This window comes from Gossypium raimondii, chromosome 6 (assembly GCF_025698545.1).
Source record: "Gossypium raimondii isolate GPD5lz chromosome 6, ASM2569854v1, whole genome shotgun sequence".
NCBI lineage: Eukaryota > Viridiplantae > Streptophyta > Magnoliopsida > Malvales > Malvaceae > Gossypium > Gossypium raimondii.
Window position 1 is genome coordinate 38517741 of NC_068570.1, and position 72089 is coordinate 38589829.

The 72089-nt window shown below is 33.5% G+C and overlaps 2 protein-coding genes, 1 long non-coding RNA gene and 1 other non-coding gene across 4 annotated transcripts; 1 reads left to right on the forward strand and 3 right to left on the reverse strand.

The window, feature by feature from the left end:
- Positions 1–1524: 1524 nt before the first annotated feature.
- Positions 1525–2463, reverse strand: LOC128041733 (uncharacterized mitochondrial protein AtMg00810-like). Its single transcript, XM_052632035.1, has one exon. It carries the CDS (start codon positions 2461–2463, stop codon positions 1525–1527), a length of 939 nt encoding a protein of 312 aa, XP_052487995.1.
- A 13754-nt stretch (positions 2464–16217) lies between these two features.
- Positions 16218–18476, reverse strand: LOC105774287 (vacuolar protein 8). The gene has a single exon (XM_012596732.2). It carries the CDS (start codon positions 18049–18051, stop codon positions 16336–16338), a length of 1716 nt encoding a protein of 571 aa, XP_012452186.1. The 5' UTR covers positions 18052–18476; the 3' UTR covers positions 16218–16335.
- Positions 18477–33336: 14860 nt separating this feature from the next.
- LOC105774884 (uncharacterized) lies at positions 33337–34291 on the reverse strand. Its single transcript, XR_001127586.2, has 2 exons — positions 34086–34291; positions 33337–33627 (listed from the first exon to the last, which is right to left on the reverse strand). It is a non-coding gene; the product is annotated as an uncharacterized LOC105774884 (long non-coding RNA).
- Positions 34292–54832: 20541 nt separating this feature from the next.
- Positions 54833–54938, forward strand: LOC128042150 (small nucleolar RNA R71). The gene has a single exon (XR_008197356.1). It is a non-coding gene; the product is annotated as a small nucleolar RNA R71 (small nucleolar RNA).
- Positions 54939–72089: the final 17151 nt, after the last annotated feature.

Genomic DNA, 72089 nt, shown 5'->3' on the forward strand with positions numbered 1-72089 from the left:
TTGAACCTGGCCCAGCCCATGCACACCTCTAGCGGTGATTGGATAAAATTTTAAATGGCTTAAATTTCTAATTAATATTAATAAATGACTTAAATGGTATTTAAATTTTTTTTCTCAAGTTGATATCTTAACTTTTTTTTTATCACAGGTGGTACATTGATATTGAAATAATATTAAAACTTAACTTAGGAAAGATCGTTGTCGATTAATTCTCTTGATTTGTGCATTTGTTCAAGAGAGCTCCTTACTCTACCTTACCAATCTTGTGAAAAGTTGCCCAAAATTAGTTTCGAGTAGAACGATCACCTGAGGATTACATTGCATTGATGTGAAGTTGGTAAATTATTAAACTACTTAGAGGCATTGGGTGAGGTGAAATAGTGATACTTAAACTTTAAGCATTTCGCTTAGATCTCAAGATGCATTCATGTCATTAATTGAAAGTCATCCTTAACCACTACATTAATAAATTGAGGTTGTATAAGAAATCTATGTTTTAGTGCTCTATTTTATATATTTTTATTTATTTATTTGTCTTTAATTTTATATTAGTAATTTAGTTAGTTAATGAGTTGGATAATTAGTTCAAATCATATGTAATAATTTATTGTAGCTTTGATCCTCAAAATCTTTTTAACAGATTTATTTCCTTATAATTATTACTTAACAACGATTGTGTGCACTTGCAATTATGAGCGAATAGTGAACATTATTTTGAGACCCAATTGAATATTGTTTTAGAACTAAATTTATATACATTATTCACATCCTGATCAAGTTTTTGATGCAGTTACCAGAGAAAATGTTTATGATGATCAAACTAGTTACTCGTTGTATTGTTTTACAATAATGAAGAAATTAAAAAGATCGAACACAAATATTTTATGTGGAAAAACTCCTCCAAAGAGGATAAAAAATCACGGGCAAAGATAATTTCATTAAAACGACAAAAACAAAGAGTAAACAGATGGATATAAAACTAAACCCCAAAATCTAAAATAATAACCCTCAAAACGTAAACACAAAACTCTCTAAAAGCTTGGAAAAACTAATACCTAAATGTGTTACGGGTTATTGTAGAAGTTAGAGTAATTCTCTGTATTTCTATATCCTTCAATAGAATATATTACACCTTTATATATACAAACTATGTCTCTAATCTAGGAAGCTGTAAGTTTAGAAAAGATACTAATATTAGGAGATATGATCCCTTAAAATAAGGGATTGTAATAAAAAGAATATTTACAAAATCCCTTAACTGAAGGGATGGCATATATTTTTACAATTCTTACACTCCCCCTCAAGTTGGAGGATATACATTGTATCATCCCAGCTTGAATAGGAATTTATTGAAAACAAGCTTTGGCAAAGCCTTAGTAAGAATGTCTGCAATCTGTCCTTCTGAAGGAATGTATAAAAGAGTGGTTGTCTTTTTGTTGACTTGGTCAACCATAAAATGCCTATCAATCTTAACATGCTTTGTCCGGTCATGTTGAACTGGGTTCTTGGCATCTGAATGGTAGATTAATTATCACACAAAACTTCAAAGTGATCCTCCTGATTAGCGCCAAGTTCTTTTAATAATTTAAGTAGCCAAATTCCTTCGCATATTCCCAAAGCTAGTGCTCTAAATTCAGCTTCAGCACTACTTCTTGCAACGATAGATTGTTTTTTACTTCTCCAAGTTGTAAGGTTACCCCAAACAAAAGTGCAGTAGCCACTAGTGGATCTTCTTTCAGTGAGATCTCCGGCCCAACTAGAGTCTATAAAAATCTTAACAGTTCTGTCTTGTGTCTTATTAAACATTAAGCCGTGTCTTGGAGTTTTCTTCAAGTACTTGAGAATTTTATTTACTACTGCCATATGCTCTTCAGTAGGATTAGTCATGTGTTGACTTATCACATTTACGGGAAAGGCTATATCTGGCCTCGTCAAGGATAAGTAAATTAGTTTCCCAACTAATCTTTGAAATTTCTCTCTGTCTACTAAAGACCCATCTTCTTTGTTAAATCTCAAGTTTGCCTCCATTGGTGTATCAGCTAGCTTACAACCAAGAAAACCAGTTTCTTTAAGTAAATAAAGTACATACTTTCTTTGATTGATCACAAGTCCTTCTTTTGATCTTGCCACCTCCATTCCTAGGAAATACCTTAGCTTTCCTAAGTCATTGGTTTTGAATTCCCTGTTTAACAACTTCTTCAAATTGGTAATCTTTTCCTTATCATCTCCAGTAAGAATTATGTCATCCACATACACAATTAGGATAGCTTCCTTATTTGTAGAAGTTACCTTGATGAAAAATGTATGATCGGCAAGGGACTGCTTGTAGCCATTTTTAAGAATGACTTTAGTGAACCTCTCAAACCAAGCTCTCGGTGATTGTTTTAACCCGTATAGAGACTTGTTGAGCTTGAAAACCTTGTTGCTACCTTCAATAGACTCTAAGCTAGGTGGCAATTTCATATAAACTTCTTCCTCTAGCTTGCCATTAAGAAATGTGTTTTTTACATCAAGTTGATGTAATTGCCGATCGCAATTTATAGCCAAATTTAGGAGTACTCGAACAGTGTTAAGCTTTGCCACAGGTACAAAAGTTTCTATGAAATCTATCCCATATGTTTGCGTAAAGCCTCTAGCCACTAGTCTAGCTTTGTATCATTGGATACTGCCATTGGAGTTATACTTTAAAGATCCATTTACAGCCAACAGCATTTTTTCCTTGAGGAAGGTCTATAACGGTCCAAGTAGCATTTTTCTCTAGTGCATAAATTTCCTTTTCAATAGCCCTTCTCCATTTTGGATCCTTTAGAGCTTAAACTATGCTTGTGGGAACCTGTTCTTTATCCAAGGTTGTTGTAAATGCTTGAAAAGAAGCATCAATGAATTATAACCAACAAATTTTTCAATAGGATGCTTGGTGCACTGTCTGAACCCCTTTTCTAATAGCAATAGGGAAGTCATCTAGAGTAGTAGAGTTACTGATTTCTTCTTCTATTTCGACAGCTGGACCCAAATCCAATTCTCGGTAAGAATCAGATTGCAAAACAATCTCAGGGATATGTTTTTTTCTTGTGTAGACACAAAGCTGTTTGGGTGGTGTTGTTTTTGGAAGACTTTCAGTGGGAGTAGGTGTATTTTTAGGAAGGGTGTTTAAAGTAGGTGTGAGTGAATTAGTTATAGGTATTACAGGAGAATCAATGGGAGTAGTCATAGGTGACAAATCTGCAAGTAAAGGCGAAAATAGTGGCAATTTTGAAGGTTGAGAATGAAGATTAGAATGAGATACCTGATGTGGATGAAAATCACTCCATGGCTCCTCCTAAATTTCAGCCGGAGTGAAATAGGGATCCTGCTCATAAAATTTTATATCTATAGTGGTAAAAAATCATTTAGAATGAGGATGATAGCATTTATAACCCTTCTTAAGTGAAGAATACCCAACCAGTACACATTTTAAAGACTTAAGGTCTAACTTGGACTTATTAGGAGCAATATTTTGGATAAAAATAGTGCAACCAAAAATTTTAAGTGGCCGAATGGAGGAGATAGGCTTAAAATCGGGAAAGTTGTAATAGCTCGATTTTAGGCCTAACCGGAACAGTGGTTCGAGACCACAAATTCGACGAGGAAAAATTTATTTTTTATTATATTTTTATGGTCTATAATTTCATAGAATGATTTCGTAAAAATTTCGTTCAAAAATTTCGACGTTTGGGCACTCAATTTAGGCAAAAGGACTAAGGGCCCGTTCTTTTTCCCGTTTGAGAATGACTTTTTCACTAAAAAGTCCTTTTCTCTTAAAAGGAACCGAGAACAACCTCCTTTTCTCTTACAAATTCTCCATCAGAAAAGTACTTCTCTCTAGATGGAGAAGCTAAAAATTTCTCCTTTTCTTCAGCGTTAACTGCTTTTCGATTATTATTGACCAAATTCTCCCCCAAACGTTTTTTTCCCCTCTGCTGGTTCCCTAAATTTTCTTTCCCCTCTGATGGTGAAATTGGAGCTTTATACCCAATTTCCTTTCCCCATTTTCGGCTTTCAAAGCTATTTTCTGTTCTTTGTTCCTCTTCCACAGGTGAGAGTTTCTTTTATTTTTCTTCTTCTGTTTAATTAGTTCCTCTTCTGTTTAATATTTTCTTTCGCTGGAATTTGATTGCCATGCTTCATTATTATAAAATACTCTGTTCTTTCGTGCCGTAGCTTTCACAAGGCATACACGTGTTTGGCTTTAGGATTTATTTTATCTGTGTTATCATACTTACAGTAGCTAGGATCAAAGAGATGCAACCAAGCACACACTCTATTTATGTTTGGTATTTTTTGAAGCTATTGATTTAAGCTGGTATTTCTTATTTATAGTTCTGTTTACACTATAGTGCAACCAATCACACACTCTATCTATGATCTTATTAAGAGTTTGAATATGTTGATTTTGCTGGTATTTCTTGAGACAAATGATTTCAACTATGGCTTCTTTTCTTGTTTCAATCTTCCTTTCTCTCATTGTCTTATTTTGCTCTCCTTCTGCTTGTTGAACTTCCCCAATCAATTCCATTTGTTGCTTCTTCTTTTTTCTTAAGAAATGTGGGAATGTTTGTTGTGTACCCTGATAAGAGAAAAAGCTTATCTTTTGCGGTTAGTATAAAGGGTCTATTGCTGTTGCTGTTTTGTTTCTTTCTTTCATGTTAGTAACAGAGTTAAATGTTGAAAATGGTATAGGAATAAGGGGATATTATTTGTTGCAATTGATCAAAATAAACCTCTTTCAGAGCAGGGTCCTTTTGATATTGTATTGCACAAGGTTAGTAGATATTTCTCGGTATATGTTTAACTATCTTTCATTTACCTGTTCTTAAATTTTATTATGAAGTGATGCATACTCAACATGACCCATTTTTTTACCTTGATATTTGTTATATCATGCTTGAGGAAGTGGCTGGCATAAGGATTCACTTATTTGCAAAAATTCAGAAACGATGACAACAAAAACTTATGACCTCAGCAAGATGAAAATTCTTACATTCAAATTTCCTAGTAGTTGTTCTTTGGAACTTGGATATTTCTTTTCTTTTCTTTTCTTTTCTTTTCTTTTCTTTTTAAAATTTAAGATTAATACAAGTGTTAAAGCTGCTTAAGTCATACTCCTTGGAATCTATTGCTAGAATATACGTTCATTACTCATGGGATACCAAGTTCTAATTTTTTTTCCTCATAATCTGTTTTAATCCAGTTCTTTAGCAATGTTGGCGTACGTACTAGTAAAAGTTCTAGCGCTTGGCTAACTCATTCATGTTAAATAAGTTCTATGATGCAATATATTTTAATTGTCTGCAAAAAATTTATACACGTAGGTCACATGTGTAGTACTATGTGCGGGCTACTAAGTGTACCGGAATGATAGGTCGCATGTGTAGTACTATGTGCAGGCTACTATGCGTACCGAATAGCTTCGATCACGTGTGTAGTACTATGTGCAGGCTACTATGTGTACCAGAATGATAGGTCGCATGTGTAGTACTATGTGCAGGCTACTATGCATACTGGATAGCTTCGATCACGTGTGTAGTACTATGTGCAGGCTACTACGTGCATCGAATGAAAATGGTCACATGTGTAGTACTATGTGTAGGCTACTATGTGAACCGGTATCATTTATTATAAAGTGATTGCTATGTGTTGATTCCACCGTGTATTTGTTATTATTCCAAAGTGTTCATCGGGAAATTGACTAAGTGTAATTGAGTGATGAATATATATGTGGAATTGAATTGAAGATTAACTTGAAATTGGAAATGAGAAATTGGATTGCTTTGAATATAGTGATAAATTAAATGAATTGTATATGAATTGAAATGAACTATTGGAATGAGATGTGAAAATTCAATGGAATTGAGATAGTGAAAGGGTGAAATTATGAAAGAATACATTTTACAACAAAATAGTTTAGACAACAACAATTGTGTGACTTTGAAAAATCACCAAAATGGTGAAAATTGAATTAGAGAGTTAATAAGATATGAAATGAAAGCTTAATGAGTCTATTTTTACATAAAAGAAACAGAGAAGTAAAAGAGTTATATATTTTGAGATATTTGAATTTTAGTGAGGCAGAGTCAGATTGATTTCAGAATCCCTGTTCTAACTTTGGAAAATAATTAAAATTATAAAAAATAATTATAAGTTATAATTTATATGCTTAGAATCCTTAATGAGTCTATTTTCAAAGGAAAAAAATGGAAATATCATCCAAATTCTGTACAATGAGATAATTCATTTTTAGTGAAGAGAAGTCGGAGATGTTGAGCAGTGAAAAAGGGGTGAATTTAAAGAATAAACTGTACTAATTGGCCAAGTCAAAAATTCTGAAAGTTTGATGGTAAGAAGATATGTGAGTCTAGTTTTGGGGAAAATTAACGGATCTTAATTTTGAGCTCTGTAGCTTTGGATAAAAATGATTTAGTGACTCTGACTCAAATAGATAGCTTTGAATTTAAATATAAGTGAATAGTGAAATTATGTATAATGTTATTTGAGCATGTTATATACATAAATGACGTGGGATGGAGAGGAGGAGGAGGACAATAAATTATATGAATGAATTGTTTATAATTGGTTATATGTCTGATTATAATCGATAAACGTTGAAATAGGAGTGATGTTTATATTGGTGCATTACTGGTCATAGTAAGCTCATGAGAGAAAATAAAGTTTCATAGCATATGTGTGTGGTATATTTGGCATGAAGTGATGTCATGAGTGACTCATGAATTAACTCATGTTGGTAAGTTGATGCATAATTATAGTATTCAAATATATGCGTATTTGTAATATTTGCTATGTGATTCAGAAAAAGGGTAATAAATAGCATAATGAAAATTCGGCCATGGTGCTAGTTTATGTTAAAGGAGTATTTTATGGCATATCTTAAGTAATGAAATGTTATAAATTTTGAGGTTAATTTGCTAGTCAAATAAATGACAAATGAATTGATGCGTATTTATAATTTTGACATATGCTTGGTATATGAAATGTAATAATATATGCTTGAATAAACTTTAAGTATTCGAATGACATGGATTTGATGGTGATAATAATCGAATATTGAATTCATGAAGCACAGGTGATGTATTATTGTTGTGTGATAGCTTGGTTCGAGAAATTGATTAGGTAAATGGTAAGTGGAAGCATTTATGGGTTTAGAACAAAATTTGGAATGAACATGAAATTTAGCTCAATTAAATGATTTCATCAATTAAACATTGTGTATACTAGAATGTGTTAGTGAATTACATATTTGTAAATTAACATTCGAAGTTCGGTAAGTGATATATGAAATTAACATGAAAAGATTTATGATTGTTATTAATATTGATTCTGACATAAAGTGGATTCTTCAAAATTGGATTGATTTAAAGAAATATATTGAGCATATGAATGGGTATGTATTGGGCCTCGTATACCCTAATTAGCGACTCGAAGATAATAATTTGAAAGTTTTTAATTTGGATGAAATTTTATAACTCGGTTTAATATTTCTATAAGTGTATTTATTCTGGTAATGCCTCGTACCCTATTCCAGCGTTGAATACGGGTAAGAGGTGTTACAATGTGACATCACCAGATTCGGTCCTAATGTTTAGGCCGGGTTTGGGGTGTTACAAAAGTGCTGCAAAAATATAAATTGAGATGTTTGAAATTTTAAAACCTTATTAGGCATTCGGTTGATTCAATATGTGGCAATTAATAAGGCTTCCCCCTACAAATATTTGGGAACATTAGTTGTAAACAGAAGAGGTCGAGTGACTTCAAGGAGGTGCCTATTTTTCCTTTCGGCAATGTCGTTTTGCTATGGGGTTCCAACACAAGAACTAAGCTGAACTATGCCCTTTTCCCTGAAAAAATCACCCAAAGACCTAGCAAAAAATTCACTACCATTATCAGATTTAAAGAGCTAGATTTTAGACCCAAATTGAGTGAGAACCATGTTATAAAATTGCGCAAAAACACCAGCAGTTTTAGATTTATCTTTCAGCAAATAAGTCCAAGTTATCCTACTGTGGTCATCAATGAAAGTGATAAACTACTTACAATTATCAGCATTCTTCACCCGAGAAGGACCTCAAATATCACTATGGATCAAAGCAAAAGGGTGAGAAGGCTTGTATGGAGAAGGAAATAAGATGATTTAGTATGTTTGGCAAGAGAGCAAACTTTGCAAGAAAAAATATTTGGCCTTTTATTAATGAATAGAGCAGGAAACAATTTTGCAAGGTATCGAAAACTAGGATGGCCTAAACGAAAGTGTCATAACATAACAGTATCAACTTTTTTTAAAGCGGTGAAAGATTTGAAGATCTCGGTTTTAGGAGAGGGAGGGGGGATGTAGAGGCCATTCTGCAAGTTGGCCTTACCAATCATCTTCTTCGAGTTCAGTGCCTGCAAAGTACAATCAAGATCATTAAAAATTGCAGAACAGTGCAAGTCTGTGGAAATTTTACTTATGAAAATAAGATTGCAAGCCAGATTTGGTACAAAGAGAACATTTTAAGTGAAATTTGTTCATTGAGAACAACAGTGCCATGTCTTTCTATTTTGCACAAGGAACCATCAGCAGTTTTGACAGCTTTACCAAAGGTTTGGAAAAAAGTGCGAAACAAGGCCTTGTTACCAGTCATATGATTTGTAGCACCAGAATCGATGATCCAATTAGGAGTCAACTGGGAGGAGAAAAATGTTGTAGAAGAAGGGTTACCTTCTGTTTCTTTCATGACCAGATTACCCTCATAAGACCCCTGAAACTTTCCAAACAGTTTTTGAAGTTCAGCAATCTGCTCTTTGGTAAAGCTAGTGCCAGATGTGGTAGCGACAAGACTTGATTTATTATCTCGAGAGCTCTTGGACTTCTAGTCCTAAGGCTTACCATGAAGCTTCCAACACTTCTCCTTGAAGTGACTGGGCTTTTTGCAATGAACACACACCAGGGTCTCCCCCGTTTGGAAGAGGAAGATGAGTGATGTGTCAGTAAGGCAAATCTTTCAGGAGTGGAATATGGTTCATCAAGCATCATCACACACCTTCGACTTTCTTCCTTCTTGACCATAGAGAAATCCTCTCGAAGGGAGGGACGAGGAGAAATAGCCAGGACCCTGGCGCGAACCTCGTCCAGGTCCTTGTTTAAGCATTGTAGAAATTGAAAAAGCCTTCACTGAGTGACAATTTACTGATAAAGGGCAACATCCCTTGGATTTGCCCAATCATGCTGTGCATACAAATCTAATTGCTGCCAAAAAGTGGTAAAGGTATTATAGTAGAGAGTAACGGGCATAGTTCATTGCTTAAGGGTTAATGCCTGATTTTCAACATGATACAATTCGGCAATGTTATCAATGCTAGAGTAGGTTTCGCGAACTGCACTCCAGATGTCAGCGGCTGTGGTGTAAAGAAGAAAGTTTCTGCTTACACTTGGGTTCATGGAATTAAGGAGCCAAGTCATAACCTGACCATTGCCACGCATCTACCTAGCAAAACCAGTGTCAGGCACAGTAGGCTTCTTGATTTCACCAGTAACATAGCCCAATTTTTCTCTACCCAAGAGAAAAATCTTAACTGATTGGGACCATTCTAGAAAATTGTTGCCATTCAATCGATGACAAGTGATAGTCAAACCAGACGAATCTGATTGAGCATCAGAACCAGAAAAATTTTCTGGATTTGAAGTAATCTCCGGAGTAGAAGAAGGAGATGTAGAATAAGAAGTCTCGGACATGGTTTAGGTTGGAAAGAAACCGTAACCTAATCTGATACCATGTAGAAGTTAGAGTAATTCTTTGTATTTCTATATCCTTCAATAGAACATATTACACCTTTATATATGCAAACTATGTATCTAATCTAGGAAACTCTAAGTTTAAGAAAGATACTAATATTAGGAGATATGATCCCTTAAAATAAGGGATTGTAATAAAAAGAATATTTACAGAATCCCTTAACTGAAGGGATGGCATATATTTCTATAATTCTTACAGTTATTTTTCTAGAGTGGAAAATGATATATTTATAGGCTAAATTAGTAGGTAAAATAATATTAAAATAACATACACTAATTAGAGTTTAAATGGAAAACTAAAACAAAGTTTAACTGGAAGAAGCTGAAAAAATGCGAGGCATAACTCTACGAATCTCCACCTTGACTCGTATTTCCACAACACCTTCTTTGCCAATGCCCACTACATGCTTATCTCAAGCTATGTATGATATTAATTGAGTCGAAATTGTGCTTAGAAGCTGGAAGTCTTCCAGTCTTCAACTTGTGCACTACCAAATTAAAACTAAACTGGGTTTGATTTCCACGAATGTAGTGCCGTACCTTTTCAAAACATGCATCCAAAAGAGAACCTCTCTTATACGAAATGGTCTTACATTTCCCTCCTATGACCAAGTTGTCTTCACTTCAAACGAGTCGTTACATTTGACATTGTCCTAATTGTCCTGTCGTGCATCTTGGTCTGAACAGTACCAATACCGATTACCTTATTAGGTGAACCATTCCACATGCACACAACTCCACATTCAACTGAATTGTATGTGGAGAACCAGTCATTGTTGGGACATATGTGGAAAGAACACCTCGAATCTAGGATCCATTCGAACGTAAGCTCAGAGCTTTTACTTGTTGACACCAACAAAAAATTACCACCCTTGTCATTAGCCAAATTAGCACCAATTGAATCTTTCTTGTTGCTTTCAACAACCCTTTTATTTCGAAGTTTGTAATAGTCTACCTTAACATGACCTAACTTCTTACAATAGCCACATCTCTTGTCTCGCTTCCTTGATGCTACCAAAATTGAAGCTTGCCTATCTAACTTGCTATCCGAACCAAACTCATTGTCGATTTTACCTTTTCTCAATAGATGACCTTTCACATATTCGAATTATAATTATCTCTACCATAAATTAAAGTCTCCTTGAAAGACTTGTATGAAGGGGGTAATAAGCACAATAATAGCATAGCCTAATCTTCATCGTCAATCTAAACATCAATATTTTTTAAATCATTCCAAAGATTAATAAATTGACTGATATGACCTCTAAAGTGCTCACTTTCGTCCATGCGGAACGCGTATAAACATTGTTTCAAAACTAATCAGTTAGCTAGAAACTTTTTCACGTAGAGGGTTTCTAACCTTTTCCATAAGGTGAATGTCATTTTCTAACTCAAAACCTCTTGTAGCACATTATTTGTTAGACATAATTGAATCATGGATAGAGCTTTTTTATCTAACTTATCTCATTCTAATTTATCTATGTCTGTAGGCTTATTCTCTGTAAGGACCTTCTTAAGATCGCTCTGAATTAGAACCGTCATCCGAACTTGCCACAAATTAAAATTTGTGATGCCATCAAACTTATCAATATTAAACCTTGTTGTTGTCATCTCTAAACGGGTTGATTGTGAAAATCGAACTAGCTCTAATACCAGTTTGTTGAGGATAAACCCAATTAAGCAACAAACAAGTAAAATAGTGAAGAAATTGAAAAGATAGAACACAAATATTTTACGTAAAAAAAAAACCCCTGAAGAAGATAAAAAAACCACAGGTAAAGATAATTTCACTGAAACGGCTAAAACGAAAAGTACAAAGATGGAGATAAAACTAAACCCCGAAACTCGAAATAAGAATTCTCAAAACGTAAACACAAAATTCTCTAAAAGCTTGGAAAAGCTAATACCTAAATGTGTTATGAGTTATTTTCTAGGGTGGAAAAAGGGTCTATTTATAGGCTTAATTCGTATGTCAAATAATATTAAAATAACTTACACTAATTAGAGTTTAAGTGAGAAACTAAAATAGAGTTTAACTAGAAGAAGAAAAGTCGAAAAAATATGAGGCATAACTCCGCACTAACATCAAATCTAGTAGCAAGTTTGTTTAATTGATGTTTTTGTTATTATTTTATTTATTTGCAGTTATATATTTTAGATTTTTAATTTTGTTTCCTATTTTTTTCCCTAAAATTTTTGTTTTTAAATTTGTAGTGGTTGAATAAAAAACCGGTGATTTGACTGATTTGACAATCAATCTAATTCTTATAACATTAGTTAAATTGTCTATGTTTAAAATTTTAATAAAACAAAAACATCTAAAATATTAAATATTAACTTAATATTAATATTTTAAAATCTAATATAAGTTAACTATTTAAAAATATAGGTGGACTTGAATAAAATTTTATATCTAAATTTGAAACTAAGTTATGCTTGGACAAATATAAAGAGTACAAATATCGTACATAAGCTCTACTCAATCCGGCTCATTAATTCATTAATCATAAGCTTTAAGTTAGAAGGTATAAAATACTTAAATTAAAAAATATACAAAATTTAGGTTTATATTTCAAATTGAATTAATCTTATACAAATATAAAAATATAAAATATATATACATATCATATATAAGCTGGATCGGACCCGGCTTATGAATTTATTAATCATAAGTTTAATGGAGTATTTAAGGCTTCGTTTAAAAAAAAAAGTATTTATGGCAGAAGAAAGCGGATAAATTACAAATAAAAGGCGACACTTTTCGTTCTATACAATTCAATTCAATTCTTGCTTTCTTTTCTGTTTCATTTTTGCTAAAGATTGGATCAAATTACACCCACAAATATTTTGTCCCATAATCTGATATTTTTGAGCGCTTAATCGTAGTTTTGGTCCTTCAACATTTTCAAAAAAACAATTTATCCCTTACTAACTTTTTACGCTAATTTGAACCCTTAAACTACTAAAATTGGCCAAATAGACCATTTGATTATTGTTAACCATTAGTAGTTAACGATAAAGTTAATATGGCCATTAACAGATGCCACACCAACACCGTTTGCTGACATGGCAATGCCACAACTTCATTAATCATTGACGTAACTACCACGTCAATGAAAATAAAAAAATTATTCTTTAAATAATGCGTAATAAGTTATCTAGATTCATTTAAACCTGGATACTCATATGCTTAGATTCATTCAACAAGTATAGAAAGACCAAAAAAAAAAAGCCTTATAAAAATCATTAAAATTTATAAAACTTGTTAAAATTAATTAAAAACCATAAAATTTTAAAAACTTTATAAAACAATTTATTAAAAACCATAAAATTTATTAAAAATAAATTAAATATTTTATAAAAATATTTTTCTCATTTTTATTAATTTATTTGACTAATATGACTTATTTTTAAGTATATCAAACACTGAAATCTTTTTATTTTCTCATGTAAACTATTTAAACTTCTTCTAAAATATTAGGCCTTGCTAATCATCATTTTTTTTTGAATTAGTGATCAATGGCTATACTTTAATAAAAATAAGAAAAATAAATTTTATAAAATATTTAATTTTTATAAATTTTATGGTTTTAAATTAATTTCTAACAATTTATATAATTTTTTTCTAATTTTAATGGTTTTAATAAATTTATTTTTATAAATATTATAAATTTTATGTTTTAATATTTTAATGATTTTTACAAGTTTTTTTTATGTTTTCTATAATTCTAGAATGAATCTAGATAAATAGATATTTAGATTCAAATGAACCTAGAAAACAATATATCTAGATTTATTGTGTATTATTTAATAAAATTTTAGAATAATTTTTTTATACTTTTTGATGATGTTTTTGTGGCAATGCGTGGCCTACCACGTTAGCCTTCGATGATTATGTGGAACTGGCACGTTAGCTATTAGTGATGATGTGACATTGCCATGTCAGCCTTTGGTGATGGTGTGGAATTACCACGCCATTGATTAGTGATAACATGGCATTGACATGTCAACAAACGATGTTGATGTGGCATTTATTAAGGGTTATGTCAACATTGTCGTTAAGTACTCAATTTAGTCAGTTTTGTTAGTTTAAGGACTCAATTGGGTGCAAAAAGTTTGCAAGGAATTAGTTGATTTTTTAAAAAAAGTTCAAGAGTAAAAAATACTATTAAGTCTATAAAATATTGAAAATGGACATAATGCTAAAATTAGCCCCTATATTTTTTTGTCGTTTTGACTCTAATTTCTTTTTTCTTTTTGATCATTTTGTTTTCAACCTTTAAAATTTAGTTAAATTGCCTTTTTGGGACAAAAAAGTCGACTAAGCTATTAAAATTTTAATAGAATTAATGTGATAACCAACATGACAATCCACATGTACTTCATAGCTAATGTGAATAATTTTTATCAAAATATTTATGATTTTTTTGAAATTTTAGTAAATTGTATGTATTTTTTAAATTTTTATGAAATGCATGTGGACTGCTATGTGGGCCACCACATCACTATCATTAAAATTGTAATGGTCCAATAAGCTTTTTCATCAAAGAAAAGCAATTTGACTAAAATTTGAAGGTTGAAGATTAAAGTGATAAAAATAGAATTAGGGTCAAAATGACAAAAGATGTAAACGATAGAGGTTAAATTTTCTTTATGTAGAAAGTATAACACTTATAACAAGATTTATATACAATGTGTCAAAAAATGGTATGTTTGGAAAGCCACTCGGTAATTGAATTTGAGTGTAATTTATTCTAATTACATATGTGAACATATAATTCTTTAAACACAATTATAACAAAATATGTTAGCATTTGATACACTATTGATAAAAAATTCAATTCCATAAGCAAAGTTCATGTGAACTCCATTTGCTTGCTCAGATTTTGCCTATTATAGAGAGGTGGTTGTTATACACCTATAATAACATGTTGTTATAGAAAGATAATCATTGTAAGTTTATCATAGAATTCATATTGTGAATTTCCATCAAATAAAGAAAGTAAGAATTATGTTTAAAAAGAGAGAAAGAAAGTGAGAACCAAATCAACAAGATTAAAAGATGTATAACAGATCATGTATTATTACTTTTATGCATATTTTATTTTACATTTTTCACATTATTAATTATAAAATTCATAAGTCTACCAAGATCAATTAATCAATATGAATGATCAAATTAAATTAAATAATTTATCAAGAGTTACTAAATTCAACTAATTAATTTATAAATTTACGATATTCTAAATTTATAGTAGAATATTTAATTAGGGAACTTAATAGTTTTTGAATTGACATTAGAGATTATTTTCATACAATAAAACATGAAATTTAATCATTTTATTGAAGTAATGTTTTAATTAAGATCATTTTCATTTAATAGATGACAATGAATAGACTTGCTTATATAAAATACTATGATTTTACTTAGAAATCTAGACCATATGTTATTATAAAACTAATTTAATAAAGGACGACTTCATAACTATGAATGTTATTGTTATAAGGGGTTAAAATAAAATATAAAAACTTAATTCTTCTAGAAACTTGACTATTATAGCAGAGAGGGTTGACTAGTATTTATAACATCCTAAATTGTATGTAAAAACTAGCCCCAAAGTAATTAATGGGCTTCTATTAAGGTGGCCCAACTACAATCGATAGGTGAAACTCTCAACAGTCTTAATAAAATATTTGCATGCAATGTGAAGGCGTGCCAAAAGCTGGTGAGGTCGTAAATGAGATGAGCGTGAGTGGGTGAACCTTTCTGCTTCGTTAAAACCAGCGAGCATTTCGTGTTGTGTACCGCACCACCACAAATGAATATCTCCACCTCTTCTTTTTTGCATTCACCGCCCTTCCTCTAATAAATACTCACCCGCTCTTTAACTGCGTTGCAGTAAAAAATGCGTGAAAAACAAGTTGAACCATCACATCGCCTTACATTTAATCTGCTACATTTAGGGTTTCAGTTTATTAATCATTGTCTTACCTTCTCAATCAATACTATGTAAAACCAAGTTGGCTAACCAATTGATCAATTTCCAGACTCCAAACGTAGGCTGTCAAAACCAAGTTGGCTAACCAGTTGACATTAAATGTGTGTACCCTACAAATGGTAAGGTCTCAACACATTGGGCCATGAAATTTCTGAATTGGTAATGCCTAAAGAGCCTGTCTCAACACTGTAGTTGATAAGATTGTGATGTTTGACAAACTAATACTATGTGAAAAACAAAAAAGCTGCCAAGCAAATAGTGACCCAACTTTCATCTATCGCTATCCCCTTTGTCCCACATGGACAGGAGACAAGCTTGTTTTCCACTGTTCACATGTCATCTGGGTTTTCCCATATACAATGCTTCCAAATCATCTTATAAATTACACTTACTTTTATCATATGGAATCCCCATATTTACTAAAATAACTGCAATATACAGAGTGTGAGAAAACAAGTATCTTATAGTTAATGTACAGTGAAAACAAAAACAAAGAAACAAAAATTACATTTAAGAATGCCAGAAACGGCTCAGAAAACTACGAAATCTATTGGTAGATAACTTTCTGACAAGTCTTTTGGCGTCAGAGACTTGTGCTTCTGCAAGTTTCTCTATGTATTTTAGGTAGCCAGAACTGGCTATTTTTCTTCTTCCACTGTTGCAACTTGTCAATGACACTAATATAGAGAGCAAGAGCTGTTTATTACCTGAAATTCCTTCCTCTTGATCAAGCAATCTAAGAAGGAAGTGTATGTTTCTATCATCTGAAACAAATCTATTTCGATTTTTAGGGACTGAGACCAAACTGGAGAGTGCTTCAATTGCCATTTCACGCACTTCATATGACTTAGCATCCAACAATTTGACAAGCTCTGCCATGAAACCAGCATCTCCCATCGTCTTTCTGGCCTCATCTGATGTCCCACAAAGCTTAAACGTCAACTTAAGTGCCAGTTCTTGAAGGGAAACTTCGCCATTGCGTAGGAAGAAGAGTAAATGATCCGTGAATCCGTAATTCATCAAGGTGTTTATGCAGTTTTGTGAAGGGAAACATAGATTCTCTATTGCTCTCAATGCTACTTCTCTTGTTTTCGAAGAGGTTGCCGATTTCGGATCCGAAACTCGTAGTAATGCACGAACTGATTCCTCCCCAGAAGCTACGTTTTGAAGCAACTCCATTGAATTAATCAGCACGATTTCTTCTTTTGATCTTGTTAGCTTGATGAATGTTTCAATGGCACCTTCTTCGACCATAAACCTTTTAATCTCTTCAACACCAACAAGGTTTCTCAACACCCCACAAGCAAGACCAATTAGTTCCCCTCCAAAATCACCGCTTGAACATATTTTCAACAGTGCCGTCACCCCACCATCAGCTGAAACTGACCATGCATTGTCTGAATTTACAGTCAATGTCTGAAGACACCTAACAGCTCCTTCTTTGACCAAATTACTGCCGGTTTCCAAAACCCGATTTAAAGGGCCAATAATCCCAGCTTCAACTAAAACCCCTTTATACAAATCAAACCCAGAGATTAAAGATACAATCTTTGAAGCTTCTTCTTGAATTTCCATCTCTGGTGAATCAAGAAAATCGACCAACACTTTCACAATGTCACTAACTTCAAGTGCTACAAGTTTCATGTACCTTTCATCTTCAGCCATAACTTGATATAAATTCACCAAGGATTGCCTTTTCATTTCTATATCACCAATCTTCAACCTTGTCAACAAATCTCTTACATAGAACCTCATGTCATCTTTACAAGCACCAAAACCAGGCCTGGAAACAACAATGGCGAAACCATGGCTCAGAACCCCAGCAGTGTAAATCCCTGAAAGATTCTTTACATGGAGATCAAATTTTGCAACCATCACATCGAGGTCACTTTGCATCAGGAGCTTTCCACTGTAAGAAAGATCCACACATCTTCTCCCGAGATCATAACACTCGTTTACAGTTGCCAAAATGGAAGGAACCACGTCAGAGAAGGCCGCTGTGTTTTCACTTGAATCACAGTTTCCAACAGCCATCAACCCAGAACTCATCTCTTCTAGCTTCTTTCGAATGAGTTGCCATTTAACATTAAAAACCTTGATAGAATGTGAAAGAGAAATCAAAGAAGATATAACCTGAACAGCCTGCTTGATACTAGATTTCATTGCAGTGAAAGATTCTGTTGAATTCTGGTGCTGCTTTTGCATTGGTTTCTCTTCTTCTCCCATTTTTTTTTTTTGGACCTTTTTCTTCAAATTCAATGCTTGCTTTGAAGGAAGGAATCTAACACTATCAAAGAAGAGAGAGAAAGAGGGCCACTGACTGCATATATCTAATCTAAAGTTATCTTTTCATGTTGCAGCTGCAACTGAAATGGGGGTCTTTAATTTTACATTTAGAATAGAGGGCTGACCGTTTAGGTGGTGTAACAGTGACAAGTCAATAGGATGAAGATAAGGGAATAAATTTCTGCCATAATAACAAGGGTTAAAACTTAAAAGGGTAGCTGAAGCTCACAGCGTGAAAAGAACTGAGGAGGGAGATGGTTAAAAGGGAAAAAGAAAAGTAGTGTATCTGATTCTGATCAGTGATAAAGGAGTTGAAGGGTTTCATCTCTTTATTGATGATTGTATTTGTAGAACACTGTACATGCATGAAGGGGGTTTTACAGTGGGTTGCTGTGGGGGCACCTATCTACAATAAGGTTTCTTTAAAATCTCATCAGATCTCATGAACTTTCTGTTTACTTTTCCACCGTTTCAGTTTAATTGTATTGTAATCTGTACAAGGTAAGAAAATGAATTTATGGTAAAAATTTGAATTTTGATATAACCTAAATCAGCCTTAATTGGATTGTAATTCGTAAACCTTAATTCTTAATTACTCAAATGTAAATCAATCAACCAACGAATCTTGTTGGCTCATCTTTCCCACGTTAAATGTTAGTTTCTTTCTTCCATTATTTTTGGAGCAAGTGCCCATATTTTTCTATAACTGCATTTAAGGGGTAAATAAATAAATAGAGAAATGCCTCACTTTATGAGAAATAATTTGATTTTTTATATTTTCTTTTCAAAATCGGCCAAATAAAAAGTGCAGCATAAAATGAAATTTAAATCTATATCATTTACGTATATTTCAATTTAGATAAGATGAAATGTAAAATGAAAAAAAAAAACATCTACTATTACATAAAAAAAGCCCCCTTATTTTAGAACTTTTTTAAAAGATTTAATTAAGCTGTTTTGAATTTTTCTTCACTTAATTGACTTTTAAACTAATAAAATTGATCAAATAAGCTCTGTTGACACCATTTTTTTGATGAAAACGGGGTCGACTTGGGTTTTGAAAAACGAATACGGGAGTCGCCACTAATCTTTTTTTTGTGAGGTGTGATCGGGCCACCTCGTAAAAGGGGTTGTTTTTAATAAACAATTTAATTTTATTAAAACAACGGTTTTAGTCTACGAAATTCAGAAAAATGGGTTCGGGAGTCGGTTACGTACGAGGAAGGATTAGCACCCTCGTAATGCCCAAAATTGATACCTAGTTGATTACTTAATGTCTTAATGTCGAAAATTGAGAACTTTGGAGAATTTAAAAAAAATACGATCATTGTATTAAAACATTGAAAATTTTCAGGAAAATGGCATGTTTCACGTTATTCGAGAAAGAGAATCGTATCCAGTAAGTTAGGGCACAATGTCTCGAATTCCCAATACGCGAATGAAAATGCTTGTTCAAAAGATATTTAACTATCTTGGATAAAAAAAAAGGGTCACGACCAGTAAGTTAGGACACGATCCTTTTTTAATTCCCGATATCATTTAAAACTTGAGTTTGAAAAGATTCATGTAATAAAGTTTAAAAGAATATTCAATTGTTTAAATCAAATGAAGAAATCGCAACCCAATACGTTAGGGCACAATTTCTCAAAATATTAAACATTGAATATTGCATTTATTTCAAAAAATCCTCGTCTCGAGAAAACAACGTGTCGCATCCAATGCGTTAGGACACAACGTATTAAATTTTCGATAACGAGCTTTTTATCATTTTTAAAAGAGTAATCTCGATTATTTAGATTCAACGAAAAAATCGGAACCCAATACGTTAGGGCTCGATTCTCTCGAAGATCTAAAATACCGAATATTACTTATATTTTTAAAATTTCTTTTTTGAAATCTAAATAAAAAAAATGGGTGTAATGGAATGATGATGATAATGTAAGTAAAATAACACGAAGCGAAATAAAAGATAAGTAAATAAGAAGTCACATATATATAAATAAAATCAATCACATATGTACAATAATAAACAAATATAAAGCATAACAAATAATAATAACGGACATGTAAATAAATAAATAAATGAAGAAAATAAATAAAAGATATACACATATGAATTATAAAATATAAAAATATAAGTATTTACATATATATATAAATAGGTTATAAAATACAAAATATATATAAGTATGTACATTATAAAAACGTGTGTATGTACATAAATTTATAATAATATGAAAAAATACATGTATATATATGTATTTAAAATTATTATATAAAAAATATGTAAGTATGTATATATGCGTATATATATAGAATATATAAAATTATAAAACATAAAATATATATATATATAAGTATGTATATATATAAATAAACAAATTATGAAAACATGAAAAATATAAAGAATATACGCATGCACATGTACATATATAGCAAAATTGGAAATAGCAAATGTATATATATATATATGAGGAAATAATAATAATAATATAATATTAATGGTGTAATATATTATTAAACATTAAATATGTATATGTGCATGTATATATATATATATAGTAAGATTTGAAGTAAAAAAGGACGATATCACACTTAAATGACAAAATAACCACAAATAAATAAAAGGATTAAAATGCAATATAAACTAAATTGACAGGATAAATTAAGAAAAGATAAAACCAAACATAGGGACTAATTTTAAAGGCGGGGAAAAAAAAAGAGGACTAATTGGGAAAATATACCGCACCGACCAAACGGCACCGTTCAAGTGAGGCACGTACATGGTCTAGGGATCCAATCGAAACAGATACGAAAATTCGTGGCCAAAATCGAAAAAAAACAGAGAAACCACATTGAATACGTCGCAAAGGAGGAGAGGCTTATTGCGTAAATATCCCCTCACGCCTAAACACACGGATCTCCATGCGGTCGGGTCGGGTCAAAAGTGGGTGATGTTATTTAAACCAAAATTTTCTGAAAAGAAACCCTCATTTCAGCCACCCTTTTTTTAAAAAAATTTCAAAAACCTACACTCTCTCTCAAACGTCCGGCCACCGCCGCTCCGTCGCCGTGACCTAAGGCCGGCGTTGCGCAGAACAGGTTTTTTAGCCTTCGTTAAAAGTCATCCTTGAGAGCTATGCTCTCTCGACTCGCTAGACCAAAGAAAAGAAGGCTTCTATCTCCTTTAGACCCGAATCGGACACGGAGAAGAAGCCCTCCACCGGCGAGGTCGCGGTCGGCTCGGTAAGTCCCTCTTTGTTTCTTTTTAGATTTTAGAGAAATGGAATTGAAATAAAATAAAAAAAGGAAAATAAAACCTCTGAAAAAGAAAAGAAAACAGGGAAATAAAAGGTAAAATCACCTTGAAACTTTGCTTTTTTTTATTTCTATCTATTGAATCTGTTTTTTTTTTTGCCTTACAAAAATTGCTCCCCCTGCCCTTTACATTGTTTTTTCAAGGCTTATAAAGCCGAAAATCAACCCATTCTCTGCCCCCTTTTGTTGCTTTTATTTCCCTTTTTTATGTTGCTTGCAGGTACTTGACGAAGGCAGAGGTGTGGCTTGCTGCTTTGGTGTAAGGTCGATTGGCGGTGGGAGACCTCAAGGCGTGGTGCTGTTGAAGGCGCACATGAGGAGGCAATACTTAGGGTTTCAATTTCTGCTGAAACCAGTTAAGGTTTCGGGCCGTTTGGGCCATTAATTTGTTTGGGCTTGTGGGTTCATTGGGCTGAAAATTGGGGTTTGTCTATTATTGTAATTGGGCTGAAAATTGGGCTGTACAAGCTCTTTAACTGGTGTTTATCGGGTATTTGACTAAAATAATACAAAAAAATAAAAAAAATACTAAAATAATATACAAAAAAGTTTATTTACAAAAATGGTACAAAAAAACAAAACAAAACAGCTGAATGGAGGACCTGCCACAGGCGGCACCAATGGTGCCTGTGGCAAAGGCTAAGACTGACAAGATATTCAGACCATTTGTTCAGTATTTTTTCAGATTTTATTACTTTTAAAAATATACTATTTTCTAATTTATTATTTTACATTATTTTAGTACATTATGTTTGAAATGTATTCATTTAGTGTGTTTTTTATTGAAAGTAAGAAAATCAGGAAAAAATACGAACAAAGGGTCAAATAAGGATTTTTTAAAATTTATTTAAAAACACACTAAATGAATACATTTCAAACATAATGTACTAAAATAATGTAAAATAATAAAATTAGAAAATAGTTTTTTTAAAGTAATAAAATCCGGAAAAAATCTGAACAAAGGATCAAATAATGGTTTTTTAAATTTATTTAAAAACACAGTAAGTTAATACATTTCAAACATGATTTACTAAAATAATGTAAAATAATAAAATACAAAATAATATCTTTTATTGAAAGTAATAAAATTAGGAAAAAATACGAACAAATGGCGAAATAAGAGTTTTTTTTAAAATTTAAATAAAAGCACACTAAATGAATACATTTCAAACATAATGTACTAAAATAATGTAAAATAATAAAATTAGAAAATAGTATATTTTTAAAAGTAATAAAATCCGAGGAAAAATACGAACAAAGAAATTTGAAATAAGGATTTTTAATTTATTTAAAAACACGCTAAATTAATACATTTCAAACATAATGTACTAAAATAATGTAAAATAATAAATTAGAAAATAGTATATTTTTTAAAAGTAATAAAATCCGGGAAAAAATACGAACAAATGGTTGAAATACGAACATGTTGGTGCCGCCTCTACCACAGGCACCATTGGTGCCGCCTATTAGACCTGTCCATGGGCCGGGCCGGGTTCGGGTCGGGCCCGGAAAAAAATTTCGTCCCGACTCTTAGGCCCGGGCCCGGCCCGGCCCGAAATATGGGCCTAAAATTTTGCCCAGGCCCGGCCCGGGAAAAAAATAATAAGCCCGAGCCCAGCCCGGTTTTTAATAAACACAAAAAATATTTTAAAATAAAAAATAAAAATTTTTAAAAGTATTTTAAAATTAAAAATAAAAATAAAAATATATATTTATTATATTGGCCGGGCCCGGCTAAAAAGTTGAGCCCGAGCCCGGCCTATTTTTAAACGGCCTCGTTTTTTGCCCAAGCCCATATTTCGGGCCTATATTTTTACCCGAACCTCCCATATTTAGGCGGGCGTGTCAGGCCGGGCCGCCCGGCCCATGGACAGGTCTACCGCCTATGGCAGGCCCTCCATTTAGCTGTTTTGTTTTTCTTTTTTTTTTTGTACCATTTTGGGAAATAAACTTTTTTGTATATTATTTTGGTATTTTTTTTTATTTTTTTGTATTATTTTAGTAAAATATCCGGTGTTTATCGTTAATATTTAACTGCAACGCTAATGTGGCTGTTGATAGATGCCATGCCAATGTCGATTGATGACGTGACAGTGCCACATTAACACCGATTGTTAACATGGTAGTGTCATGTCAGCAAACTATATAAAATATAAGAAAATATTTAAATTTATATTTTTAAAATAAGTGCACAATGAATCTAGATAAATAGGTGCTGGCAAGTGATTGTTCGTGTTCATTTGAACGTGGACACCCATGTATCTAGATTCATTCTAGAATTATTAAAAAATAAAAATTATTAAAAATCATTAAATTTTACTAAAATTTATAAAATTTATTAGAAATTATTCAAAAATCATAAAATTTATAAAAAATATTAAAACCATAAAATTGAGAAAAAAGATATGTTTTAAAATGATAAGAAATTAATTAAAAATCATAAAAATTATAATTATTTAAATTATTTTTATAAAATTATATTCCTCATTTGATTAAATTATTTGATTAATATAACTTGTGCAAATTGAAAATGAGAGGAAAAATATGATAAAAATCTGTTAATCTTGATTTTATGATATAAGTTGTTGATAGTTTTATTTAAAATATAAAAATAATAAAATAGATTTTAAAATTTTATAAAATTTTATGATTTTTAATTAATTTTAATATTTTTTATAAAATTTATTTTATTTAGTTTTAATGATTTTTATTTTTATAATTCCATAATGTATTAACAAATGGGTATCCAAATTCAAATGAACTTGGACAATTGTTTGTTAGATATGTACTTAATTTAAAAATAACTTACATTTTTTATTTTTGAAAATTTTTATTTTTTGCTGATGTGGCTCTACCATATTAGCAATGGATGCTAACATGGCATTTATTAACGACCATGTTAGCATTGTTGTTAAAGTTAGTCAAAAATACTTATTTAACCAATTTTATTAGTTTAGAGGCGTGCAAAAAATTTGAAAAAGTTTAATTAATTTTTTTGGCTTAAGGTGTAAAAAGTCTTCAAACTTTAAGAAAAAAAAACAATTAAGCACTTCCTTTTTCTTTGCACTTAATTGAGCATTTGAACTTTTAAAATGCATTAAAAGGGCCCTCAAACTTTTTCAAAAAAAGCAATTAAGCCCCTAATTTTTTTCACTCAATTGGGCACTTGAACTTTCAAAATGCATCAAAAAGACCCTCAAAATTTTTCAAAAAAACAATTAAGCCCCTGTTCTTATTAAAAATTTGAAAATTATTATAAAAATATTATAAAAATCATAAAAAAATTAACGACCCTAGTTTTTTTCAATTAAAGTCATCGCATATCGCAACACAATGTGACATGTGGCGAAAAATGATAAAAATAAAAATTATAGAAAAATTATAAAATGCTTCTTTTGGTACGGTATTTTTATATATTTTTTACTTAAATTTATATTTATTTACATTTTGTATAACTTTCCTATGACTTTATAAAATTTATAATTTTTATATTTCTATATATTTCATAATCTTTTACGATTTTTATAAAATTTTACAATTTTTCTAATTTTAATAAATTTTTAATATTTGAATTTTATTAATATTTAATAATATTTATTGCTTTTATTTATTTTAATTTATTTTCTAATTTTAATAAAAGCAAGGGCTTAATTGTTTTTTTTGAAAAAGTTTGAGGTCTTTTTGAAGCATTTTGAAAGTTTAAGTAGCCAATTGAGTTAATTATTTTTAAAGGTTTGAGGACTTTTCTAATATATTTTGAAAGTTTAAATATCCATATGAGTAAAAAAAACAAGAGTTGCATTTTTTTAAAAAATTGAAGGGTTTTTACATGTTTAAGCCAATTCTTTTTAACTTTATAATATCATTAAGCCAAAAAAAAAAAAATAGTGCTGCACATAATCATCCTACCTAGGCTAGCTAGCTTAGGTATTGGCTAGAACAATGGTTTTAAAGTCCAAATTGAGTTTTACAAAAAAAGAAATTTTAAACCATTCGATTCAATTCAATTTATATTTCTAAATATTATAAAAATAATTTTATTTTATTATCTTTCCGGAGTTAGTTGTATTAAACACTCTTACACTATATATTCATTTTAAATTATTCTAATTACATTTCTAAACTATTGAGATTATATTAATTATATTCTTTTACTATTAAAATTATTAAATCGGACATAATTTAAAATAGAAAAATGAATATTGTAATTATTTTTAAAAATATTAATTTAGAAGTTTTCAAAATTTTTACAGAAATTGTATTAAATTTATACAATAGCATCTTATTTTTACATAAGATTTGATGTATTATTTGAGGGTAAAGAAGACTAAAAGGATTGATGAGCATAGTTGGGGGAAGTATGTTGAAATTAACTCATTTTTGTTTTGGGAAGATCGTAGCTAACAGTCAACAAAACTGAATTAATTTTATTTGGTAATTAAAAGTTGAATTGAAGTTTTTTAAGTTTCCGAATCTTACTTTGTTTATTTTCTTTAGCAAGTAAATGAATATACCAATTAGTGTATAAAATAAGGACTAGAAAGAACAGAATAAAGCCGCTTTTCTCTTTCTTTCCCTTTTTTTTTTTTATAAAATTGACCCTAAAAATTTAACTAGTTACGAAAGTAACCCCTTTTTTTTTTGATTAAACACAAATATAAACTAAAAGCTGTAGTAAAATTTGGTTGAGCCAAAGTGTTTGGCGCCACCAACATCCTACGTTAGCAAACAAAATAAAAAATTTATTTTTTTGGTGGAGCCATTAAAAATGGTGTCACCTGTATAAAACCTAAAGAAATATTGCTATTTCTGAAAAATTAGGGGTTTAGAAAGATAATTCTTTTTTGGTGGAGCCAAATAATTGGCGTCATATTTTTTTATATATATAATTTTAAAACTATAAATATTTTTTTTCTTATTGGTGAAGCCATTCTAAATGGTACCGCCACTTTATTACCCAATTTTTTTAAAATTGTGGTTATTTTAATTTAAAATTTTTTTAAAATAATATTTTATTTGGTGGAGTCATTCTCTTTGGCGTGACCAAATTGATATATATAACCCCCAATGGTAGATCAATCTGAGTTGAAGGAATTTTTTTTTTTTTGCTTATATTTTGTTAGAGAATGAATGGGAGAGAGATGAGGAGCTTTTTTTTATGTATTTGTGTTTTTATTTATTTAGTAATTTTTTTAATTTGAAGGTTTTTGTTGTTTAACAATAATCCAGTGGAGCTCTGACACCAGTAAATTTAATGGTTATTTTCAGTTGCCAATAATTTATTCAGTAACGAATTCAAATTGGTTATGTAAGTCTTCCGTGGGCTGTGGTAGGACGATAACAAGTTCAAACTAGTTATGCAACCAACGGGTGGATTATTTGGGATTCCTTGGGTCAATTGGATGTTTGAAGGTTTCAAAGAATCCCAAGTCGAACCGCATAGGTGAAATAATCAATATCAGTAGCATCCAAGCTACAAGATAATAACATCAAGAAAGTCGCTCCTGTTGCGGTTAAACAATTTGTTTTTCATTTTGTAAGACACAATGATGTCAGTCTTGAACGAAAACGTTTAATTATGTTTTGTTTATAAGACACAATGTTGTCGGTCTTGAACAAAATCGTTAAAATTTTTTTTTTAGTATTGAGAAAGTTGCTCGTGTTGTAAAATTATATATTGCAAGTTAAGTGAAACTATTTTAGAATGTTTGAAATGTAAAAATTATATTTATATAATTTTTGAATTATGTAAATTGATAGTTATTTTGTAAAATATAATTTTCATGTAAATCATTTATGTAATGTGAAATCAAGAAAATCAAAGGGACATTTTTAAAGAAAATTAAAAAAAACTTACATTTCATTTATTCTAACTTCACAGTTTTATTGAATCACAATCCTACTCTCTGCTGACCTTGAAATACACAATCAACATCACCTTCTACAATTTCACCATAAAAAATAATGTACACCAAAAACACCGAGTTACTCACCTTCACCAAAATTTTTGAGCTCTCCTACTCAACACAACAATTTCTCCCTGTTTTTCTCTCCCGATTCAATTGTTACAAAAGAACCTTAACAATATCTATATATGTAGGACAACCAAGGGGTGGAGCCATAAAGAATGACTCCACAAAACTAAAATATCATTTTTGAAATTTTTAAATTAAAAAAAACACATTTAAAAAATATATACAGTACATTGGTGGCGACATTCTATATGGCTCCACCAAATAAAATATTATTTTAAAAAATTAAATTAAAAAACCACATTTAAAAAAAATTCTAATAATAAAGTGGTGGCACCATTTAGAATGACTCCACCAATAAAAATAATTTTAAAATTAAAAAAACAACCAGTAAGAAAAAAAATTATTTATAGTTTTAAAAATAAAAAAAAAGGATAGTGGCAGTCATTGGAAATTGGTTTGGTGGCACCAAATTATTTGACTCTACCAAAAAATGATTATTTTTTAAAGTCCTCCAATTTTTTAGAAATAGCAGCATTTTTCTGATATTTATACAGGTGGTGCCATTCTACACGGCTCCACAAAAAAATGAATTTTTTACTTCGTTTGTTGACGTGGTATGTTGGTGGTGTTAAACATTTTGGCTCCATCAAATTTTACTGTAGCTTTTAGGTTATTTTTGTGTTTAATAAAAAAATGGGTCATTTTCATAATTAATTAAATTTTTAAGGTCAATTTTATAAAACAAAAGCCAAATAAAGCTTTTATAGACCACCAATTTATGAGGATTCTTCTTTTCATTTGAGTTTTGTATAGTGTTAGGGACCGGATGTACTTCCCATATACCCTAACTATTGTTTTATATAGTATATGTGAAGGGTTTGAATCTCACCAAAGGCGAGAAGTTTACATCGTTTTTGGTAGGTGGTCGTATGTACACATATGGTCGAGGCATTCCCCTACATGAACTGTACATGGTCTTTCGTAGAGTTGGGGACAAAATCCTCCCTGGGGGACAATGCCTTTCGTTGTTTAGGGATCGAATTGGCGTTCACGAGGATGACACTTTGAAGACTTCTACGGTCGAACCCGGTTCAAAAACTTTCAAAGTTTTTTTTTAAATTAGTATTAATTAGTATTAATTAGTAGGGTAATATACACCCAAGGTCACTAAACTAATAGTAAGTTTATGCTTTGGTTACTCAACTTCAAAAAGTTACAAAATGACCACTGAACTATTCAAAAGTTTTTATTTAAGTCATTGGACTGTTAAAATTATTGTTATATGGCTTTCTCTATTAGCACCGCGTAGACCATTGAAAGCTCTTTTCTTCCTCTTCTACAATTTACTTTTTTTTTCATGAAACAAATTTGAATGTCACGAATCTATAAACCAAAATCCAAATAGTTTTCTTCTTCAATCTCCAACACTAGCTGTCAGATCGACTTGAATCTAAAGTATATTCTTTTACTCGTTGATGGGTACTAATCTATGATACTGATTGTCGGATCGTCGTTTGAAATTTACTAGCAGGACTTTTACAAGAAAAAATTTTAACAGTCCAACTTTAAATAATATTTTAAAGTTGAGTAATCAAAACATAAACTTATTAAAAATTTTAGTGACCTTGGATGTACTCATATTGATAAATACCTTGTGGAAGCTTGTAGAATGTAAATTCACTTGCCCAACACATGAATAAATTTACTTACTATGTTCCATTCATGTAAAAAGGAATTGAAAACGTCCCCACCATCACTTGAAACCATGTGAAGCCCTCAGCCCCCTCGGTGGATACCTTGAGCTACCACAACACCTACTGTTAGGCCCAATTTTTGGCCTGGGTTTAAAATAACCCAAACAGATCACAAAGGGCCCGTATGGCCCAACAAGACTAACCCTAATCCAAAAAAACTAAAACCCTAAGCAGCATGTAGCCTCCCCTTTTCAGCCACCGCAAGGTTCGGGGTGAGCCTCCTCCACGTCTTGCCTCCTCTCACACATGCCGCCTCATGCGCCACACCTGCAACAATAAACAGGAACAAAACAGCCACGCAACAAGAGAAATAGGAGGAAAAATAGGGATTTGATTTCGATTATTTTTCCTCTGATTTTCGGCTATTTAAAAGCAGATGAAAATTTGTAAAAGGGGGGATTTTTTTCGGTGTAAAGAAAGACAGAAATAGAAAGAAAATACAGAGAATACAAAGGATTTTTTTTAAGGTGAATCAGTTTTTTTATTATATATTTTCTATTTTTTATTTTATTTGATAAACAAAAATCAAAAAAAGGGAGAGGAGTAATACCTTCGAAGACTCCCCATCGAAACCACGGTCGCCTCGCTCAAATCGGAGCTTGGCTGAACGCCGGGGATCAGTTCGCCTGAGAACGGCGGCAATGGGGGCTGGGGTTTGAAAACCCAAGCAGAGGGCATCTGTTTTTTATTTATTTATTTTTCTTTCTACTGCCAACATGCTGTTTTTTTAAAAAAAAAATTGTTTTAAGTAATGTTAGCGAAACGGCGCCGTTTTAGGGGAGCAGATCCGTGCGTTGACCCGACCCGTAGGTAGTGTCCGCGCGTCCTGACCTTAAATGGTCCATTTGCGCAATTAGTCCCTCGGTTTTTAAAAGAGTGCTTAAATAAATTTTTTTCCTTTTTAAATTTAACCACACATTTTATTTTTGTTTCAAATCGGTCCTCATTGCTGCGCACCGCTTTGTGGAGGGGATTATTTCCATTTGGGCCCCCTCATATAATGTGTGCGTCGCAAATTGGTCCCCGTTCTATTTTAATTTCATTTATTTGATTATTTTGTTTTTTTGCAATTTGTTTTTTTTTAATTTTAATTTTTAAAATTATTACCATTTTATCTATTATCATTTATTACTATTTTTATATTTATACACGCATTTTTTATATATAGAATATATACATATTTCTTTATATAATATATATATTCTTAAACTTTTATAAATGCATGCATTTTACATACGTTTATATATATATTTTATTATTATTTTATCTTTTTAACTTTTATATATTATATATATATATACTTATACATTTCTTTTATTTTGTAAATAATTACATGTCCACATACTTTTATATTTGTTTTTATATTAGTTTATTCTTATAGTTTTGGCATTCATATATGTACGTATATATATACATATTTTAATACGTGCATAATTCACATCTTTGTATATTTTTTTCTTTTTTGTTTTCATAGTTTTTATAAATAAGTATATATATGTATGTACACTTATATTTTATAATACATATGCATTCTCCTTATTTTTGTACATATACATAATTTTTATGAAATATACATACATATTTTTGGAGATTATCATAAGTTTTTGCCATATATGTTTTTACATATGTATACTTGTATATGTGTGTTAAACATACGCATGCATATTTTCAAATTTACTTGTATATTGTGTTTGTATATATATATTCAGTAAATACATATACATATATATTTATTTCATATTGTATATTAACTTTTCAACATACTCTTTGGGAAATATATTTTGGTTGCGTCAAAGCATTAAAATCATCATATTTTATAAATTTCCAAAATATTTGGCATTCATGATTCTCGAGAAAGATCGTGTCCTAACTTACTAGATTGTGATTATTTTTCGATGAATTTAGAAAGCCAAGTATTTGTTTTGCAATAAATTCACAAATTTCAAATAAAAGCTTATTCTCGGGAGTTCAAAAATGTTGGGTCCTAACTTACTGGTCCTGATATTTTGACTCCTCGATATAAGAATTTTCAAAAGCAAAAGGCAATATTCGGGTATTTTGAAGATTTAAAAACATTGTGCCCTAACTCACTGGGTGTGGTGTTTTATTTCTTTGAAATAAGAATGTCTTATTATTTTGATTCATTCATGGAATAAAAAGTTTTCTTTTAAAATCTTTTCAAATTTTCGACCTCAAGACATTAAATAATCAATTTGGTACTGATTTTGGGCGTTTCGAGGGCGCTAACCCTTCCTCGTGCGTAACTGACTCCCGAACCTGTTTTCTCAAATTTCGCAGACCAAAATCATTTTTAAGGTGAGCCGATCACACCTTAATCAAGGATCGATGGCGACTCCTATTTTCGTTTTTAAAGTCGACAACAAAATTTTTGTTTTTAAAAAAATGGTTTCGACACCTACCTTTTCAACAAGAAGTCGACATGCATGTAACATAATTGGCAACAAAGCAACTTTCATTTTCTAACCTTTTATTTATTTATTTGGTGATGCTTGGATTATGAGAGAAGCTGGAAAAAAAGAAGGGAAAGGATACGTTCTTGTCAAAGAAAAACATGGAAATTGAAATTTAAAAAAAAAACATCTAGGAAATCGACCCGAAAACTTAATGGAGCCTTTGTTTTTAGACAATAAGATGAATGATGTATTTTTTATTCACGATATGATTATGTGTAGGTTATTATTTGTCTGTTCCGATTTGAAAGTATTACAGTCTTGTCTCGTATATGATATATATCTCAAAATATGAATCTACATTTTTTACATTTATATGAGCATATAATAATGGATCCTCAAAGGACTAATTAACATATTATTTTTAGGGTTCATAATGATTAATGAAACTCCCACAGTAATTTTACTACAATTTCTAAAGTGAGGGCTGGCTACGTTTCAGTAATCATAATAAAGAGCAGTGCAGGGTGTGGAGCCAACACTGGCAAAGTAAATTGGTGTTTGGGTTTCTGTTGTAGCTATCTGTGAGGATATGAAGAGGATACCATGAATTGCAAGTTGCAACCAGTCAATGGACATAATAGGACACCCAACATGTGCTTAAGCCCTGAAATCATAGCGATTTAAAGCCCTTTCAGCTATCCCTATTTATTGTTACTTTTTTTGACATTGATTCTCGCATGATAAACATGAGTGCTTAGACTTGAATCTTTCCCTTTTTTTCTTTTGTAATTCCATGGTCAACCCAACTTTCATGGTATCCAAATTGGAAAATTGATACACGTAAGAAACTAAACCTTGGAAACTTTCATCTCTTTTTGAATTTCCAATGTATTCGAGATTGATAATATATTTCTTTTTGAAATTTTTGAATCTTATGATTTGTGTCCGTGTATGAATTGTGTGTGCATTTTTCCCAACCCTTAAAACATTATTTGTAGAACATAGGGCTCTTAAACATTTAATATCTAAATACGAAATATCATTAATACAATGATCAATTGATGTGTCTAATTCATGTACATTTTAATATTTTTCAATCAACACACTAGCATTAATGTATTTGTTAATGTATTAAGACTGAAGTATTTTCTTTAATCAAATTCGAGTTCACAAGTTTACCTAAAATTAATAAGATCAAATGGTAATTGGAGCTAAAGTGACTTTGCCTCTCCAAAATTTTTGAAATATTTTATTAGTCTCCAAATTTTTAAAAAATTAACTAGACCCTCAAAATTTTTAAAATTCTCATTAAACATTTTCAAAATTTTCAATTAACCTCCCTCAATTTTCATTAAACTTTTAAAATTTTTGAAAAATTTTAATTGAACCCCTTCTAACTTAATTGCCAAGATACATCAAATGTCACCATACACTACATGTACCTCCAATGAAAATTCCATTAATATCTACTATCTTTGATAGGTGATTTTATAATAAGATTTTTTTTAAAAAATAATCTGGGACTTTAATTAAAAATTATGGCCTAGTCAACCCGTCTTTACAACCACTTTGAAGAAAATAAAAGTGTAATCACTGAGTTTTGCCCGGGTAGGGTTTCGGGCCGGGCTGGTCTCATATGGGCCCGATGATTGGGCCCATTAGGATTAAATTTTGGGTTTGTTTTAGCTCATTTTTAATTTTTGTTCTAAATATTAATAAAATAGTAATAATAAAATTTTAAAAAAATGCAAAACATAAAAAATATATTTTAACCCCTATACTTTTTGAAATTTATATTTCGACCCTAAACTTTTCTAAAATTACATTTCAACCCCTAAGCTTTCTCAAAATTGCACTTTGACCCTTAAACTTTCTAAAAATTACATTTTGGCCAATTATTTTCCTAAAATTACATTTTTACCCCAAATATTTTGCGTCTTCTAAATTTCGATCCTTCTGGGCATGACAAGACCGCCCCCAATCTGCGTTCTTGCGTGCACCGCCTTCCACTCCTGACACCCCCAATCGGCCATGCTCCCCCTCCTCTGCTGCCACCTGAAAACAAAGAAGAAGAGGACAAAGTGAAAGGTTTTTAAAAGGAAAAATTGAAGAGAAAAAGAGGGATTCGGGAACAAAAAAACAGCAGAGAAAACTAAAAAAAAAATCCAAACAACAGCAGCCCAAAAGCCATCGCCACCGTCGCGCCACTACCCCGCCACCGGAACCACCGCAACACCACCTAGAAGCCAAGGGAATCCGAAACAAAAAAAGAAAAGCAAAACAAAAAATGCAGCAGCAAAAAAAACAAAAGAAAAGTCCAAAAAGAAAATCCGGTCGTTCCTTCATCACCACCGTGCCCACCGACGCGCCTTTGCTTTCCCTCCACCGTCAACACATACACGCAATCAAGCAAAAAAACAAGCAAAACGAAAATAAAAAAGCAAGTAAAAAGAAAAAACAGCAGCCAAATAGAAAAAGAAAGGAGAAAAGAAGAAAAGGAAAAGAGGAGAGACCACCGCGCCACCATCGGCCGTCGCACCAGGCGGAGGAAACGTCGTCAACGGCGCAAAGAGGCTAGGGTTCGGCCTGAAGAAAAATAAAAAAGAGAAAGAAAAAAGAAGAAAGAAAGAAGAAAAATAAAAAGAGAAAGAAAAAGAGCAGACTATTTTCAGCAAACAGCAGGCCACCCATAGCAGACCAGGCCTGTTCCGTCGGCCCAGCAAGCCCACTCCAACAGTCCAGGCCCGCACCCAGCAGCAGACCAGAGACCCAGCAGACCCGACCTTTGACCCGATCCGTGCACCAACAGCAGCAGGCCCCCAGGCCCAGCGCCCAGGCCCGAATCCGGCAGCCCAACGCCCAACAGGCTAAAAAGAAGAAAAAAAAAGAAAAAAAAAGTAAAAGGGCTTTTGGTAATTTTTTTAATCTTTTTAATTTAGTCCATTTATTTAAATATTACTTCATTTCAATTAAATTAACATTTTAAAAATAATTTTTTTAGAAATATTATTACGCTCATTTTATTTGCATGTTTAAAATCAATAAAAAATAAAAATTATTTTAATGCATAAGGCAACGAACCGATTTAATATCAAACCGTTGATTTCATCGCTATGTTGCGTGAATATGATAGCTCGTGTTAAATACGGGACGCCCTTCTAAAAATCGAAAATATTCAAGAATTCTCGTTTTTTTAAGCAAAAAAGGGGTTTCTCGTGTTTTAATAAAATCACAATTAGATATTAAGTTGAATCGATTTGACACTATTTCGACGATTTCATCGCCATGTCAGGGTGAATATCATCGATTCGTGTCAAATACGGTATGTTTTTTAAAAGATCGTGTTTCAAAAGTTTTCATGTTTTCAAAATTTCTCGTGTTTCAAAAAATAATAAAATTTCCCGTGTTTCAAAAAATATATTCGTGTTTTTTAAAATAATTTCAAATTTTCGTGTTTTCCAAAATTTCTCGTGTTTCAAAATTTTTTTCGACTTTTCGCGTTTTCAAAAAATTTCGTGTTTTAAAACAAATTTCGTGTTTTCAAAAAAAAGTTATTGTGTTTCAAAATTCTTGTGTTTTCAAAACAAAAACAAAAACAAAAAATTTATCGAGTTTCAATCGGATCATGATTAAATATTAAATTGAACTCGTATTTTTAAAAATTAAGACAACGCGCGTTTAACGAGATACCAATTCTGGGCGTCGCGAGGGTGCTAATACCTTCCTCGCGCATAACCGACTCCCGAACCCTAATTTTCTCTGGATTTTAAAGTAGACCTAAAATTACCTCTTTTATTTAGAAAAGTTTAAAAATAAAATTTTCTTCTAAAAAGAGAATTTTAAAAGTGTCCGATCACACCTAGAAAAAAAAATCGGTGGCGACTCCCTTTTCAAATAAAATCGAAACCCTGTTTCCAAATTTTCAATAATTACTTCGACTAGCGCTCATCGCCAAAGTTTTAGGTCGCTACAGCTGGCGACTCCACTGCGGATGCTGTTTTTGAGAGTCGAGTCTGCTGTTAAACGCGTGTTGTTAAAATTTTAAAATCCTTTGTTCAAATTAATTTTTAATCGTGATCCTTGAACTTTATTTTTTAAAAAGTCATGCATCTGCATTCGGTTTTTAAATTAATAATTTTTCTAACTTGTTTTATTTTTCTGTTCTTTCTCAGCTTTAAGTTTTACGATTTTTTAGTTAGTTTGCTTTTTTTAGTAAAAATAAAAAGGTTTGTGAGTTTCTCCCCACACACCGTGCACTTGCATTCTTGCATAACATGAGCTCTCTACCCGGGCTCCGTCCGTTTAAGTGGAAGTAAACGCTATGCCTTCATGAGTTAACTCGTCCCTCCGTACAGGCTAGTGAAATACTTCCGGGTTACATATGACTTATGCTTTCGTGAGTTAACTCGTCCCTCCACATAGGCATAAGTAAATGTAATCCCTCGAATTGAGCTCGTGAGCCTGTGATGGGTGATGACCGAGGCTCCATACTAACCTTAGTAGGTGACAGTATGGACAATTCGAGTACCTGTCTAGAACCGAAACCACATATAATAAATCGTACGAGCCATCCAGTTAGAGCCATGCCGAACCTCCGTCCGTTGAATAATCACCAAAATAAGTACACGGGAGAAACAACTCTTACCTTTTATTTCTTTTACATTTACCCTTATTTGTAAATGAATCGGGTCTGTTTAATAAATTGGGTCGGATAGAGTGTCTAAAGACATGTGGGGTAGGCTTTTGTAAAGTATGTTGGGGCAAAAAAATAAAAATGAAAATATGTGGGTTTGTTCCACCAAATTGCATGATTGAATAACTTAATTTGCTAAACTTTCCATAGTTTTTTATTTTTCTTTTTTTCCTCTGTTTATATCTGTTGTGATCACTAACTGAGGTTATTCGTTTTTTATTCTATTTGTCATCATGCATCATAGGCATCTCATTAGGAATGTGTTGATTAGAGATTGGTTGCCAAAAACGGGTTTCTAATGGAGGAGTCAATTACACAAGTTATCGAGAAGAATGTTGTAGTTCGAGACTGGTCTTCGAGGACTCAGAAAGTAAAAGGGGACAGTTTAAAGGAAGGATACACCTCTGATCTTCCCGAGCGTGTGACTTCGAATGCTCGTCAGAACGATCTCGAAGACTTGAATAGGATTTGGAAACAGTGGGACTCAGAGACTAGAGGCATCTCCACTGAAAAGTACGGGGATATAGCCCACTTGATAGCAATCGATGTGAACGAGTAGTTGATCCAAGCCATGGTTCGATTTTGGGACCCAACCTATCAGTGTTTTACTTTCAATCAGGAAGACATGACTCTGACCATAGAAGAGTATGCCACTTTGCTTTGCATTGACAATGTACAATTCAACAAGATATATGTGAAGGAGCCTAAACCAATGACCTTCAAGAAAAAGCTAATGAAGTTGACGGGGATGACTGATACATGGGCTGAAAAATAGATAAAGAAGAAGAATGAAGTTAGTTGTGTTCCGTGGTTTTCTCTTCGGGAAATAGTTCAAAATCATCCAGATGTTTTGAAAAGAGTAGATTTGTTTACCTTGGCCGTTTACGGACTGGTCGCCTTCCCGAAGGTTCTTGGGCATATTGAAGTTGCGGTTGTGGATTTCTTCAAAAAGTTGAGGCAAATAATCAACCCGGTCCCAACCATATTGGCTGAGACTTTTAGATCTCTAAATGCTTGTAGGAGAAAAGGAGAAGGACGTTTTATCGGATGCGCTCAGTTACTGAATGTTTGGATCTTTAGCCACTTTTGAAAGGTAGAGCGCACGCCTTTCTATATGTTTTCAAAGACATTCGCTCCGTTGGAAGCACACCTTGAAAAAGATTGGCCAAAGGATGTCACTGAACAACACCGGGTCTCAGTTTTTCAGAACCTCCGTGCTGAAGATATAACTTGGAGAGCATCTTGGATTCGTCCCTCTGTCTTGTTATACAAGTGTGGAAACCAAGACTGGGTGCCTTTACTAGGATTATGGGGAGGAGTTGGATATGTTCCATTGATGGTTCAAAGACAGTTCGCTTCGCGGCAGTTTGTACCAGTTACCGATGGATTAGCACAATTAGAGTTTGCCTTTATGGGTGAGGGTTACATGAAAAAGGTTTGAGATACTGTGAATTCTTAGAGGCAAATCTACCTAATGGAATTGGCTCTCTATGCTGATACTATCACTGTAGTCTATGACATATGGAGACAACGACGAGTGAGGAGTCAAATAACCCCACCGATTGATGAAGCTTTCCAGAATCCGTTCTCAGAGGAAATCTCATTCGAGTTAGAAATTGTAAGACATGAATTTGAACATGAAAAAGCCAAACTGTTGCGAGATATTAGTTCTCTCTAGGAGGAAAACTACCAGCTGAAGATTGATGTCCAAATTGAAAAATCCAGAACCGAGAAAGTCCAAAAAGAAGTTGAAGTTACGAGAAAGGATTTAAGGGACCTTCATTTGGAAAACAAGAAATTAAGAGGCATTATAAGGAATAGTAGATTGGGCAAATCATCAGCAGATGGAAAGAAGAACTAAGCAACGTCAAAGGTGGGATGAAATTCTGGAAAGCAAAAGTAAAAAAGGAAGAGGAAAGAGTTGCACGTGCTATGATAGAGTTGAGGAAGAAGAATGTTGAATACGAAACTGTGTCTACCGAACTAACAGCTAGTCAGTCTGAGCATCAAGAGCTAAAAGGAAAAATTCGAAGTCTAGAAAGTACACTGTAAGCTCATCAGCAACATTTGGATGACCTTCTGAGAGCTTTAGAAGAGAAGAATGGTCGACATGATGAGAGACATTCGCCTCTGAAAGAGCCCTCCAAGAAAAGGATATGCATCTCGGCAGTTTGATCAATGAAATTCGTAAGGCGGCTGCGCATGTAGTACATTTGGATGACCTTCTGAGAGCTTTAGAAGAGAAGAATGGTCAGCATGACAGAGACATTCGCGCCTACGAAAGAGCCCTCCAAGAAAAGGATATGCATCTCGGTAGTTTGATCAATGAAATTCGTAAGGCGGCTGCGCATGTAGTACATTTATCAGATGAAGCGGAAGTTCTCAGTTGCCAATACCCTCCTAGCCAAAGAAACAAGGCGATGTGGCTAAGAAGTTTGTGTAACTGTTAAAACTAATATGACAACTTTTCGTAATGGACTCTTTTGATAAATGAAACGCCCAAGTATGGGGTCATTTTGGAATCAACACCTATTTTTGCATATTTACGCATGATTAACATTCATTAGTTACTCATTCATTTATTCATTGCATGCTCATATCACCCCAATCATTCACTAAGGTTAAAACCATCTAATCCATAGTTGCTACACTACGAGTCTGGAATCACGTCACTCTTATAGGACGCGCTTAAGAGCTAGAGCTATGAATGCCAAACTCAATGAAAGGATGGAAAGGATGGAAAGGACCCAAAGAGAGTTGCAAGAGAAACTGGCTAAGTCACAGCAAGAGGCGAGAGATTTGATGGTGAGATCTCGAGAGGAATCGCTCGAGCAAAGGGATCAAATGACTAAAATGATGGAAATGATGACGGCCTTAGTCAAAGGAAAGGGACCTATGCAGAGCCCTGATATCGCAGAGCTGCCTCAGTCAAGAGCTAATCAAGATCCACTTTATCCCCCGGGATACACTCCACCTCATGTCCACGCAATGTAAAGAGGATATCCCCAAAGGGAATCTACAGTCATGGAACAACATCCTGCTCCATCTGCTCATCTAGGGTAAGGAATGTTTGTATCGAACCCTGGGGCTAATCCCTCGGATCCAATTGTTCCAGACCTAGATGATCCCATAGAAATAGCAAGGCTGAAAATTGATGACAATAACGCTCAGGATAAGTATAGGATCCTGGAAGAGAGGATCAAGGCGGTAGAGGGTGCCGAAGTTTTCTCTGCTTTGAGTGTCAAAGAACTCAATTTGGTACCTGATCTGGTTCTACCCCCAAAATTTAAGGCACCTAATTTTGAGAAGTATGCCGAAACAAGATGTCCAAATGCCCATCTTATCATGTTTTGCTGAAAGATAACTGGTTACGTGAACGATGATAAGTTATTGGTACACTGCTTTCAAAATAGTTTGGTCGGCTCAGCCCTTCGATGGTATAATCAGCTCAGCAGAGAGAGAATCTGATCATGAAAGGATTTAGCATCAGCATTTTGTGAGCAATATAGGCATGTACCGGATATGGTGCCTGATCGATTAACTTTACACATGATGGAAAGGAAGCCGACAGAGACTTTTAGACAATATGCACAAAGATGGAGGGACATCTCGACTCAGGTAGAACCCCCGTTAACCAAGACGGAGATAACGGTCCTCTTCATCAACACTCTAAAAGCGCCATTTTACGATAAGTTGGTAGGAAGTGCCACAAAGGACTTTGCAGATATTGTAATATCTGGGGAGCTTATTGAAAACACCGTCAAAAGCGAGAGAATGGAGGGCCCCGAGGGTTCAAAGAGGGCAGTACCCGTAAAGAAAAATGAAGCAGAGGCTCATATGGTTGGAACCGAGAGCCACTGTGCCCCCAATTCGTACCCCACCTAATCACAACCTCATTATCGCCCACCTTCAAACTTCTACTTTCCTCCTCAAGGTCCTTACTATCAAGCACATCTGTCTTACCTCGTTTATGCTATGAATAACCAAAGACCATTCACCGTGTTCCCACCAAACACCATGCCTACTCAAAGCCAACCTAAAAATGAACAAAGACCAGCAAGACCCAGTCCTGAAAGACCTTAGTTTACTCCAATTCCTGTATCATATGGAGAATTATACCCGAAGTTGTTGGAAAAACAATTAATATCCCCATATTACATGGCACCCCTGAAGCCCCTATACCCGAAGTGGTATGATCCTAACGCTAGTTGCATGTATCACGCTGGAAATCAGGGGCATTCTACAGAAAACTGCCTTGCCTTTAAAAGGAGGGTTCAAGGTCTCATTGATGCTGGTATTCTACAATTCGATGGTGTTAGCAATGTGACGGGAAATCCTCTTCCTAACCATATTGGCGGGAATGTAAATGCGGTGACAAATGAAGACAATTGGCAAGCCAAAGGTTATGTTGCCGAAGTAAGGACACCTTTACGGAAGGTGTGGGAGATGATGATTGAAAATGACTTGCTTTGCCCGTCTAGTAGGATTCTCAAAGAAGAAAGTAAAAAAGACTAGAGTTTCTGTGATTTTCATGGCGTCGAAGGGCATGACATCCAATCTTGTAAGGAATTTAGGAAATTACTTCAGGACAAGATGGATAACAAATAGGTCAAGGTCTTTGATAAGGTGGAGGGGGCCAAAGAAGGAGAAATATGTGCCTTTGATAATCAATCGATGGCTTTCCCTTATAGCGTCAATAGACCTTTGGTGATTTATTACGAGGCAAAGAAAGAGGAAGTTAGTCAAGAAGTTAAACCAAGTTTGATAATCGAAATACCTGCTCCTTTCTCTTACAAGGACAACAAGGCAGTACCGTGGAATTATGATGTCAATATCGTTTCACCTGAAGGTGAAAAGTCCAAGGTTGTGAGTGAAGGTGTCAGCGGAGTAGGACACTTTACTCGCAGCGGAAGATGTTATTCTCCTGAGACAGCGGAACCAAAGAAGAAGGTTGCTGGCCCGAGCTAAAAGGGAAAAGCACCAATGTATATGGTTGAGGATGATGTTGAAATACAGCTTGAGCAAGAAGTTAAAAAAGCTGTGAATGAGGAGGAAGCACACGAGTTCTTAAAGTTTATTAAACATAGTGAATATAACGTTGTAGAACAATTAAACAAGCAGGCAGCCCAAATCTTGGTACTGTCTCTATTGTTGAACTCAGAGCCACATCGAAATGCCTTGCTAAAAGTGTTAAATCAAGCTTATGTGGTGAACAATGTATCTGTGGAAAAGCTTGATAGGTGGGTAAATAATCTGAATGCAGATAATTTCATCTTTTTTAATGATGATGAAATACCGCCAAATGGTAGGGGCTCCGTAAAAGCATTGCACATCACAACTAATTGCAAAGGTTACATAGTACCAAATGTGCTCATCGACAATGGATCTGCACTCAATGTTATACCTTTGGCCACGCTTTCTAGGATGCCGGTTGATATGTCCTATCTGAGGCCTTGTCATTCTATAGTAAGGGCATTTGATGGGACACGACGAGAGGTCATGGGAAAGATCGAAATTCCTCTAAAAGTGGGGCCATGTGCATATGATATCGAGTTCCAGGTCATGGACATCACGCCTTCATACAATTTCCTCTTAGGAAGACCTTGGATCCATTCTGCTGGGGCAGTTCCTTCATCTCTCCATCAGAAGGTGAAGTTTATTATGGATAACCGCTTGATTACTGTTGCTGGTGAGGAAGACATCGTCGCATCTGTCTCCGCTGAGGCACCCTACATCGAAATAAGCGAAGATCCTGTAGAATGCTCCTTTCGTTCCTTGGAATTTATCAATGCTGCATTTATTGCCGAAGGGAATAAGATTCCCACACCCAAGCTGTCAAGGAATACTAAGATGGGAATTAAGTTGACTGTGGGAAAAGGAGCTCGAGCGAGGAAAGGTTTAGGAAAATATCAACAAGGAATGGTTAGAGTTTTGAAACCAACGCACCACAAGGGTCGCTACGGTTTGGGGTTCAAGCTAGATATACATCAAAGAAGAAAATAATTGTAGAAAGATCGAGAAAGAAGGATCGCGAGAGCCTCAGGTCAGGAACTGGAATGGGAGCCGTTGGCGTATCCTCCTTTGTCAAAAAACATTTACATCAGCAGGGGTGATGTACCTAGGGCAAGACAATCTGCAAGTCACATTATTGATTGAAGAGGGTCTTCAGAATATCAGCCTAAATGCTATTGACAATGAGAATGATGAAATTAAGAATGGTTCAATGGTACATCCTTGTCCTCCTGGATTTGTTTTGAACAACTGGACTGCTGTGGACCTCCTTGTAGTTTTTAAGTCCCCTTCAGAGTAATGCCCAATGTTAACCCTTCATTTTGTGTGTCCTTAAATAGTAGGGTTCCTTTTGTAAGAGCTTATGTTTGCTCTTTATCGTTTCAATGAACATTAATGAAGATGCATTTTGTTTTATATTGTCATGTTCTTTTCATTTCCATTAACTTCGCGACTACTCCTTCTATTCATATCCTCTTCCGGTATATGTCTCATATCATCTCATATCATTGTGTGTTGATTCCAATACCTCAATGCTCTTCTATAGCCTTTTCCATTCACCTTTCAGGTGCTCAGATATCAATGGCATGAATAATCCCGTTATGAATCCTAAAATCAATTTTGAGAACGCTGTTTGTTTAGGAGAATTCGAAGCTGACAAAAATGTTGAAGATAGTGTCTCATCTCCTAACTTACTAAGAATGGTAGAACAAGAAGAGAAACAGATCCTACCCCATCAAGAATCTGTTGAGGTAGTGAACTTGGGGAATGAAGAAAAGAAACAAGAAGTGAAAATTGGGACTTCCATTTAAAAAAACACTAGGCGAGATTTGATTGCCTTGCTCTATGAGTACAAGGATGTACCAGGATATGCCAGGGTTGAACACAGATATTATGGTCCATAAGCTTCCACTGAAACCAGAATGCAAACCTGTTCAACAGAAGCTAAGAAGGATGAGACTCGAAATGCTGTTGAAGATAAAAGAAGAAGTCTAGAAATAATTTGATGCTGGCTTCCTACAAGTCTCCAAGTATCCAGAATAGGTAGCTAACATAGTCCCGGTGCCGAAGAAGGATGGCAAGGTGCGAATGTGCGTGGATTATCGTGATCTGAATTAAGCAAGCCCCAAGGATAATTTTCCTTTACCACACATCGATACTTTGATGGATAATACGGTAAAGCATTCTTTGTTTTCTTTCATGGATGGTTTCTCAGGTTATAATCAGATAAAGATGGCTCTTGAGGACATGGAGAAAACTACATTCATAACAATATGGGGGACCTTTTGCTACAAGGTAATGCTGTTCGGATTAAAGAATGCTGGGGCAACATATCAGAGAACCATGGTGACGTTATTCCATGATATGATGCATAAAGAAAGAGAAGTTTATGTCGATGATATGATTGTCAAATCTCGGGAAGAAAAAGAGCATGTTGGGAGTCTCAGGAAGCTGTTTGAAAGATTAAGAAAGTTCCAGTTGAAGCTTAATCCGGTCAAATGTACGTTTAGGGCTACCTCGGGAAAACTGCTAGGTTTCATTGTCAGTGAGAGAGGTATTGAGGTTGATCCAAATAAGATAAAAACTATACAAGAACCGCCTCCCCCGCGCACACAAAAGGAAGTTAGAGGATTTTTAGGAAGGTTGAGTTACATTGCTCGACTCATTGCCCAACTTACCAATCAGTGTGATCCAATTTTTTGACTCCTTCGAAAACATAATCCGGGAGAATGGAACGAGGAGTGCCAAGTGGCCTTCGATAAGATAAAACAGTATCTATCTAATCCTCTGGTACTAGTACCGCCAACCCCTGGAAAACCCTTAATATTGTACCTGACTGTGTTTGAAAACTCAATGGGTTTCGTTCTGGGACAACATGATGAGTCGGGGAAAAGAGAAAAGGCAATTTACTACCTTAGCAAGAAGTTCACAGAGTATGAAGCAAAATACCCTTCAATTGAAAAATTTTGTTGTGCATTAATTTGGACAGTTCGAAGGCTCAGACAATACATGTTGTATCATACGACATGGATAATTTCAAAACTGGACCCAATAAAGTACATGATGGAGTCATCTGCACTCTCAGGGAGAATGGCACGATGGCAGATCCTATTAACTGAGTATGACATTGTATATGTGAGCCAAAAGTCGATAAAGAAAAGCGCAATAGCTGACTTCTTGGCAAGTCGAACAACGGAGGAATACGAGCCTTTGAGATACGATTTCCCAGATGAAGATTTGATGTGCATTTCAGTAAAAGAGGGCGAGTCATCAAAAGAGAAGTCATGGAAGATGAGCTTTGATGGTGCATCAAATGCATTGGGGCATGGGATCGGAGCAGTCTTAGTGTCACCTGAAGGGGACCATTACCCACTTACTGCCAGATTGAATTTCTTCTGTACCAATAATATAGTAGAGTATGAAGCTTGCATCATGGGACTCCGTGCAGCTATCAGGAGGAAAATTGAAAATTTAGAGGTACACGGGGACTCAGCATTAGTCATTTATCAAATTCGTGGAGATTGGGAAGTGAGAGATCCAAAATTAGTCAGGTAGCACGATCTAGTTGCGAAATTGGTCAAAGAATTCAAAGAAGTGACTTTTAACTACTTTCCACGGGAAGAGAATCAATTGGCTGATACTCTGGCCACCTTGGCTTCAATGTTCAAAGCAAACAGAGAAACTGAAATAATACCTATCCAAATGAGCATATATGAGACCCCCGCACACTGTTTTAGCATTGAGGAGGAGTCAGATGGACGACCATGGTTCTATGATATCTTGGAGTACATGAAGAATCAAAGGTACCCTGAGCAGGCAAACGAGAATGACAAAAGAACAATCAGAAGAATGGCTATTGGATTTGTTCTTGACGGGGATATTCTATACAAAAGGGGAAAATATCAAGTGCTCCTGATGTGCGTGGACGCTATTGAAGCTAGAAAAATACTTGAGGAGGTTCATGAAGGAATTTGTGGAATGCATGCTAGTGGTTTCACCATGGCCAGGCAGATTATAAGACTTGGTTATTATTGGCTGACGATGGAAAGGGATTGCATTGGCTACGCATGAAAGTGCCACAAATGTCAAATTTATGGCGATAAAATTCATGCAGCTCCGTTGCCCCTTCATGTCATGACTTCTCCGTGGCCATTTTCTATGTGGGGCATGGATGTTATAGGGCCAATTTCCCCGAAAGCTTCCAATGGACATCGATTCATCTTTGTGGTTATAGACTACTTCACAAAATGGGTAGAAGCCACTTCGTTTGCTAATATGACGAATTTGCAATCAGAGGTTCTTAAAAAAGGAGATCATATGTCGATATGGTCTGCCTGAAAGAATCATTTCAGATAATGCTTTAAATTTGAACAACAAGATGATGAAAGAAGTATGCGAGCAATTTCAGATAAAGTATCATAATTCTTCACCCTATCGTCCGAAGATGAACGAAGCAGTAGAAGCAACTAATAAGAACATTAAGAGGATTATCGGGAAGATGATTGAGACATATAAAAACTAGCACGAGAAGCTACCATTCGCTCTGTACGCATATCGTACCTCTATACGGACATCTACGGGGGCAACTCCTTTTTTTCTTGTCTACAGGATGGAAGCTGTTCTGCCTACCGAAGTAGAGATCCCATCCCTGCGCGTCTTAATGGAGACAAAGCTAGAAGAATTAGAGTGGGTTCGAGCTCGATATGATCAACTAAACCTTATCGAAGGTAAACGCTTGAAGGCAATTTGTCATGGACAGATGTATCAGAAAAGAATGATCACGGCCCATGACAAAAGGGTGCGGCCAAGAGAATTCCGCGACGGGGAACTGGTGTTAAGAAAAATCCTACCGATACAAAAGGACTTTCGAGAAAAATGGTCACCAAATTGGGAAGGGCCATATGTTGTAAAAAAGGCATTCTCGGGAGCGGCTTTAATTCTCACCGAGATGGATGGGAAAGAATTACCTAATCCAGTGAACTCAGATGCTGTGAAGAAATATTATGCCTAAAAAAAACAAAAAAACAAAAAAAAACAAAAACAAAAAACAAAAAACAAAAAACAGAGAAACAAAAAAGAAAACAAAAAAAGAAAGAAAATAAAAAGAAAAATCAAGATGAAAACCCGAAAAGGGACGTCTTGATAAACAAAAAGGATTAGGATGAAAACCCAAAAGGGCGTCCTAATGAAGTGGGCTCAGGCTTAAAGGAGCAAAGTGACTTGAATGGGGAGTTGAATGACGAAGTCGCAATATTTGAAACATTCTCAAAAGCTCGAAATCTTTTACACAAGAAGTCGTGCTCGAATGGATCCAGGACGAAGTAACGTGGAGAAGTTCATGCATTGGATATCTAGAGCATTTCTGGTCATTGAATTCACTTTCTTTTCTTTATGACGTTTTATTTGTTAAACTTTCCTTGTCAATTTCCTTTGTTTGTTGCTTTTTTTAAAAACAAAATGAATGTGAGGTATTTCTTTCATGTCTACTTTGTCTTTTTATGCATCTCATGTTTTATTCATTTAAATGATAAATAGTAAGATGACATACTTTAAACAAAAGGAATGTTGAGCATTACCTGGATGAGAATTTAATAAGTACGCGAGCCCCAAAGCAAGAGCAAATTTCAATAGGGGGCAAGAGAGTGATATACGAAGAAATGTGGATTACTCGCAAACCTTGAAGATGAGTACAAAACCTGAGAGAAAGTCAAGAATGGGGGTAATGAATGCAGTCTCTCATGAAAAGAGGGGCACGTGACAAACAATCCAAGGTGCATGGCATAATCATGTAGACATAAAAGCATTTAAGACAAACATGTGCATATCATAATAACATCATACATGACATATACAGGTATACTAATAGAGCGAGGAATTTTGGGAGAAAGCTGCAAAGAATCAATGAAGAAGAAGGCTTTTAGTTTCACCTGATGTTTTTGAAACCCTTTTTCTTTCAAGAATTATATTTTTCAATTTCTATTTTTCAAAAATCAACTCATAATGCGAGAGGTGAGTTGAGCCTTGGGCCGCACGCCGAGGTATTTTCAATTTCTATTTTTTTTAAAAAAATCAACTCATAATGCGAGAAGTGAGTTAAGCCTCGGGTTACGCTGAGCTATTTTTAATTTCTGTTTTTTTCAAAAATCAACTCATAATGCGAGAGGTGGGTTGAGCCTTGGGTCATGCTGAGGTATTTTCAATTTCTATTTAAAAAAATAATAAAAAAATCAACTCATAATGCGAGAAGTGAGTTGAGCCTCGGGTTACGTAGAGGTATTTTTAATTTCTGTTTTTTCAAAAAAATCAACTCATAATGCGAGAGGTGGGTTGAGCCTCGGGTTACGCTGAGATATTTTTAATTTCTGTTTTTCAAAAAATCAACTCATAATGCGAGAGGTGAGTTGAGCCTCGGGTTACGCTGAGGTATTTCTAATTTCTGTTTTTTCAAAAAAAATCAACTCATAATACGAGAAGTGAGTTGAACCTCAGGTTACACTGAGGTATTTTTAATTTCTGTTTTTTCAAAAAATCAACTCATAATGCGAGAGATGGGTTGAGCTTCGGGTCACGCTGAGGTATTTTCAATTTCTGTTTTTCAAAAAAAAAAAAGAAAAGAAAGAAAAAAAATCAACTCATAATGCGAGAGGTGAGTTGAGCCTCGAGTCACGCTGAGTCATTTTCAATATCTATTTTTCAAAGGTCAACTTATAATCTGAGAAGTGAGTTGAACTTCGAATCGCACACCAAGCTATTTTTAATTTCAGGCTTTCAAAAAATATAGACAAAAAATTGGACAATCGAGCAAAATTCAGTGCTTTTAAATCTTTGCTCTATCCCTGTTTCACAGAGATGAGCAAAGAGGGGCAGCTGTAATCATTGAATTTTGCCCGGGTAGGGTTTCGGGCCGAGCTGGTCTCATATGGGCCCGATGATTGGGCCCATTAGGATTAAATTTTGGGTCTGTTTTAGCTTATTTTTAATTTTTGTTTTAAATATTAATAAAATAGCAATAATAAAATTTTGAAAAAATACAAAACATAAAAATTACATTTTAACCCCTGTATTTTTTGAAATTTACATTTTGACCCTAAACTTTTCTAAAATTACATTTCAACCCCTAAACTTTCTTAAAATTACACTTTAACCCCTAAACTTTCTAAAAATTACATTTTGGCCCTATATTTTCCAAAAAATTACATTTTTACCCTAAATATTTTACGTCTTCTACATTTCGGTCCTTTTGGGCATGACAAGACCGCCCCCAATTTGTGTTCTTGCGTGCACCGCCTTCCACGCCTGTCACCCCTAATCGGCCATGCCCCCTCCTCTGCTGCCACCTGAAAACAAAAAAGAAGACGACAAAGTGGAAGGTTTTTAAAAGGAAAAATTGAAGAGAAAAAGGGGATTCGGGAAAAAAAACAGCAGAGAAAACTCAAAAAAATCCAAACAACAGCAGCCCAAAAGCCATCGCCACCGTCGCTCCACTACCCCGCCACCGCAACCACCGCACCACCACCTAGAAGCCAAGGGAAACTAAAACAAAAAAAGAAAAGCAAAACAAAAAACGCAGCAGCAAAAAAAAAATAAAAGAAAAGTCCAAAAAGAAAATCTGGCCGTTTTTTCATCACCACCGTGCCCACCGCCGCGCCTTTGCTTTCCCTCCACCGTCAACACCTACACGCAATCAAGCAAATCAACAAGCAAAACGAAAATAAAAAAGCAAGTAAAAAGAAAAAAAACAACAGCCAAATAGAAAAAGAAGGGAGAAAAGAAGAAAAGGAAAAGAGGAGAAGACCACCACGCCACCATCACCGCCGACCAAAGTGAGGAAATGTCATCAGCAGGCTTAGGAGGCTAGGGTTTGGCCTGAAGAAAAATAAAAATAGAAAGAAAAATAAAAGAGAAGAAAGAAAGAAGAAAAAGAAAAAGAGAAAGAAAAGAGCAAACCATTTTCAAAGAAACAAAGAAGCCACCCATAGCAGACCACACTGTTAAATTTACCAAACAAGCCCACGCCAACAACCCAGGCCGCACCAAAGAAGCAGACAGAGACCAAAGAGGCCGACCCTTGACTTGATCTGCAAGACCAACAAGAGTAGGCCCCCAGCCCAGGCCAAGACTGAATCCGCCCACGCCCAAGCCGAATCCGACACCAACGCCTAACAAAGCTAAAAAGAAGAAAAAAAGGAAAAAAAATAAAAGGGCTTTTGGTAATTTTTTAATCTTTTAATTTAGTCCATTTATTTAAATATTGCTTCATTTCAATTAAATTAACATTTTAAAAATAATTTTTTTGAAATATTATTACGCTCATTTTATTTGCATGTTTAAAATCAATAAAAAATAAAAATTATTTTAATGTATAAGGCAAAAAACCGATTTAATATCAAGTCGTTGATTTCATCGCTATGTTGGGTGAATATCGATAGCTCGTGTTAAATACGGGACGCCCTTCTAAAAATAAAAAAATATTCAAGAATTCTCGTTTTTTTAAGAAAAAAGGGGTTTCTCGTGTTTTAATAAAATCACGATTAGATATTAAGTTGAATCGATTTGACACTATTTCGACGATTTCATCGCCATGTCGGGGTGAATATCATCGATTCGTGTCAAATACGATATGTTTTTTAAAAGATCGTGTTTCAAAAGTTTTCATGTTTTCAAAATTTCTCGTGTTTCCAAAAATAATAATAAAATTTCTCGTGTTTCAAAAAATATATTCGTGTTTTTTAAAATAATTTCCGTTTATCAAATTTTCTTGTTTTCAAAAATTTCTCGTGTTTCAAAATTTTTTTTTGACTTTTCGCATTTTCAAAAATTTTCGTGTTTTAAAAAAAATTTTGTGTTTTCAAAAAAAGTTATTGTGTTTCAAAATTCTTGTGTTTCCAAAAAAAACAAAAAATTTCTCGAGTTTCGATCGGATCATGATTAAATATTAAATTGAACTCATATTTTTGAAAATTAAGACAACGTGCGTTTAACGAGATACCAATTCTGGTCGTCGCGAGGGTGCTAATACCTTCCTCGCGCGTAACCGACTCCTGAACCCTAATTTTCTCTGGATTTTAACGTAGACCTAAGATTACCTCTTTTTTAGAAAAGTTTAAAAATAAATTTTTCTTCTAAAAATAGAATTTTAAAGGTGTCTGATCACACCTAGAAAAAAAGATCGGTGGCGACTCCCTTTTCAAATAAAATCGAAACACTGTTTTCAAATTTTTAATAATTACTTCGACTAGCGCCCATCGCCAAAGTTTTAGGTCGCTACAAAAAGAATTAAACAAAACAACTCAAAGAACAAAACCCAAAGAAACTACACCTACTTAGCCCAAGAAAACAAAGGGCCAGTTCTTCATTGCTTTTGAAAAGTTCTTTTTAAAAGTGCAGTGGAAAAGTGCTTTTGAGAAGTTCTTTTGAAAAGTTTGGTTTAAAATTTGAATGTTTAGCATTGCTGTCAAAAAGTGCTTTTGAGAAATAAAATGTCAATTTTAGACATGTTATTATCAAGTAACAAATATGCATTTAAATAATATTTAAATTAGTTAATATTATTATATTTTAGTAATAATATAAAAAATTATTATAACTTGTTGTTAATATTTTAATATATAAAATATAAATTGTAAATATTTTAAGCAATAAATATTAATTATTTATAAAATTTAATTAGAATATATAAACTATATTTTAAATATTTAAATATAACCATTAAATATTTGTAATTAGTATTTTAAAAAATATTTTTTATTTTTAATTAATGATTTTAACACAATTGTAATTAAACACCAAGAAAAAAAAGAAAAATACTATGTTATTGGAGGGGTGAAAAAGTAATTAACCACCAAAAGTACTTTTGGGAGAGGAAAAGCTAAAATTTTTAGCTTCTGCTTTTCAGCTCCTTTTCAGAAGTGCTTTTGAAAAGAACTTCTGAAAAGCTAAAAATTTCAGCCAAAAGCAGCTTGTTCTTCACAGCTTTTCTTTCAAAAGTGCTTTTGGAGTCAGAAGTGCTTTTTTTAAGCAATGAAGAACTGGCTCCCAATGCCCAGCTATCAAGACGAGTCCCTTCCCCTCCCTCATGCAATCAAGAACCAAGAAAATCTCAATACTCCTCTTATTAAAACTTTTCCTCTACCAGAAGAATTCTCGAACCTTCTTCATTTTTATGCTAGATCCAAGCTTCTTTCATCCTCTGCCACCATCACTGTCAGCTGACCCCAGTACTCAACCCTCCCAGGTAAGTCTACTCGTTTTGCTTCAAACCCTCATTTGCAACTCCATGTGCCACTCCATTTTCATTTCTAGATGTTTTCTTGAAGTAGCACCTGCTGAACCTTTTGCTTAAAAATTTTATGTCATCAATTTAAGGGCTTATTACTGATCTATCTTCTTCTTTGCTTTGGACTTTTTTGATAACACTAAGGGTGTCACCTTCAATTACTACCTGCCAGAAACCCAACTCCAACCTTGTCTAAATTGGCTGCAAACAAGCCAACACCTCAGCCGCGAAAGGGGTTGGAATGCGAATGTTAACCACTATCTTGGATCCTAGAATAACCCCCTCTGAATCCCTACACACGATACTTGTACTTGATTTGTTCGTCTCTTTATCGAAGGTGGCTTCAAAATTTATTTTAACTTCAGACAAATCCCGCGGTCTCCATCGTTCCTCCTCTATCCTCTGCCCAGGTATTTTACTATTTACCCTATCCAAATCACTGAGATATGCTTGGACAAACTACACAGTTTCTAACCATTGGCCCCCTAAAATGTAAATTATTATTTAAGCCCTTAAATTTTTTTAAAAATTTTAAATTAGTAAAAGTAAAATTGTACTTTGGCCTCTTAAAATTATAAAAATTCGATTTAATTTTTTTAAAATTATAAAGATATAGACTATTAAAAATTAAAATTTCATTCGCACCCTCTAAAAGATTGTTCTGGCTTCACCCCTATTTTTAACGATGATTGGTGAACCCCATCATTTAAGGCCTTATTCTGCCCCGTCCATATAGCCCAGATACTACAAAAAATAATCTTTTTCTGAGGGTACGATATCCTAGTAAGCATCTTCCTTATCCACTACCGAAATTTCTTCCTACTACCTCTTGAGCTCCTTGAAACCCTAACTCACTCTAAATTTCTTTAACTACAGGGCAATCCCTAAAAACATGCTCCAACGACTCTATTCCACTTCTATATCGTGGACACACATATGAATTGTACACTGGTTTAAAATGTAGGTTACCAAAATTTGGGATATAATTGTTGTTAACCTTTCCATTTGTATTTTTGATGTTCCCTAGAAAATCTGTATGCCATAGATTTTTTTAGGATTTTTTTTTGTAATTTCATTAGTATCATAATTTAAACTAGAATTCTCTTTCAAGAGCCATCTATAATCGCTCCTCATAGTAAGCTACAAGGATATAAAAAATATAAAGTTACTAAAAACGGAAGCCAAAATCACTAACATGCAAACTAGGACATGAACCGAGCACTGCAAGCTTTACTTCAAACACTCTAAGCTTTACTTCAATGGTTTTTCGATCAAAATATTGTGGAATGAAGAATAAGAAGATTTTTGGTTACTTGATTATGTTAAACATTTATTTAATTAACAAATTACCTTTTACTTAAACCTTTAAATTTCATTAAACCTTTGCCCTTAACTGTCCCTTATAATTACTAGTGGTCTAATTACCTAATAAGGCCATTCAATCATGCTTCTTTAATAAATCAGCACATTTAAACTAATAGTGATAGACTTTTTCAACTTGTACTATTGTGTCCTTTTTACCAAATTAACCAACCAAACATCAAAATTACTGAGCCAAACTTTAATACGACACTAAAATGTACTCGTAAATGTTAAATAAATAATATTTACTAACTCAATAGTTGGAATCGTGGTCTTGAAATCACCGTTTTTGATACCATTGAAAAATGAGTTGTTACACCTATACCTATACAATTGAAAGAATACCTTCGGTCAAGGCCATTAGGGGTTAAAACGAATAAAACATAACACTCTTCCCTAACTATCCCCACATCTTGAGAGTCATGACCACACTTGAAAACTTCTATTTTGCCATCAATTTTCATTATAAGCATGTTTTGTTCAAGATCGATGGTTGACTTAGATGAGGCTAAGAATGGTCTTCCCAAAAGAATGAGAATTTCCTGATTTTCTTCAAAATCATGGACTACAAAGTCGACAGGATTATAAATCCCCGTACCTTGACTAATACATCCTCAAGTACACCTTTTGGATGTACCAAAGATCTATAAGCTAATTGTAGCATTATAGAGATATTTGTAAGATCCCCAAGTCCGATATTCTGATAAATCGATAGGGGCATTAAGTTTATGCTAGCCTCTAAATCACCAAGGGCTTTACTAAAATGTCGGTCCCTATCTCTATTGGAATCATGAAACTATCTTGATCTTTTAACTTTGGGGCTATCTTTTTAGCAATTAAAGCACGACACGAGGAATCAATGTCAATTTGCTCACCCTTTTTCATTTTTTATGCCGTGCCATGATTTCCTTTAAATACTTGGCATATTTTGAGATTTTATCAATTAGTTCTAAGAGTGATAAATTGACATTGAGGGATTTAAATAGATTAAGAAAATTTATGAAATTTATCTCGTCCCTCTTTTTCTTGTCCTCTGTTTGTGTTGAGAATGGTACCTTTGTGGTGCTCGACTTTGTATTTACCAGATCAGGCACCAGTTCGACTATCTCCTCAATTGGCTCATTGGGCTCTTCTTCCTCCATGGGTTCGTCGACATCTTTAGGAACCTTCTCCTCACCATGTGTAGGTGTTTTTGGTTTTTCAAGTGTTTTTCTTGATCACAGAGCAATCGCATTTGTGTGCTCTTTCCTATCTCTTAGAGGATTGTTCTCCATGTTACTGGGGATACTTTGGCCATTCTTCTTTTGAAACATCATCATTAGCTAACTCATCTGGTCGCAAAGGCTATCCATTCAAGATTCGAGTCGTCCACATGTGCCTTGGACTTGTCGAGTTCGTCATCATCATTTGCATCTCTCCTTCTAGTCGGTCAAATCATTGACCACATCCAACATAGTCATTATCGACGAATCTTTGTTGTAAGTGTAGAGGTTGGTAAGGAGGGTTTGGTCGACTTTGTGTTTAATTTCCACCTTTTTGGTTGCCTACCCATTTGAGGTTCGGATGATCCTTCAAACCAAGATTGTAGGTATTTGCATAGGGATATCGACCCTTATGACCCATGAAATTTGCCTCATTTGATTGGTTCTCATGTTAGTTTGAAAGTTGACTCTAAATGATTGAGCTTCTTTAAGATCTGATGATATTGATCATCTTCGTTAATAGCTTTTACCGTTGAAGGCTTTGATTTGTATGTGAATCTTTCATTGGGCCACATATACGAATTCATAGTCATATCATCTTAGGTTTTATATGCTCATTCATAAGTGCGAAACATTGTAGATCCTCCAGCCGCTTCATCTAGGCTGGATTTGATATTACTGTCAACACCATTGTAGAATATCTGAATTTGTGCTTGCAATCCATGGTGTGGGAACTTCTTTAACATCGAATTGAAACGTTCCCATACTTTGTAAAGGGACTCATTTTCATATTGCTTGAAATTAGCGATCTCTCTCCTAAACTGAATGGTTCTACTAATCGGGAATAATTTATGAAGAAAATTTTTCAACAAATCATCCCATATGGTAATGGAACCTGGTTCTAATGAGTCTAACTAATCAGCTGCATTATCGCACAAAGAAAACAAAAATAATTGGAGACGCACAACATCATCGGATACTCTGTTGTACTTGAAGGTGTCACATAATTGTAAAAACTGCTTCAAGTGTTGGTTCAGATCTTCCACCATGTTCCCCTTAAACTACAAGGTTCTTTGAATCATTTGGATTGTGGTCGCCTTTATTTTGAAATTATTGGCGTTAATCGTCAGCCTTTCAATACTGCCTCACACCGTATCTAGTGTAGGTAAAACGTATTCGTGCAACATCTTTTGTTCCATTGGGGCTTCTATGCAGATGTTCTCTTGTCATTCTTGTCAATCATGAAACAACAGATTCTCCTAAGTCGATTAATTGTCATGAGTGGATTTGTGTTCATCAACTAACGATGACGTCTGATAATCTGTTCAAAATCTAGATATGGCTCAATTGGGGTACTTCCGTTTCAGGTGATAAACAACTTACAAATTGAAAAGAAATTAAAAAATAACAATAAGTAACAAAAATTAAATTTAAAATAAATAAAAGTATCATATCTATAGTCTTCAACTTTCCTATTTATCTTATTAATTGTAAAGATATTTTCAGATTTAATGTCGAAACCTCCTCGACAATGACGCCAACAACTTGACTGCAGCCAAATGTGTAAACATTTAACTAGAAAATACTACACCAAAAATATAAGAAATAAAGCAATGGTGTCCACAAGTATACAAGCAAAATTGTAATATAGTAATGTGTTATAATGGAACACAGGAAAGTATTCCGAGGATCGTACCCAAGGGAGCATGAATTAAATCTATTCAAAATATCTTAAAAATAATAAGTCTAAATAGTAATAATTACATTCTATATTACGACAAATCATAAAAGGATAAACATCGAAACTAAATAATTAAAATAAATAAACAATAAAATAAACAAACAACTAAACTGATTAAACCAATCAAGAAGATTAACTTTATAACAACCTATTTTAGTAGTATCAAAATAGTGGTTTTAGGACCACAATTTTGATGAGTAAATTATTATTTTATTATTTATTTAATGTCTATGAGATTATATTAAGGTCGTATTAACATTTTGTTAAGAAATTTTAATGTTTAAATGGTTAATTAAGTAAAAAGAACTAAATAAAAAAGATGTAAAAGTTGAGATCTATTAGTTAAAAGGGCTAAAAGGTTATGGAAATGAAATATAATGGACTTAGATGGTAATTATACCATAATTAAGTTAGTAGATAGTTATGGACAAGGTTTAATTGAAACTTATAAATAATAATAAGGGTAAAATGGTAAATTAATTAATAAACATAAAATTAACTAAACCAAATATCATCATCTTTCTCATTTTATCTTTTCTAACCTAAAACAACATTAAAATAAGCTTGGAGCATTCAATTAGCTTTGTTCTTGTGCATGATATGTATAATTGTCCCGTTTTTAATGATTTTTATGTTTTTAAATTCGTTGTATCTTAATCTAGCTATCCCGAGGGTTAATTTGCAAAATTGTTAAAGGTTGAGGATATGCCATGAATTTTTTTGAATTAATTTTGATGTTAGTTGATAGATTATGAATCATTGTTGAAAAATAAACATGTTTTGTTAAGTGATTTTGTTGAATTTTAGAAATAGGGATTAAATTGTTAAAAGTATAAATCTATGAGTGTTGTTGTGAATTGTTGATAAATATTATTTGCTTTAAGATCCTTTGAAATATGGGTTAATTTGGAATTAAGTTAAAATGGTTAGATTCTAAGTTATGAGCTTAAGGACTAAATTGTGAAAAGTTAAAATATTAGGGAAAATTCATAATTTTGCATAAATATGAATTATGGATTAGATTGAATTCTAGAAGTACTTAATTAAATGAAATTATTTATTTAGACCAAGGTAAACCACAATCAGATCTAAATCGAGGAAAAGTTAAAGTTTCGAATTAACTCGACATACTTCTATGACTTTAGTATCGAGGTAAGTTTGTATGAACTGTAATCGTTTTAATATTATCTAAATTGAATGTTTACTATGTTTTCTTAATATAAATGAACGTATATAAAAAGGTATTCATGCTATGATGAATTGACGAATATCGAGTCTTGATTGAACCTTAAGAATTCTTAGGATACAAATGACATGTCATTAGGGATTTCATGTTTCGGGTGCTAGTCTTGAATCTCCTATCGGTGGCTGAGGTCTAGCATTTATTGTAGATTCTCCACAGCTTGTGTAAGCAGCATCGTGTAACTCACATTCCAACCCATAGCTCGTGTAAGTAGACCCATTTCGCTGCTCGTGTGATTATTAATATAAAAGAAATGTTACAGTTATATGTAAAGACACACTATATGTGAGCTTTCCCGAGTATCTGATGTAATTCTACATGGTTCAACAGGTAAGAAAAGGGAACAAAATGGTAAGTATGCAAATGGGTTGAATCATGATATTATGAAAAGTTTTATGAGCTAAATGATGTATCTATTTATGAAAATTTACTTATCTTATGGTGAATTCATTTGCATAATGAGTAAATGTACTAACTTGTGAGTTTGATGATGTTGTATAGACTTAAGCTAAGCTGATGGTATTGGTAATGTTTTATGCCTAATATATGAAAAGTATAAATGAAATGGTAAGTTAAGTTTATGTTTATACAAGCTTATTAAGCACTCGTTGCTTACGTAGTTTTTTTCTTTTTTCTTTTATAGATTATCGAAAGCTTGATCAGTTGAAAGCTTGTCGGAGACCTATCACACTATCCAGCAATCATTTTGGTAGTTTTTGAGCATTTTGTCCAAGGTTAATAATGGCATGTATAGGTTGTTTTGAATGGTACTTAGTGAATGTGTAAATGGTAATTTGGTATGTTTGTGCCTTGGAGTTTATGTATGGTTGATGGACTTGTAAAGCTTGTTAATTTAAGTCCTCTTGAACACTTTTTGATAATGTATGTGCATGGCCTTTTGGTATGTTGATGTTGGCTTGAAATGATCATTTTTAACACGTTTTAGGCACATATTTGAACTAGGTTCTTATGGTTGAAAAAAATGCAATATTGACTTATTTTGGTATGTAATGTTTTGGTACATTTGTGGCACCTTTGAATGACATATTGGTTAGGTGATTTGGAATGTTTGAAATGGTATGTTTATGTGTGTTTGGATGGTATTTGAATCCTTTGAATGTGTGCCAAAATGGCTTGAATGCTTAGTTTTGAATTGGAATTGGAATGGCTTATTTTTAGGTGAATTTTGGGTTCACATGGCTTAGGACACGACTATGTGACACACAGCATGGTGACATAGTTGTGTGTCATCTAAGAGTTTCTTAGTGTTTTAAGTCAGTGAGTTACATGGCCTGGCACATGAGCGTGTGTAGCAACTCAGAGAGTTACGCGGCCTAGCACACGGCCTAACACATGGGCATGTAAAGCATCTCAGTAAGTTACACAACTGAGGATATGGGCTGGGACATGACTGTGTCTCCCTTGTTCAAAATTTACATGGCTTGGGGATATGTCACACAGCTTGGCCACACGGCCATGTGACCCCTATTTTCCAATTTTTACATCTTTTTCTTAAAATTTTTTATATATTTCAAATTAGTCCTGAATTACTCCAAAACTATATTTAGGGTCTCGAAGGCTCAATTTAGGGACAAAATGCATGAGATTGAATGTATTATAATATGCTTAATCTATTTAAAGGCTAAGATTTCAAATGTTTTTAGTTGTACGATAATGCTTCGTAACCCTAATTCGGTGACGAAGACGGGTTAGGGGTGTTACATTTAGTGGTATCAGAGCTACGATTTAGCCAATTCTCTAACTGAACTTAGCATGTATGGAGTCTAGAAATACATGTCATTATATAACCTGTGGTAGTGTGATATCTCTTGAATCAAATTGAACTATGTTTTTGTATAGATGATGTCATCTAACCGAACCAATTCCGATTAGGTTGAGAGTAACGCGCAAGCCTTTGTACACGAAGCAACTAGTTCTGGTAGTGGACCTGTAGCTGAGGGTTAGGGAAGTGAGGCAAAAGAAGCCTTCTTCCAAATGATGTCTAAGTGGTTCTCAAAGTTTGTGAGAATGAACCCGATGGCTCAACGACCTTCACCCCCTCTTGTACCCCAACTTGACCCTGTTATTCCTCAAGGTTTGCAACAAGTACATATGAGCAAGCCTCTAGTTTATAGAATACGTAAATAAGGGGTTGAAGAGTTCCGTAGTACAACTGAAAATGGTCCTGAAAAAGCTGAGTTTTGGTTGGAAAACACTGTGAGAGTTTTTGATGAATTATCTAGTACACTTTTTGAATGTTTAAAGTGTGTAGTGTCTTTATTAAAAGATTCAGCGTATCAGTGGTGGAATACCTTGATTGCGGTAGTACCTATAGACCTTATGAATTGCGATTTCTTTCAGGCAAAATTTAGAAAGAAATATGTTAGCCAGCGATTTCTTGACAAGAAATGGAAAGAATTTTTCGAACTAAAACAATGTCGTATGACTATGGCTGAGTACAAAAGAAAATTTGTGCGACTTAGCAAGTATGCTCGGGAATGCATACCATCAGAGGCTGTTATGTGCACCTGGTTTGAAAATGGTTTAAATTAAAGTATTAAGTTGTTAGTTGGGATTCTAGGGTTGAAAGAATTAGTGGTTCTTGTGGATCAAGCACATAAAGTTGAAGAACTTAGTAAAGCCAAAAGAAAAGCAGATTCTGAGGCTCGTGATACGGGTAAACGACCTATGAGAAAGTTATTTTCTTCTCCATCGAAGAAATCAAAAGAATTTCACTGTCATTCATCAACTTTAGTAGGATTCTCAGGAAAAGATAAAGGAAAGCAGCATTCGAGTTCGAGACCTCAGGCTAAATCTGTAGCGAGTGTGGGTCGTGTTCAAAACAACAAACCTGAATGTCAACAATGCAATAGACAGCATTTTAAAGAATGCAGATTGAAAGACAGATCATGCTTCAAATGTGGTTCTTATGATCATTTTCTTAGAGATTTCCCTGAAAGATCATATAAAGAGAAAACTTAAAACACTCGTTCGAGTAATACAACAGCGAGAGGGAGACCACCTCGAAATAGTAGAAATAGGGGTAACACTCGAAGTGGGACAAAAGATTCTACAGTTAGATCTAAGACACAGGTACCAGTTAAGGCTTATGCAATTAGATCTCGAAAGGAAGCTTTAGAACCTGATATGATTACCAGTACATTTTCTATCTTTGGTACTCATGTCAACGCACTCATGCGTATGCACAACTTTAGTGTCGGATAAGAAAATACTTTATGAGTCTACTGAATTTGTGGTCAAAGTAACAAATCCTTTAGGTCAATATGTGTTAGTAGATAAAGTTTGTAAAAACCGACCCTTGATGATTCAAGATTTCAACCTTCTGGTTGATTTGATGTTGTTGCCATTTGATGAGTTTGATGTGATTCTGGGTATGGACTGGTTAACTCTTCATGATGCTATTGTGAACTGTAAAGGAAAGCATATTATGTTGAAATGTTAGAGTGGTGATATAATTCAGGTTGAATGAAGATAGATTTGATGGTGTATCTAATGTGATTTCAGTTATGTTGGCACAGAAATATGTTAGAAAGGGTTATGAGGCATATCTAGACTATATATTTGAAATTGGAGTCAGTTCTAACTGTTTGTGAGTTCTCGAATGTGTTCCCAGAAGAGTTACCATGGTTACCGCTGATCAGAGAGGTTGAGTTTGCTATTGAGTTAATACCGGGAATTTCTCCGATATTGATAGCTCCGTATAGAGTGGCACCTATAGAATTGAAAGAGTTGAAAGTTCAGTTGCAAGAGTTGACAGATAGAGGCTTTGTTCGACCTAGTTATTCTCCCTTGAGTGCTCCTGTATTATTTGTTAAGAAAAAGGATGGGTCAATCTGGTTATGTATCGACTATCGATAGCTTAATAAAGTCACGATCAAGAACAAATATCCCTTGCCACGTATTGATGATTTGTTTGATTAGTTGAAAGGTGTGACAGTATTTTCAAAGATCAATCTCCATTTTGGATATTATCAGTTATGGGTTAAAGATTCAAATGCGCCCAAAATTGCTTTTAGAACCAGGTATGGACACTACGAATTTCCTGTTATGCCTTTTGGTTTGACCAATGCACCTGTTGTGTTTATGGATTTGATGAACAGAATATTTAGGCTGTATCTATACAGATTCGTTGTTGTGTTCATTGATGACATTCTGAACTATTCTCAAGATGAAAAAGAGCATACTCAGCATTTGAGATTAAATTTGTAGACCCTGCACGAAAAACAGTTGTTTGCTAAATTTAGCAAATGTGAGTTCTAGATCTGAGAAGTTGGATTTCTGGGACACATTGTATCGGTTGACGGTATTAGGGTGGACTCGAATAAAATATCGGCTATAGTGGACTGGAAGCCTCCAAGAAATGTTTCAGAAATAAAAAGTTTTCTGGGTTTAGTCAGATATTTTCGGACATTTTTTAAAGGATTTTCGATGATTGCTACGTACTTGACAAAACTGTTTTAGAATGATGTTAGGTTTGAATGGTCTAAAAAGTGTCAGCAAAGCTTTGATCAGTTGAAAGCGTTGTTGACCGAAGCCCCTGTGTTGGTTCAACCAGAGTTTGGTAAGGAATTTATGATTTATAGTGATGCTTCATTGAATGGTTTGGGTTGTTTTTTAATGCAAGAAGGTAAAGTGGTAGCTTATGCATTCTAACAGTTGAAACCACATGAGAAGAATTATCCGACTCAAGATTTAAAGCTTGCAACTATTGTTTTTGCTTTAAAGATCTGATGAAGGAAATATGTTAGGGGTGTTACATTAGACATGCTCTTAGCACTAAGATGATTAACAATTTCTGAGCTATGTCATTTAATTGTATTCTGCAACATGTGTTTGTCTAAGGACATGGATCAACAAATAAATAAGTAAATGTGCGGCTAGAGGCAATGTTGGTATCTATTTCCTACACCTAATTACGAATTTATGCCATAAAGCAGGGGTGGTTATGAAACCAATTGAGAAATTCCATCATCCCGCTTAGAGCATAATAGACAATTACATGCTTCTTCAATTCAAAGAGCTGCAATAAAATCAAATCCAATAGGGGAACTAATTCCAGAAACACAAGATGGAGATGTCTCTCGTCCTCCAAAAAAGGCTTTCAGAGGCACACAAATGCATCTCAATGAGCTATTGGAGACGGTGAGGTACAATGCTCTGATGAAGGAAACGATGAAGTTGTATGTTGATCATTACGCGACGAGACATGGGTTGGACGACTCGCATAGATCGGCGAAGCCACAAGTTGCATCGTTCTGAGGAGAATAAGAAGAATAAGAAGAAGAAGGCCGAGGGAACAATGAAGAAGATGAAGAAGAGGAGGAGGATCATATGCTGGATGATCACCCTAAGCCTTTTGTTGATTGTTTTGAGGTGGCGTTCACTCTCGATCCTTGATCTTGATTCACACCATAGAATGGATGTCAGGCCACGGACATTGAAGGTTAGGTAGAAACAATTTGGAGGTTTCAAAAATGAAATTGAACGAATAGTGAAGAGATGGTTCGGTATATCGTGTATAGGCTCTTACAAAATGTGCAAAGAATGAAAAATGTGAGAAACACAGAAACATTGTAAAAGTCAAAAGCAAAACGAGTGAATAAAAAACATGATTAGAGATAAAAGTATTGTGAGTGAAAAGAGTAAAAAATTGTAAAATATGCTAAAAATGAGAAAGCAAGCTTTTCATTTTCAAAGTGCACACATACTCGTTAAGTTGGAGAGAAAAGGAAGGCGAGAGAAAGAGAAACAAGGCAGAGATTTTAACGATTGCATATCGGGGGAACTGGGAACAATGCTACGTGCTTGAACCGTTTTGAGTTGATCTTTTCTTTGAACTTGTAAACGGAAAAATATATAGGATTTTTCCTATGTAATTTATCAACTTTTTACTTAAATCTGTTGTTAAAACTAAGTAATTGTTTAATAAATTAATGAAAAATATGAAAAATATGAAATTAGGATATAGAAATTATTAAAATGTGATTTTATGTTTTATTATATAATTTCTTACAATGAATGGCTTATTTTATATTAATTTGAATATATTATATTTTTAAGACATAAAGTGGGTCGTGCATGATTAAATTAAATAATAAATTATAAAATTATATTTAATAATTCATTTTAAAATATTTCATTAATAAATTAGGTTTTTAATTAATTCATTAAATTGGATAAATTTTATTCTTTGGTCCTCTAACTTGCTGATTTATTCTAGACAGTCTGATAGCTTTGTTGGATGACAAAACCGTCCAAATTAGAGACCAAGTCAACCCTAAAATTCAGCTGTACATGGCTGTCCATAAACCACTCTTTGTTTTAATTGCACAACATTCTTGAAGAGTTTAAGAAATTAGAGATTTACCTGAAGATTTGCATTTGACTAAATCTCAGCCCTGAGTTGTTGTGGCACTCAAATTGACCAAAAATCACGGAAAAATCAGCTCAACTTGCTCAATTTATGGTCAGCCACCCATGGAAGATGCTTCAAAAGATGAAAACTCCTATTTTTAGCAAACTATGTCCCTCTCCTCACCTATAAATAAGACCCACACATTCCTTCATTTATCATCCCTCAAGCATCATTCTCTCTTTTCTCCAAATTCTCTTAGCCTTTTCCATTCCCACGCCAAGCATCATCTCGTCATAGAGATTTTAGCAATTAAGCCTCTTAAAGAACCCTTGGTCGACCACCTTAGAGAGCCATCAACAAAGGAGCAAAGCAAAGGAATGAATGAGCCTCGCCAGTCAGAGTCTTGGGTGACAGCCGCTCTGAATTGGGTTTAATATTCCTTTTCTTTAATTTAATATAAAGATGTTTTCTATGTATTCTTTGTTCTTGTTTACAACAATGTTAGCTTAATTTTATTTAAGCTAGGATGATTGCTTTGATTAAATAATATTTATTAGATTCATGCTTATAATGTTTGTGCCTCAATCGATCATGTTTTCAATTAAAATCAAGTCTGTATTTCGTTCATACGTGATTGAAATGCTCCTGAATTAGCTGAGCGATCCTGACCAAACGACGGCTAATGGACACATAATTAAAATGTGCATGCTCAATTTAGACCCTGACCCGATTAAATTGAAGGTTGCATAACAACTCTGACCAAGATCTGTTATCTGCATAGTTTTTAGATTTGTGTGATTAAATTGTTTCAAACTTGACACGTCCCTGTTACCTCACACGAATGCTAAGAAACCCTTAGTAAATAAGGATCAGTAAAATATGTATTTACTAAGTAAAGGATTTCGAAATGACCTAATGTGGTTTCAATACTCATTAAAGATCGAGTTGCCGTGGAATGTTTTTTCGAATGTTATTAAGCCTGTTGATAATAAATTGAGTTTGATTAAAGTAATTATCCTAGTTTATTTATGTTATAATTGTTACAAATTGTGTTTAATTTTACTAAAATCTATTTCATTCATATAGTTTGCATGCTTAGGATAATTTGCATTAGGGATCATTGCATTTAGTTTAATATATTTTAATCACCATTTCTCAACTATATTATGTTTTTATTTACCAAATTGTTAATATAATTTTACAAATTAAGTGACTTAGCACAAATACAATCCCTGTGGAGACGATAACTCGATACTTACTTATTACTTGATAACGACTGTGTACACTTGCACAAACGTATGCGTTACAAGTTTTTGGTGCCGTTGTCGGGGATTGTCAACTGTTGCCATAGTCATTTTTTTCGTGAAATTATTTATTTTCAATTTGATTTATTTCTAACATTACTAACTTATTCTTTTCAATTTTTGTGATTTTATTTTCAGGTGTTTATGAGCATAGATCGAATTATCGATTTACAATCAACAACAAACGTACTAGAAATATGAAAAAAAATTTGAGATGACTCAATTCAAAATAATTTTAAGAATATCTCTAATACTTTTGTTCCTAAGTTCCCAAATGCTATCTTTGAGACATGGACGGAAAATGCTGACGATGCAAGAGGAGATGGAGCTATAGAAGATAAGGGGAATAAGTCAGAAAAATAAAAGCGGGGATTCTTGTCCTGCTATTTATTTAATTATTTTTAGGTCTTTAGCAATTTATTTCTTTCATAATTAGGATTTAATTTCTGCAGAATAAAACATAGCAAGCATGAACAAACTAAGTGATGTGGTAATGGGAATGAACATGTCTAGGATTAGGTTATTAGGGAGGACTTGGTATTTAAGTAGTCTTAATGACTCACCTCTCTTTCTTTACAACCTTACCTGGTGTTCAGTTGTTATTCATTGATTTGTTCTTGCAATGAGGACATTGCTTCTTTTTAAAGGGGGTAAGGCAAATAAATTCCTCAAATTTTTAACTTTTTTTCAAGTATGCTTCAATTCTTTTTTTCATAAGTATGTTTTAATAAATGAATGTTTAGAGATATTTTTTTGTTACTGAGATAGTTTGTATGCAAGTATGAATGATGATTTTATCTAAGTGAAAGTATGTTATCATGAAGAATGGAATGCTTGTATGATCTTAGCCTTAGTAATGTTTGCCATGAAAACTTAGTTTCTTTTGAGATTAGACATGCATGAAGGTTTATATCTTTCGAATTGACTTAGTAACTTTCTTGAGGTGAAATCCTAGGGGACATAAAAATCTAAAATGATATAGGCTCTATTTCTTTGGACCATTTGAGCCTTTTCAAGCCAACCCTATGATATTAGACCCTTGAAACTGTAATTTTGAGCTTAAAGGTCTGTTTTTGCAATGAACCTACATTATAAACCAGTTACCATTTTTTTAAAAATTATCCTAATTTTGTGCACCTATCTTAACTAAAGTTGTCTTGGGAATCAACATTGGAAGAAATTTTCATAAAGATGTATGTGCTCATGTTTAAAAAAAAAAGCAAAGAAAAGTTTGCTCAATCTCTAAAAAGGAAAAATGTATGAGCTTGAGTTCAAAATAAGTTTCGGGGTATTGCAAAGGTTCACTTAAAGAAAAAGGTTGTATTACAAGAAAACCAAGACAAAGTTAAAGGTTAAGATTTTTAAAACCGAAATGTCTCATCTCTTAAAATCCCTACCTTTACTTGAGCCCCATTACAACCTTATAAAAGACCTATTGATTTGATGATTATGCCACCTACATTAGTGGAGAGGAAGCCCTAAGTTCAACATATGAAGATCATAAATAAGCCTTGTGATTGTTTGCTTGATTGATAGGAAATTATGTTGAATGAAGAATGTTATCTATGGCTGGGACATACATACAAACTATGATTCATGTTGGCATATTTTGAGGCTTAGTATAATCTTAAGGAATGTTTGCATATGAATTGCTTGTTAATAAAGAAGATCGATAAGCATGAAGTTATTAATGCATGATTATGAGACAAAGATTGATGCTACTTACACAATTAGCAATTTTTCCTTAGCAAGGCCAGTTGCTGTGCATAAACATTACTCGGGACGAGCAATGATTTAATTTTGGGGATGTATAAACGGAAAAATATATATGATTTTTCCTATGTAATTTACCACCTTTTTGCTTAAATCTGTTATTAAAACTAAGTTATTGTTTAATAAATTAATGAAATATGTGAAAATATGAAATTAGGGCATAGAAATTATTAAAATGTGATTTATGCTTTATTGTATTGTTTTCATGCAATAAATATCTTATTTTATATTAATTTGAATATATTATATTTTTTTAAGACATAAAGTGGACCGACCATGCATGATTAAATTAAATAATAAAATATAAAATTATATTTAATAATTAATTTTAAAATATTTCATTAATAAATTGGGTTTTTAATTAATTAATTAAATTGGATAAATTTTATTCTTCGGTCCTCTAACTTGATGATTTATTCTGGACAGGTCTAATAGCTTTGTTGGATTACAAAACCGTCCAAATTGGAGACCAAGTCAAACTCAAATTTTGGCTGCACATGGCTGTCCATAAACCACTCTTTGGTTTAATTGCACAAGGTCCTTGAAGAGTGGAAGAAATTAGAGATTTACCTGAAGATTTGCACTTGACCGAGTCTTAGTCCTGAGTTGTTGTGGCACTCAAATTGACCAAAAATCATGAAAAAATAAGCTCAACTTGCTCAATTTATAGCCGGCCACCCATGGAAGATGCTTTAAAAGATGAAAACTTGTATTTTTAGCAAACTATCCCCCTCTCCTCACCTATAGATAAGACCCTCTCATTCATTCATTCATTATCCCTCAAGCATCATTCTCTCTTTTCTCCAAATTCTCTTAGCCTTTTCCCTTCCCACTCCTAGCATCATCTCTTCATAGATATTTTAGCAATTAAGCCTCTTAAAGAACCCTTGGTCAGCCATTTTGGAGAGCCATCAACAAAGGAGCAAAGCAAAGGAACGCATGAGCCTCGTCAATCAGAGTCTTGGGTGACAGCCACTCTGAATTGGGTTTAATCTTCCTTTCCTTTAATTTAATATAAAGATGTTTGCTATTTGTTCTTTGTTCTTATTTACAACAATGTTAGCTTAATTTTATTTAAGCTAGGATGATTGCTTTGATTAAATAATATTTATTTGATTCATGCTTATAATGTTTGTGCCTCAATTGATCATGTTTTCAATTAAAATCAAGTCCGTATTTCATTCATACGTGATTGAAATGCACCTGAATTAGCTGAGCGATCCTGATCAGACAACGGCTAATGGACACATAATTCAAATGTGCATGCTCAATTTAGATCCTAAACCGATTAAATTGAAGGTTGCATAACAAATCTGACCAAGCTCTGTTATCTGCATAGTTTTTATATTTGTGTGATTAACTTGTTTCAAACTTGACACGTCCCTATTACCTCACACGAATGCTAAGAAACCTTAGTAAATAAGGGTCAATAAAATGCGTATTTACTAAGTAAAGGATTTTGAAATGACCTAATGTGGTTTCAATACTCATGAAAGATCGAGTTGCCATAGAATGTTTTTCCCAATGTTATTGAGCATGTTGATAATAAATTGAGTTTGATTACAGTAATTATCCTAGTTATTTATGTTATAATTTTTTCAAATTGTATTTAATTTTACTAAAATCTATTTCATTCATATAGTTTGCATACTTAGGATAATTTGCATTAGGGATCATTGCATTTATTTTAATATATTTTAATTACCACTTCTCAACTATATTGTGTTTTTATTTACCGAATTGTTAATATAATTTTACAAATTAAGTGGCTTAGCACAAATACAATCCCTGTGGAGACGATAACTTGATACTTACTTATTACTTAATAACGAATGTGTACATTTGCACAAACCTATGCTTTACAGAAATCATTCCAACCTAAGCCTTAAAAAGTTTCAAGCCTAAAGCCCTATGTGACCTTAGTGTATTTGTGTACAAATTTGAAACTTGCAAAACTTTGTGGGAAATGAACAGGTTGGATTCCATCATATATAGATACATCATATCCGCATATCTCATTTTGACAATAATGTAAAGAAGTATGCTTTTATAAAATTACCTCTATATCTAGATATTTTGTAACTTCGTGAGCTAACTTGATTTGATCTCGAAGTTATGAATTTGCAATGTATCATCCTTAGATTGTATATTAGAAGAATTAGTTACACTATACATACTTGAAGACAAACAAAGACTTAAGTGTGAGGGAGTTTGATCTGCCATAATTTGATACGTCAAATTAGGCTCTCCATTACACTCAAGGAGTTTATTTTCAAGAAATTTAGGTGTCTTTTACTTTGTCAATTTTTAGCTTGTGTCATTAATAAATGGTTTTTATTAGTTTTACACCCATTTAAGACCCAAATTGGCCAAACGTGCCATGATGAATCTAATGATGTGACTGATTTGGGGTAAGGAGACGATAAGGACTCAAACTCAAGGAGAATATCATTTAGAATGGGTATTGCGACATTGATGCCATGAAAGTCGTGATATCCTTGAAGGTGCTGAAATGAATAAATTAAGTCTGACTCTAATGGTATCACGATACTGAGGAGTGGGTATTGCGACACTAAGACCCTCTAAACCCCAATTTAGCTAATGTTTTGGGTATTGCAACACCAGAGCCTGGGTATCATGATACTGCTTCTTGACAAGGAGAAAATTAACTGCAGTGGGGCCCTTTTATCCAAAAATTTTAGGTTGTATTCAGTTGTTGGCTGATAACTTTAAAGGAGTTGTAACATCTCGCCCAGCGAAGCATTAGTGTCCGAATACTATTTAAGGCAGTAAGGCATATAAAGTAGTTGTTAGTGTACATAGTGTTAGAATTGGGATAAGTATAAGAATTCTATGAGCATGCCTAGAAAGCCTCGATTTTGGCGAACACTAGAAGAGATGAATAGTGAGTACGACAAACCCTAGAAGGATGAGAAGCATGACTAACTTTGAAGGAAGGTAAGTAGGATAAACCCTAAAGAGATGATATGTGTGGCTAACCCTAAAGGACTGGAAGGTAAGGCGAACTCTGAAGGAATAGTGTGTATGGAAAACGTTGAGGGAAATGGTTTCGTAAGGAATGATGTGGCATATTTTGCATAGTCGTAAAAGTAATATGATTGGTAAAGTAGTGTTCGCCCAAATGCATTTTTTTGGAGTATAGAGTGGGTGGACTCCGAAATGAGAATAAACGAATAAGGGCTCCATGTCGGATTACTATGACCAATGGGATGATATTTGTGGTTAAGTGAAATTATTTTTGGGGTATGAGTTTACGTCAGTAGCATAGTGCACTTGGTGACAATAATCCTTCAAACTCGGCCTAGACATTATGGCGAAATTTCAGAAGCTACATCAGTCCCGTAGAAAAGATTTTTAAAAAAAAATCAATTATGTTGAAAAATATCTTATTGAAAATCATTGTTTATTTTTTAAATAAATTTTGTTAAAGAAATTTTAAATAAAATATATTTATTTTAAGTAAATTCTCTTATTAGATCGGATTTTTTAATAGTTTAAAGAAGAAAACTTGTATTACCAACTTAAAATCATTATTTTGCAAATCTTTGATTTTCAAAATTCACAATAAATATGTAATACTTTATAAAAAACATTTAAATTTATATAAGAATATGTAAAACAAATTAAGTTCTAAAATCAATGATTAAAGCATTTAAAAGTCTAAAATTTATGCATGCATTATAGTTAACATATCAAAGTTTACATGACATAATTAAAACAATCCAAAGTCCAAAACAATCCCAAAAGAGTTCAAATACTTTATTTTAATTAAATCCAAGAATCTCTTCCAAATGCTGCATCCAAGTCCTATCCACGAGTACTATCTGAAAAGTTTGAAGAAAACTAAAGGAGGGAGCTAATAAGCTCAGTGTGAGTTTTTAATTCAAGCTATTTAACAAAATTTAATTTAACAGAACAAAAATACCACAGAATGCTTAATAATCAATTGTGCTGACTTTTAAGAGCATGATTATGACGATACAGTATTTTATAAAAAAAACATATATGCAGATTTTCTAAAATTTCCTACCCATCTTCGCTACACCCCAAATGGAGTTCCTCGAAACTCATCCATCAAAAACACACCACCAGATATATGTGGACAAAGCCACCAGAATTGCAGACAAGCTGCCAGAACAGATAGTTGTGGAAGCCACTAGAATCGCAGTCAAGCTGCAAGAACAATGTGTGGTTAAACCACCAAATAATACAAATTATTAATCTGAAAAAATATTCCTCCTTAACATATAGTCCCACCCCCATGAAATGTGACATGGCATGAAATCTCAATATCAAAACAGCAAGCATGTTAAACATGCAATCGTATACAAATCAAAAATCGATAGCTAGGTAATCCATGCTTTATAAAATGAATGTTTTGAATTTTCAATGTGAACATATCATATTAAACAAATATGCCATAATATCACATGCCATGAGAATTAGAACAATATCACATATTAGCAACAGATAACATAACATATTAGAAAATTTTAAATTAAAATACGTACCTTAAATCCACATAATCATTCACCATGTTATTTTTTCTACTAAATTATACTTATAATAATATTTAATTTATCACGTAAATATCATAATCAAATTCATTATTTTCACCCAAAATGCTTAAATAAAAACACACACCTTAAACTTGTCCAAATAGTAAATCCTAAACTAAACTTGAACACTTCAGTTCCAAGTGAGTCGAAACTAGATTTGTACCTAATGAAATTGGATTGGAAATTAGAAATCACTTTTTTTCCATTAGAAGAAATTATCCACAAACCAAAGATATCCAACTTACTTTTTCTGATTTTAACCAACACTTACCCTTAATCCTCTTCAACCAAAAACTCCCACTTGGAATCGTAAAAGACTATGATTCCTGAATTAAACCTTCAATCTAAAGTAATCCCTTGATTAAAAGAATTCTCAAACTTTCTCCCAATTGGGACATCATAAAAAAATGAAATAAATCTTACATTACTTACACTTTTACTTCTAATAGTCAAAAAGAACGATTACGATTGTTGACAATCTAATTGATGTGAGAACCTAAACATGGAAGAAAAATAAAGAATTAATAAAATGAAATTATTATGTAAAATAAAAAAAAGATGAATAGAAAAAGATGGTGAACCACTCCAAAAATGAGGACAAGAATCGATAATATAAAGCATAAAAGAGTAGGAAAAAGATTTAGATTTATGAGTAGCAAGAATAATATTTTTTTGAAATAGAAAAAAGAAAAGATAATAGGTTATTTTCGAAATGAAGAAAAGAAAAGAGAAAAAGAGTTATGGACGAAAACGGTGTTTCAAAGTGGTGCAAGAATGGTGATATAGTGGTGCTAGGGTGGTGGTATGGTGGTTCAGTGGTGTTGATTTAATGAAGAAGTGTTGGTTGAAAGTTGGTGATTAAATATGCTAAACAAAATGAAATAAAGAAAAAAGAAGAGTTAGGAGGAGCAACCAAACTTGGGGCAGCACAAGGTGGTGAATAGGGAGGAGCAAAGA

Bases quoted from the DNA above. Each gene is read 5' to 3' on its own strand.
- LOC105774287 (XM_012596732.2), bottom strand. From the start codon at position 18,051: ATGGGAGAAGAAGAGAAACCAATGCAAAAGCAGCACCAGAATTCAACA.
- LOC128041733 (XM_052632035.1), bottom strand. From the start codon at position 2,463: ATGAAATTGCCACCTAGCTTAGAGTCTATTGAAGGTAGCAACAAGGTT.